Source organism: Chenopodium album, chromosome 8, assembly GCF_948465745.1.
Source record: "Chenopodium album chromosome 8, dcCheAlbu1.1, whole genome shotgun sequence".
Taxonomy (NCBI): domain Eukaryota; kingdom Viridiplantae; phylum Streptophyta; class Magnoliopsida; order Caryophyllales; family Amaranthaceae; genus Chenopodium; species Chenopodium album.
Genome location: NC_137841.1, coordinates 24,730,512 through 24,802,600, shown reverse-complemented (window position 1 = coordinate 24,802,600; position 72,089 = coordinate 24,730,512). Strand labels below are relative to the sequence as shown.

The following is a 72,089-nucleotide window of genomic DNA, read 5'->3' as shown; positions in this document are numbered from 1 at the left end:
GGTTTGGAAGTATGATGAAAAGGACCTCAAACACATTGTTTGCAATTTTTACAAAATTTGTTCTTTTCTTCCCTACCAGCGGCAGAGGCGACCCATGAAGTTTTGAAGTGTGTGGACCCATTTATTTCCCCTGAATTAAATGCAGAGCTACTTCGCCTTTCACAAGCAAGGAAATGAGACATGCTCATTTTAAAATGCATCCTTGCAAAGCTCTAGGGTCCGATGATAAGTATGTTGTGATCAGGCTCAAGAATATATTGTCAAAGGTTGTATCGGAAAAACAGAGTGCTTTTGTTCCAGGAAGATTAATAACAGATAATTCTCTTATCGCTCATGAAATTTTCCATACGATGAAAGAGATGTAAGGGAAATAAAGGCTGGATTAGCATGAAGTTGGACATGAGCAAGGATTATGGTCGTGTCAAATGGGGGGTTTTTGAGATAGATTTTGCTCATTATGGGGTTCGATGGAAGATGGGTGAACTTGATCATGGAATGTGTTTCTTCTGTTTCGATCATACTCCTTTGTTTTAAATGGAGGGTATGCGGTTCTGTCGTCCCCTCTAGAGGAATTCGACAGGGTGATCCCATGTCTCTGTACCTTTTTATTCTTGATTCTGATTTTTTTTCCAAGATGTTACAGAATAAAGTTTGGACTAGGGAGATTCATGGGGCCAAAGCAAGAAGACATGGCCCTGGGATATTCTCCTTTTTCTAGAGCTAATCGATAGGAACACATAATTGTAGTTGATATTCTCAACCAATACAAGGCGGTATCCAGCCAGAAAATTAATTATGAAAAATCAGAAGTTTTGTTTAGCAAAGGGGTCACAACTATTAAGAGTAAAGAATTGGTGAGTCTCTTGAATATGAGGCTTGTTGACAGACATGAGAAATATCTCGGTATTCCTATTGTTGTAGATGGATCAAAAAAGGCAGTATTTGAAGCCCTTCTTGATAGAGGGTAAAACACTAGTTGAATAAACTAAATAGGCAGCCCCAGATGGCATCGGTTATTGAATTCCGCTTCTAAAAACACCAATAAAAAAACTAAAACAAGCAAATGGCAAGCGGTTTTAGGTGAAACGCTTGAAAAAATGCAAATGGCAAGCGGTTTGAACATTGAACAGCTTCCCATTTGCTAAAAAACCCTAAAAGTTAAAACTTATCTCATTTCTCACGCTCTCTCTCTCCTCTAAGCCTCATTTATCACACATTCTCTCCTCTCACGCCTCATTCTCTCTCCTCTCCCTTCCATTTCTCACGCCTCACTGCTCTCTCCTCTCATTCTTTCTTCTTTATCATTTCTTCATTATCATTTTTTCACACCTCATTCTTTCTTCATTTTTTCTTCATTGTCATTTCTCACGCCTCATTCTTTCTTTATTTTTTCTCCATACTCCAAAATCCATTTTTTCTCCATACAACAACAACAACAAGGTTTCGGGTTCGATTACGCATATTTGGAGTTCGATTTTGTGGGTTTGGGTTCAGATTTTTAGGTTTCAATTTTAATTTTTATTTTGATTTCGATTTTGTGGGTTTCAATTTTAATTTTGTGGGTTGTTATTTCGATTTTGTGGGTTTCGATTTCGATTTTGTGGGTTCCAATTTTAATTTTGTGGGTTCCGATTTCGATTTTGTGTGTTTCAATTTCGATTTTGTGGGTTTTGATTTTAATTTTATAAAGTTCGATTTGTGGGTTCCAAAATCTAATGAACACTAGCAGGTGGTGGTGCGTGTGGGTTTTCATGTTTTTTAGGTCAAATTCAACCTTTAAAACTCAAATTTCAAGCCAATTTTTGAGGTTTTGGTGGAATTAAAGGTATGTTCCCTTTTGTCTATCTTTTATTTTGTTTTTTAAGTTTTATTTATAAATTTTATGGTGATGTGTGGTTGTAATGTCTTTTTTCAGGCAGATATGGTTTTGGTTGGGGTTTTGGTGGGGGTCGTGGTGGGTAAGATGGGTTTATTTTTGTTTTTGAAGGTGGGTTTAAGGAGGTTGGTGGTGGTGGTGTTACGAGTTAAGTTTGTTGTTGGTGGTGGTGATACAATTGGCGTTCGCGGCTAGTGGTGCGCATGGCTGGTGGTGGAATTGAAACAAGAGCATCAACCAATTTATCAATTTATTTACTGTTTTTTTTTTTTTGATGAAAATCATAAAATGTAATATTAAAACAAGTGATTAATGAAAATATTTATGTTTATACATATGTTAAGTGTTTGTGTATCAATTTAAGTGAAAAAAAAAACCAAAATTTTCTTTTACTTTTTATAGCCATAATGGGCAGCGGTTTGGCGCCAAAATCGTTGCTCATTAACTACAAATGGCAAGCGGTTTTAAACTGATTTCCATTTAAATGGAAAATGGCAAGCCCCCCAAGAGCATGTGGTTCAAACCGCTTCCAATTAGGCGGTTTGAACCACTTGCTATTTATTTTTTTCTACTAGTGAAAAAAGTTGTGGGGTTGGAAGGAGAAGTTATTATCTCGGATCGAGAAGGAGGTGCTTTTAAAAGCTTTAATTCAAGAGATCCCGACCTACCTCATTGGTGTTACAAATTTCCGGCAACTATCATCCAGACAATAAAGTAAGCAATGGCAAACTTTTGGTGGAGTCATAGTAGCACTCAGAGGAAAGTTCATCGGGAGAATTGAGATAATATGTGCACTCTGAAATGCTTGGGGGGTAAAGAGTTCAAAGACCTAAGTGTCTTTAATGATGCTCTACTCAGACGCCAAGCATGGATATTAATCCGGAAGCCTGACTCTTTGTTAGGGAGAGTCATGCGTGCTAAGTACTATCCAAACCGTACTTTCTTGGAGGCAGGTTTGGATTATGTAGGAAGCTATTCATGGAGAAGTATTTGGAGATCAAAAACACTTATTCTAGAGGGTTATATATGGAGAATTGGGAGAGGAAATAAAGTGAACGTTTGATCTGACTCTTGGTTAGCATACGAAGAGGGGAGGTTTATGACGAGTAACCCAATTGAGGGAGTGTAGCTAGTGGGGTCTTTAATTCCACATGATAGTGACGAATGGAAAATTGACATACTTGAAGATCACTTTAACGAAAGGGATGTGAAATGCATTATATCTATTCCCTTAAGTTAGCATGACACTGGCGATGAAATCACATGGGCCTTTACCAACGATGGAGAGTACTCGGTAAAGTCATCTTACATGATTAGGAAAGGTTGCAGCTTAGACGATTTTCACAGGGATTTCATGGATATTTGGACTTTTGGAGGTTAAAGGTGAGCCCTAAAGTTTTCCATTTTTTACGGAAAATGTGCATTGGTGCGCTGCCGGTTAAATCGCTACTTCTTCCTAGTACATGACTGAAGAGGCGGGATGCCCATGGTGTGGTAGTGAAAAAACTATGGGGCACGCATTATTTGATTGCTCTCGTGTGAGTGCGTTGTGGATTGAGAGTGGATGTGCAGCAATGATGAAATGGGACGAACTGGGTCCTTTTTGTAACTTGGTGGAAAGCTGGAAAATTTTCTGGTTCGAAATTGGTCCAAAAGGGAGCTTTACTTGTCTGGTGTATTTGGTATGAAAGAAACCAAAAAGTCTTTGAGAATAAAACTATAAAAAATGAGATTCTCCTGGGAAGAGTGGCAAGATGGATGTAGGAACAAGGAAAGTATGGCGAGAAAATCTACCGCATAGATCCTGTGAAGCGCAGCCCTTGTGTTAAGGTATGGACAGCACCCCCTGAAGGTATTATTAAAATAAACTCGGATGTGAGTCTTGTGGAGGACGGTTGGGTGGGTATAGGAGTTGTTGCCAGGAACCACTTGGGTGAGGTGGTTTTTGCTGCATCAAGGAGAGTGATAGCTCACTGGCCACCTGAGATTGTTGAGGCTAAAGCATTAGATTGTTCTCTGAAGCTGGGACGAAGGTATGGTTGCAAGGACATAGTGATGGAATCTGATTGTTTCATTTGCTGCTAGTTAATAGATTGTCAAAGGGTGATGCTTTCTTCACAGATCTAGATTCGATCTTACACTACTAAAAATTGGCCAAATTGCGACCGGCGTAAACGGTCGCAAAAAATAGTGAAAACGCAATACATAATTGCGACCGTCAACGGTCGCAACATGGAGGTCGTTATTATCTTGGTCGCAAAAAAAAAATTACGACCGTTTGACGGTCGCAGATTTTTAACAGTCGTTTTACCTATTTTCAATGACCGTTAAAAAAACGGTCGTAAATATTAAAAATTGCGACCGCCTTATGAAACGGTCGCAAATATTGAATTTAGCGACCGTCATAAGCCGTCGCTAAAAGTATTGAAAAAAAACAAAAAAAAAAAAAAAAAGAAAAATACCCACCCACCCACCCTTAACCCAGATCCACCCAAACCAGATCCCACCCAAACCACCACTACTACCCACCTTAAACAACCACTAGCCGCCTCCGCCACCCTCTACCCACCATCATCTTCGCCCACCTTTAACAACCGGCCAATACCCACCACCACCTATCCACCGTTAACCCAGAAAAACAGGAAAAAAAAACACACACACACACACACACACAAAAACACCTACATAATTTTGAACATAAAGCAAAAAAATGAAATAAAACATCATCAAACAATCTATGAAATTCGAACAAATAAAGAACAAATTCGAACAAATAAAATGCACCAAAATTATATAAAAAAATCGAACAAAAATTAAATAAAAAAATCGCCCAAAAATGCACAAAAATTAAACCAAAAAACGAACAAAAATTAAATAAAAAAATCGCCCAATTATTATACCCAAAAAAACCCCCCACAACAATTAAACCCACAATTCGAACAAAAAAATCGACTAAAAAATCAAACAAAAAATCTATGAAATTTGAACAATTAAAGAACAAATTCGAACAGAATTAACAAAAACTCGAAATTCAACCAAATAATTCGAAAATAAACAAAATTTTCAGAAAAATAAACATACCTTTCATAATATATCTTCCTCTTTAGGTTTATATGGTCAAATTCGACCAAGAAAACTCCAGATCTGGAATTTTTAAGGTCCAATTTGACCATGAAAAACCATAACTCGTTTGTTGAAGAAATCCGTACACCATAATTTGTTTGTCGACGAAAATACGTACACCAAAACTACAGCTCTGAAAAAATGAAGAAGAAAAAGAGAATGAAGATGGAGGGGCGTGAGAAGCGAACGAAAATGGAGAAGTCAGAAGAAGAAGAAAGGAAACAAAAGAAGTAAGGATAGAGAAGAAAGAGATGGAGGAGCGTGAGAAAGAGAAGTAAGAAAGAAAGAGCAGGAGAGAGAAAAGAAAGAGGAGGGGTGAGCGGCGTAAGGGAGTGTGAAGTAGATTAGGGTTTGTGAATAAGGTATGCTTTTATACCGTATTTTTTTAATTAAAAAAAAAAGGTCTTTTACGACCATTTTGCCGGTTGCAGATTATGATTATTTACGACTGTCTCTTTGACGGTCGCAGATTATGACATTTACGACCGACTTTGCCGGTCGCATATTATGATTATTTACGACCGTCTCTTTGGCGGTCGCAGATTATGACATTTACAACCGTCTTTGACGATCGCAAACAATTTATTTTAATTTGGAATTATTTTTAATTGTTCAAACATCCTAGCGACCGTCTAAAAGGCTAAAAACGGTCGTAGTTGTCAAAGCAGTCGTAATATTGCGACCGCATAAAAAAGGCGCAAAATATGAATTTTACGACCGTTTTTCAGACGGTCGTAGAAAAACGGTCGTAATTTAGCCGAATTTTAGTAGTGTTAGGAGATATTCTTTCTCAAAGTGTACACTTTAAATCTGTTAGTTGGTCTCATATTTAAAGGGATGGTAACTATGTTGCCCACCATCTTGCTAGGAAATTAGTTCCGTTTGGTTTAGAACAGGTATGGGAGTACCACGCTCCAAATGAGGTCTCCCCATATGTATTTATCGACATGATGTCTTTGAATTAATGAACTAGCTAGATTTCTTTCAAAAAAAAAATTATTGATCATTTTTCAGATTGTATAAGACAATAATCAATTGAATCAAATTATATATGAGCTAACCAGGTTTAAATTGATCAAAGTCTGATTATTTTAGGTTTGATTAGATTCTTATCAACCCTAGTAACAAATTGGCATCTCTATGATCCAAACCAACTGGTCACCATTAAATCATTTGAATAAGAACAATTGCAAATCAACCTCGACCTAATCTTCGACAACAATCAAATTTCTTCAATTTTCCAGCATTTTTCTTAAATAGTCTTATACAACCTCCCACAACCCAAAAATAATTAATGGACACAACAAATTAATGCAAGGAAGCTCAAATCCGTAAAATTATTCACAAATTTCAATTAAAATAAACCCAAGAAACAGGCAAACAAAGATGGAAGAGAAAGGAAAGAAATATACATAATAAACAAAGAAGAAACTAAAAAAAAAAAAAAAAAAAAACACTAACTGATGAAACATGGTATTGTTTTGATTTTATTTTTTGTCAATCTATTATATAATTGCAGAGTCGTTTTGGCAGCACTTAACCACATCAATCCAAACCTCCAACTCTCAATTCTCATGCACTCCCTTCTTTTTATTTTTTAATTTTTTTTATGTGTGTTTAATAAAATAACTTCCAAATAACTGCATGCTACAAAACCTCAATCCTGCAATTTGGTACAATTTTTTTTTTTTTGTTATATAATTGTAGAGTCGTTTTGGCAGCACTTAACCACATCACTCCAAACCTCCAACTCTCAATTCTCATGCACTCCCTTCTTTTTATTTTTTTATTTTTTTTTATGTGTGTTTAATAAAATAACTTCCAAACAATTGCATGCTACAAAACCTCAATCCTGCAATTTGGTACAATTTTTTTTTTTTAGGGGAAAAAAACTACCCTATCTTTTCTTTTTCTTTTTTTACTTTATTTTGTTGTTGTCAATAACTTCCACTTCTCTTCCGAGTTAAGCACACAATTAGGTACTCAATTCTTAAAAATTTCACCTTTTAGGTACTCAATTATTTTTATTTTGCTTTTGGGTACTGAGTTAAGAATCCAGGTGAAAAAAATTAAATCAACCAAAGAATTGAGTACCTTGGGTTAAAGAATTTAGTACCCTTGGTTAAGTATGTGGGCCCCACCCGATTAAAAAATTCGCGGGTCAACCCATTTTTTTTTTCCCTTTCTATTTCTTTATTCCCCTTTTTGCGAGTTAACTTTTTCCCTTTTCTGGAAATTTGCTGCGCACTCCATGACTGTCGAAGAACAACGACACCAGAAGCTTTCTTTGTGCTCGAATCCGGTGAAAACGACACCAAAAGCCGCCATTTTTTTGAGGTAAGCTCAATTTCTCATCATTTATGTGTGAATTTGATATAAATTTTAGATTTTTCGCCCCTTCAATTGGTGCTTGTAATGCAGAAGATCATGCCATGTTTTTTGGCCTCAAATATGCGTATGATGCTAGGCTTAGGAGATTGAAGGCCTCTTCGGATTGTCTTCATCTAATCAACTTGCTGCTGTCTGTTTGATGTTCTAAGCATGGCTAGTTTGTTTGATGTTTGTTGCTTTTCTTTTCAGTCTAGAACTTGTAATAAGGTAGCGGTGGATGATATTCTAAGCAAAACTTTCCCTCAATTTGATTGAGGAGTAGCTGTGGATGGAGGACTGCCCATCTGTTTCTTTTAATCGAATGCCTGCATGTTTACACTAAGAAATTTTTTTGATGAATTTTCTTGCTGTTTTTGATGAATTTTCTGTCAGGTTCATGCCTCTTTAAATAGAGAAACCAACGGCTAGTTTCTTAGTCTAATTTAATACAATTTTTTTTTTTATAAATATTAATTTTTTAATCAGGTGGGGCCCACATACTTAACCAAGGGTACTACATTCTTTAACCCAAGGTACTCAATTCTTTGGCTGATTTAATTTTTTTGGCCTGAAATCTTAACTCAGTACCCAAAAGCAAAATAAAAATAATTGAGTACCTAAAAGGTAAAATTTTAAAGAATTGAGTACCTAATTGTGTGCTTAACTCCTTCTCTTCCACTTCTCCAAATATCAAATATATAATTTAAGAGTCACTTTTCACGAGAATCCTCCAAATCCCAAATACTACAATCTCATTCACTCCCGCTCAAATACTAATCTCTCCAAAAAAAAAAAAAAAAAAAAAAAAAAAAAAAACTTTCAAATTTAGAATTCTAAAAACAATTTAACCTTTTTTTTTTTTTTTCTCATTCACTCCCGCTCAATACTAATCTCTCCAAAAAAAATAAATAAATACCCATTACAAAGTACAAACTGCCCACTAAAAAAACTGAAGGCAAGTTTATCCAACAATTACACGGTTAAAATAAATCCACTAAACAAATTCTTCTCCATCATAGTCTCAAATTCTCATCAATGCAATACTCCCAAATTAATCCAATTTGAAGGAAAAAACCGAAAAAATAAATAAACACATGAACCCAATAATGGGTAACACACAACAGCACAAGTTGAATGAGAATCTTAATGGATGGAGGATACGGAACGCCATAGAGTTATGTGATCTCATTTCGTGAATGATTAATAATTTGGGGATATTTTGTTAAGTGAGTAATGCTACTAATCTCTTTATTAATGTTGGTTCAATATTTGATCCCGTTGGATCCATTATGGTATTCGTGTTTTACTATAGCATTTGACTTTTGATTGAAATGTTTTGTTTTGTTTTTTTTTTTTTTTTTTTTGAAATTTCATATTTACAGGTTTATATTCATGGGAATTGGGAAGATCAACATGTCACTTGCACTCACCTATTTGTACTTATTGATTTACATGCTGTTTTCTTCTGATTATAATGTACAATAGAGTAATTTTCAATTTATTTCTGTTAATTCGGATGATATACTACAAGAGGGGGGGTGAATTGTAGTATGTTCCTAGTGCCTACTTTTCGCGGAATATAAAACTGATTGTTGTTAGGAACTTAGACAATGCAAAGCGGATTTTACGAGGAAACCATCCAGGGCCTAACTGGAAGTAAAACCTCGACCCTACCTTAGGGATTTCAAACACACTTCACTATAATAGGGCAAACACCAAGTTACAACCTATTAGACACGGACCTTTATTTCACAAGTTCCTCACTAGACTTGCTACTTGATAGGACCCTAATCTACCCAATCTAAGTACCACACTTAGATTCACTCGTACCACCAAAGTACTACCCACTCGGCCTCACACTCTAATTTCATTGACTATCAAGAGTTCACCTTGGTTCTTTAGACTTGTTCCAGACTGACTTTTATATCCAACATACTTACATGAATCCTAGAGCGATATACTTCGATTCCTCCGTCTTCATGTTGTTTCTTTGAAACTCTTGTTCTGGAATCTTGTAGTATTGATGTATTCTAGATCTCGGGGCAAGTTCCTGTTAGGGAACTTAGATAGTTCTTGTTAGAGAACTAAGTTCCTGTTAGGGAACTCTTCATGTACCTGTTAGGGAACATGGAACTCTTCATGTACCTGTTAGGGAACATGCTCCGGCTTTCGTGGGAAAGCCTGCCGAAAGTTCCTTCTGAATCTTGTTAGAGAATACCTTCAAGTTCCTTCGTGGTTTGGTTCTCATGGGAGAACCTGCTTTAGGTTCATTCATTCTCTCTTGTTCCTCTTGAAGTCTTCTATGTTCCAAACCATTGACTTCACCTAAGTCAGTTCCTGTCTTCACATAAGAGAAACATATGCAAACACCTATTTACATAGTTACCTTCATGGTTCTTTAGCCATCATCATGTTTATCAACCATAACACTCATCGTTGTTCTTGTTTCTCTATTGCTTATCATATATTGCTCAGGTTCCTTATATATATGTATATATGTGACTGCTCAGGTTCCTTGTATCCTGTTCCAAGTATAACTTGTTCTTTCTATGCACAACTTAACAAACACATTAGATAGATAATCATCATTAGTTTACAATCATCAAAACCTAATTACTCAACAATTTCAATTAACAATTTATTTCTTTGATGTGTTTCATTATCTCTATATTATATATGATGTCATAAGAATCATATTGCTTCGTGTGTACAATCCCTACGACCAAGTAATATGAAGATTTAATCTAACCTTGATATGAGATGGTCGAACCAATATTTACTTATAAACATTGTGTGGATTATAATGGTTTAGTGTTTAACGGCACCTACCCTAAAAGGCAGTCAAAATCAGAGAGGGGAAGGGGAAGGGAGGGGTTGGCCAGAATTCAACGGAGAATGCACTAGGGTGGTCAAATTGAACGGTGGAGGGAAGGAAGGGCGGAATCTGCGTTGAAAGGGAATGAAATGGACGAAAACGGTGGGGTAATAGAGGGGGTTGTTGGAATTGGATGGGGAAAGGAGGGTTGGGTGGAAACCGTCGGGAAAGAAGGCGGAAACGGAGGGGGAAGGGAGAAGGTGGTTGGAGTTGGATGGGGATTGATGAACGGCAAGTGGTCGAAAATGGACAAGGAAGGGGGCCAGAGGAGGAAGGGGTTGCCGCCTGAGGTGGCAGGGGGCTGCCACTTGCTCTGGTAGGGGTTAGGGTTTTAATTTTTTTTAAAATAATTATTTATTTGGATCTATCACGTGTTGACACGTGTATGGTAACTTGTTATATCAAGTTGGATGACCAATAAGGTGCAATGGAAGCGGATTGGATATAAAATTGGGATTAATATAAAGTTATAAACGATAGGTGAGTAATTTGGACAAACGGAGCAAAGTTGGGATTAATCTCAACAATTTTTCCTAATCAATAATGTATTATTTATAAGTAAATTTTGTAAAAGCTAGTGATATATATAACCCATAATATAGTCTCTAAAATATAGTATATTTTTTGGTGCCACTAATTGTTTTATATATCTGTCAAATGAAAGTTTTTAATAATCCTACTATTAATTATAACCCGTGCATTAGCACGGGCACATTCTAGTATATTATAATTACAGAGACATTTTTCACGAGAATCCTCCAAAACCCCAATACTCAACTCTTAACTCTCATGCATTTAGTTTTTTTTAATAATAATAATAATAAAATACTACCTATCCCACAATTTTATTTTTATTTATTTATTTTATCATTTTTAAAAAAAAATCAATAACTACCCATCCAATATTTCCTTTTTGTTTCCTTTTTGTTTTTTTTTCGAAGAACTACTACTAACATTTCACTTTGTGTTTTTTTTGGTACGTTGTATAATACATGACATGCTAATATAGCACTCAAAATCTCCAACATTTCACTTTTTTTTAAACAATATGTACTAACATTTTAATTTGTTTTAGGAAACTTTGCCAACAACAACCTTTTAAATGACCACTTTTGAGAACAACTACCATTTAAAATTTTCTTTTTAAAAAACTACCACAAAATCACAAAAACTTTGAGTAGCACTACCACGTTTTATTTTTCAGGAAGAATTTCCGGATGAGAAAGTCTAGTTTATAAAATTTCAATCAATTGTGATATAGAAAACAAGAGATTTCAATAGTAAAACACAATTATAGGTCAATTATCTTTAATTTTGCATTACAGTTTATTTAATTTCTCAATTAGATCTTAAAATTAGGGTTTATGGTCAAAAAATTGAATTAAGGGCTTTACGAAATTGGGGAATTTGGGGCAATTGAAGTGTATAATCCAATTAAGGGTTAATGTAGTGCAATATTATCATTTAATTTGGGTTTTTTGCTAGAAATTTTATAAAATATGCCCCAAAAACGGAGATTCTTGCCGGAAACAATAAATGTGGTAGTGCTACTCAAACTTTTTGTATTTTTGTGGTAGTTTTTTTAAAAGAAAATTTTAAATGGTAGTTGTTCTCAAAAGTGGTCATTTAAATGGTAGTTATTCGCAAAATTTCCTTTGTTTTACGAGTATTTTTTGGTACATAGTATAATATATGTCATGCATTAGCACGAGTATATAATTCCTTTATCAACAATTCACTGTAATACTCTAAGTCCCCAACCCTTCAATTATATGCATTTTTTAGGGACTACCATCTAAATAATTTCCCCTTCTCTAATCATAAAAAAAAATGTACAACACGTTTTTGCGCAACTGGCCTCACCGAATAACTATTTGCAATAGATTAAAGTATATAACTCCTAAAGCAAGACACTAACCCATATGACGCTAACTGAGTAACCCCTATAACACTAAAACGGTAACCACTATAACTTTGACAAAGTAAACCCCATAATAGCTAGCTATATTATTGCGTGGCCACCGACATAAAAGAGTAAGACCCTTTTTTTGAGCTTCTAAGCAAAGCAGGGAATATCATATGCAGATCAGGTGTCAGCACGACATAACAAGTGTCAGCACATTATTAATACGATTATTAATACTCACTAGAACAAAGCTAAGCAGAGTTCAACAGAGTCGACCAGTCCAAAACCGACCATTGTAGCCCAATTAAGTATAAGGCCCCGTTCTCTTCACCTTATTTTTTACTAAACTGAAATTATTTTTACTGAAACAAAATTATATTTGCTGAACTTAAATTATTTTTAATGAACTTAAATTAATTTTACTGAAATGAAATTATTTTTGCTGAACTGAAATTATTTGTACTGATTTTTTTGTTATAACTCTTCTTTAAGAAAACTTAATTTTACTGAATTGAACTTATTTTTACTGACTGAAATTAATTTTACTAAACAGAACTTATTTTTACTGAACTGAAATTATTTTTACTTAATATTATTTCTTTAAGTTGAAGAGAACATGGCCTAAGTTACGATATCAAAATCAACTTTCCATATTTTAAATATATTGTTTCTTATATATCCCATGCATTTTGCACGGGTACACTCTAGTTATTTAAAATTACAGAGTATAATAAAAAAAAATGTAAATCATATCAACGATTTACATTTGTCATCAATAAAAGTGAACAGTTGTGATTTGATTTAATACGTACAATGGCCACAATTTTACTTTGGTCATTTGAAAACTGTCCTTTCTCTAAATGCTCTTTGGTTTCGACGATTCAATTCTCACAATTAAAAATAATATAAAACTAAAAAAAAATTTACAAAGCATTTTAGAAATGAACGAACGAGTATATTACTACCTCCGTTAAATGTTATGGGCAACTTTGGGGCATTATTTGTAAGATATAAAATATTCCAAAGTTGCACATAACACTTAATGGAGGTAGTACAATAAAAAAATATTAAAAATTTTTAAAAAAATTAAAAAAAAAAAAAAATGAGAATTTCTATATGAAGTGAATGATGGATACCAACTTAGCCCACTTGTCCCATAAATACTAAATATTTATTAGCTATTATATAATAAATATCTAGAATTATTAAATTTGGTTTATAATTCTGTAACACTATTTGATTGTGCTGAGAGGACAGATAAATGTCAATTGTACAATTAAATTGGAAAAATAGAAAAATGAAATTATACTAATCCGTAAACCTGTCAAGGTTACTATAAAAAAGAAAACAAAATAGAGCTGTTAGAAGATACCAAGAATAAACCTATTTTAATATAATTGTTTCATTTTAGAGACGAAAGTCAAACCATAAACTAATTAGTAGTGTTAATATGCTAGCATAATCATCCTTAACCCCCTTGCACGAAGCCATCAATTCAAACCAAAAAAACGACATTCCTCTACACATGTGAATCTCTACACGTAAGTCATTAATATATTAAGTTAATGAAAACGACTATGTATGTAAGACGTTGCTAATTGATGATTGGAGTTTGGTTCAAAGCCTCGTTCATAAAGGTGTATGTACCATGCATGGTATATTGTACATACGTTTCATTAAATCAATAAAAAAAATAATAAAAAACGGGATGAACATATTATAGAAATGTAACGAATATATAGTTACAGTGAGAAGAACGTACTATTAAAATGTAATGATCATATATCTTTAGAGAAAAAACATACTGTTAAATAATGTTCTATCTTTAACCCCATGTTTTAATATAATGTAAATTATTTTATGACATAATGTTCATTACATTATACTACCTTCGATCTTGAAACTTCGACTCGCTTACTATTCATGTAGTCAAAATAAAATAACTTTGACGTAATCTATGATTTACACAATACAATAGAAAGAAATTAACATGTGGGATCTCATTAGATTCCCCTTATTATAAATTTTTCGAATATCAACTTTTTATAATTTTCATTTATACATAGCCGAATATATTCATGGTCAAAGATGTTCATTGGAAACCGCACAAATTAAAGTGAGTCAAACTTTCACGAACGGAGGGAGTATTATCATGATCCTTATTAATATTACGGATATTCTTTAAATATACAAAAAGAACTTAAATCTAGATGTTCTTTATAAAACAATTATATGTTCTTTACAAAACAGCTATATGTTCATTAAAAACAATTAATGTTCATTCCGTCTTTTTTTAAAAAAAAAAAAAAGAAATTTAAAAATCTGTGTGCACCAAGCATGGTGCATAAGCCTCTAGGAAGAGAATTTTAAGTTTGGTTTGATCCGGTGGTAGATCCAGGATTTAGGGAATGAGGTTATGAAATTAATTAGTTTGATAAAATAATAAAAAGGAAAAAGATATATGCAGCCCTAAGGGTAGCATATAAGAAGCTAAAAATGGAAAGAAAAGACAATAAATAAACATTTATTACACCGATTTACTCGTGAATTGTCGATAAATTTCCAACTTAATACTAAAAAATGAAGTATATTAACATATAGCATTACCAAAAAAAAATTACAAAATAATATGTGGAGTGCAATAATTTTTTCCTAACTAAATTTTGAATTAATAAACCATTTCGCTATTGTATTAGAACTAGGTTATCCTCGTCACTATCGAAAGCCAGACCACCTTCTCCTCCACCTCACCACGCAAAACCACTCTTCCCCTCCCCGACCTCCGAAAATAGCCTTAGTGATGGTCTTAATGATGTCGGGGTGGCAACCATAGGTAAGTGTAAAGTGTTGGTGACAAAGCGATAAAAGAAAAAATCAAAATATATGATTGTTTCATCATGTCACCGGCCATTTTAGAGCATAAACAGTGATTTTCCTAAAGTTCGAATTATTTTAAAATAATCTAAAATTGGGGTAAATAAAAGTAAATTGAGCATAATTGAGATTATAGAGTGAAATTAAGGATGGAGGAAATATCCGATTTCTCTCCATATGTACATTAATAAGACCATCTCTAACGGTATACAAAAGGGACATGCTTGTAAATTAATTAATATTACAAGCATATATGTAGCTTGCCATTAAAGTGAAAAAATTGTTGTAGCTAAATTATATTATACAACCCTGCTCAAACAAGCTACGTTGCTTGATGTTTTAAAGATAACACTACTCACTTAAATTCTGACTTGTGTATAATAATAATAATAATAATAATAATAATAATAATAATAATAGTAATAATAATTACCTGTCTTATTGATTTATTTTACTTCCAAGCTACAATATGCTACAACTAACAATTGGATCACTTTGTAGTTACAAACCTAGTGTGTGACCCGGGTTTCGCTCCAAGTGATACTTTGAATAATTTCATTTTTAAAAGTCTTGTTAACTTTTATGTTATGGGTGAATAATTTCATTTTTAAAAGTCTTGGGAAAAAAACCTGACCTAAGCTTTCTCTCTCTAGAGTTTTAGTCATCGGGGAACATCTTCGACACTTCTGTGTTCGGAGCTCCGGGAGCTTTCCTCTAGCTGAGAGCAAGTAATGTTCTCTCATATGCATTTCTTGCATTTGCTCTGAGTTCTAGTTAGTCTTTCGATTTTTAGTTCCGTTCCGTTCCGTTCACTTCTGTTTTTCTTTAGAGTTAGTCTATTAAAATGGAGTATGCAGCAGATATGGATATTAACATCCACTCAGGAAGTAGACTTAGTAAATACATCAGTGGTAAGGTTAGACGCAGGGAATGAGGTTGATGTCATAGTTCAGCAATCTGAGGAGATTGTTGAAATGGAAGTCACTCAAGAAATCCAGCAAACTAATTCTGCTAAGGCTATAAGCCCAGGATCCCAAGCAGAGAATGAAGGGGGCTGTAGTAAGAGTTTGAATACTTCACAGGGGAAATTGGGTGGTACTTTTAATTTATAGAGGCTGTCTCTAAATCCTCTCAATGGTTCAATGAAGCTAGAAAGATTGTAATTGCTTCACAAGAGTGGGAAGAGGAGGAGGATGACCTTGCAGGACATTCTCATGCTGTCAGATTCCAGAAGGAGAAGCTTATAGAACTAAGAAGGCCATGGCACTGATTGGAAAATGCCTTGGAGTTAAAATCAGAGCTGAATTTATGCAACAAAGAGTGCAGCGTATGTGGAATCCAAGAGGAGGAGTCGAGGTTATTGAAATGGAAAATGGAGTTTTTTATTCAGATTCTCGATTCAAGATGATCTAGAAAAAGCTCTGTTTGGTGGCCCTTGGATTATATTGGATCATTACCTGATGATGGCTAAATGGAAGCCTAATTTTAGGCCATCGGTCGAAAGCTTAAAAAACATGTCCGTTTGGATTAGATTTCCGGAACTTCCGGTTGAGTATTATGATAAAGAGGCTAGCATTGCGAAAATTGTTGGGAATCCAATTCGAGTGGATTACTCTACGGATAAAATCAGTAAGTGCCGCTATGCTAGGGTATGTGTTGAGATTGATCTTGAGAAGCCATTAATTAACAAAGTATGGGTAGGGAAGGCATGACAAAAGATTGAATTTGAGAAAATTCATAGTTTATGTTTCGAATGTGGTAGGATTGGCCACTCCAAGGATCAATGTCAATTAAAAAAAGTGAAGCAATTTCAGCAAGAAAAAGGAAGTAAAGATCAAGGTAGCGGCACGCCTCTGCTGGAAAATTCTCCTTCAACGATACTGCTAGGGGGTAAAAGCACAGAGCACCATAAGCCTACTGCGGAGTCTAGTATCTTGCAGAAAGAAAACGATAAAGATGATAAAATAGAGTTGCAGGAGGGAGAAAAAGCAACCTATGGCCCTTGGTTTTTGGCGGCGCCAAGGAGAAAGTATTTTAAAAAGGATGAGAAAAATAAAAAGGAGGGAAAGTTACAAGAGGAGTAGAAGAATACAAAAGGAAAATATACAACAGAGAGAAATAAAGGGAAGTAGCCTAGGGAACCCAACAGCTGCCAAACTCGAAATAAAAATATTCAATGGGATTTGTGTAGGGAATATTTCAAGCGTTAATCCCCTAGCTTGAACCCCACTGTGATCATACACTAAAGTACGGTGGCGTCCAAAGGGAAAGAAGATAGAGCAAAAGAGTCGCCAACAAGTTTTTTTAGGAACTTGTAAACCGTTCACGAGGTGAAGGTTACACCCCTTAACGATCCAAGAGATCGTCAACTCCATAAGGTCTTGAATCAAATAGGGTTCGGGGATGAAGGTACAAATCCAACCTAAAAGAGATTGAACCTGCCCTAATAATAAGCCTCTACTTTATTCTGATCGTATTCATGTGCGCTTTCTGATTAACATGCAATCAATAGGATTAACCCTAAACCTGTTTATCTATGTTGGTTGATATTAATGCACAAATAAATCTATTATTGGCGATCACTTGAGTTATAATCAAATTAACCCTAAACAAGATTATTAATATCTTATTAAGCGTGATTACAAGTACCAATTCCCTTAAACATGCATAAAAGGTGTGATCAAGCAATAACAATAAATAACAAGCAACATAATAAATCATCATAATAATTAAAATAATCATGTTAAAGCATAATAATAGCAAGATCCTAGGCATGATACTAACAAGATTATAATAAACCCTAGCATGTCACTAAGCAATAAAGATCAAATATTTAGCCCTAACATGATACTAACATGAATATTAGGAAAGAAAATAGAAAGCATCATAACAATCATACTTAGTATTAAATTTACCCTAGACATGATACTAGGAATCATTATAACAACCTAAGCATGAACTCTACATAATAACATAAATAAAAACCATTAAAGTACTTACTTTGATGCCTCGTAAATCTTTCTAATAACAAAATACACACGTTAGTAACTTTAAGGAAAATAATAAACAAAACAATTAAATTAAATAATAATTGAAATAGAGATTTGGGGCCAAACCCTCAGAAATTAAACCTTTCACGTCTAGGGCGGCGAAGGCAACTTCGAATATGGCTAGGTGTATTTAGATCTAATGAATGCGGAATTTTGTTTGAGAAAAGCTAGTTTAGAAAAGAGAGAGAGAGAGTAATCAAGAGAATCTTGATGAGAGAATGACAGATTGTAGATTAGAATTGGTGATAATTGGTTATCGAAAACGGAGTTTTTACGACATTATTTATAAAGAAAATGAACCAAAAAGATAAAATATCGAAACAGAGTTATGGCGCAGATAAAATTGAATTAGCGCCAACGCTGGCTATTGGCGCCAGACGCCAACATTAGCGCCAGGCGCCAATGCTATAGCGCCAGGCGCTACAGCTGGCGTTTGGCGCTGATTCAGAAATTCACGCGTTTTCTTAAAATCAGATAGAAATTGCCGTACAGGAGGACAAAATCGTATCTTCCTCAAAAAACGTTCTTTGATTTTAATTAAAACTCTAAAAAGTCAACAAAAGTCAATTTATCAATGCTAATTGAATTAGGAATGAAAAGAACCTTCTAGAAGAATCTAGAAGACTAAAACCATTCCTAATTGCATTAGGAATGATAAATCTATATTAGGCCCTCCCCTAGATCATTGGGCCGCATATAAGGCTCAAACCGAGCCCAGTTTGGTAGTTTGGCCATAACTTCCTCAATATTCATTGGAATTGGGCTTATAATATATCGTTGGAAAGCTCTTTTCAAGCCCCATCCAACTACACTACTATTGGACCCATATCATGGACCAACCAAACTGGATTGGCTGTTTTCTTAAAATAAGTTTTCAAAAAACAGAGAGAACAAAAAAGAAATTAAAACTATCTGCAACACTAGACTTTCCACACTTTCACCTCATTCGATTATGATTCGACGTAAAAGGTACTCATCACTGGGTTTGGTTTTGGGGAGACACAAATGGGTGTCTACAATTTGCTAGCAGTGGAAGAGCAGGAAGAGGCTTCAATTAAAAATACAAAAGGTGATCTTGAAATAATTTTTATTTTTTTCTTGCAATAATAATAAAAATAATATACAAACAAACATCAGAAATACGAACCAAACAAAAATAAATGGTAAAATACGGAGTCTTGAAATTGTTATATTCAAGATCAAAACAATGGTAAATCACATTATATTCAACAAGTACATTGTTATTGTACAATACCAAAAAAAAAAAATTAAAAAATTACAATGAATTATAATGAAATTCAACTCAGAAACTGAAATTGTAAAACAATAATAAAAAAAAAAAAAAAAAATTACAACATCAAAACAATATTCCAAAATCAAAGTCTTGAATCCTTGTTGCATGAATTAACACCTGCATCAATTAAAACCCAGAAATTATTAAAACTAAAAAAAAATACGAGAAACAATAACCCTGAAAACTCATGCATGAAAGAGAAAGAGAAAATCAATCCAGAAAACCGCACAAACAATGAATTATAATGACAAAATCAATTAACCCAAAATCAAACCCAACAATCAATTAAACCCAGCAAACCCAGAAAATCAATTAACCTAAAACTTTCGAAAATCAATTAAACCTAGAAACTTCGAAAAATCAATTAAGTGCAAAAAATGACAAAATCAATTAACCCAAATAATTCCAAGATCAATTACACCAATAAATTTCGAACAATATTACAACAATCAAACCCAAAAAAATTCAGGCATATAACATAAATAATTAAACCCATAAACCCTTACCCCGAATAATTAAACCCAGAAACATGCACTAACCTCAAATTTGACCTGAAAATAAGTGGACTTGATGGCGGCGGTGGTTAGTGGCGTCGGTGGTGGTGGGCAGAAGACAGAAGAGAGGTCGGAGATCGAGACATAAGAAGACAGAGAGGACAGAGAGGGGAGAGAGGACAAAGAAGAGAGGTCGGAGAGAGAAGGAGGGGAGGAGAGGAACGCCGGCGCCGATCGAGATCAGAGGAGAGAGAAGGAGAGGCGCCGATCGAGATCAGAGGAGAGAGAAGGAGGTAGGTTAGCTTATATTAGGGTATATATAAAGGAAAAGGCCAGTTTTTTTTTTTTTTTTGGAGCACCGGTTCAAACCGGTGGCCTTTTTATTTTTGGCACCGGTTTGAGCTGAACCGGTGCCATTGTTCTTGGTCTAAATCCCCGCCCAATTGTAGGCCGGTTTTTGGCACCGGTTTGGCCTGAACCAGTGCCAATTGGGGGTTGCCTTTTTGTATTTTTCTACTAGTGTATGGCCGGAAGATGTACTCTAATTAAATCTGTCCTTAACTCCTATCCCCTTTATGTCATGCAAACTACTTTGCTTCCTAGTGCCATCACTAAGGATCTTGAGAGGAGTTGTAGGAGGTTCCTTTGGAATAAAGTGGATAAATCTCATTATCTTCCTAGAACTAGTTGGGAAAAGGTTTGTCTCCCTTCCGGGTTAGGAGGTCTTGGTATGCGTAATCTTAGGAATTGGAATCTTGATTTTATGGCTAAACTTGGTTGGAGAATCATTCATGAACCGGATAAGCTTTGGGTAAGAATTCTTTGTGCTAGATATTTTAAATGCTCCACCTTCCTTAATAGTATCCCTAATTCTAATGATTCCCCTCTTTGGAAGGATATTCTCAAAGGGAAGGATCTTCTCTTGAAGGGTATTTCGTATAGAATAGGGAATGGAAGGGATATATGTCTTTGGTTCCATCATTGGGTGGGGGATAAGCCCATTTACTTAGTCATTGACAAACCTATTCCTAACTCCATGGCTCATTGGAAGGTTAATCATATTATTGACAATGGAATGTGGAATACTAACAAAATCAAGCATATCATACCGGATTACCTTTGTAAACTTATTGAAAGTATTCCACTTCCTAGAGTTGCCTCGATGGAGGATACTTTATGTTGGGGAGTGGAGACAAATGGAAAATTTAGTATCTGGAGTGCTTACAAGCTTGCTTCTAATTTTGTTACTCATCATTCTTTCCCCTCTATTAATTGGAAGAAATTATGGCATATGCCTATCCCTTTTAAATATAAAATGCTTGTTTGGAACATTTGTCATCACATTCTTCCTACTGCTACTATTTTGGCCTTGAGAATTGATAACTTCGACCCAATTTGTACAAGATGTAACCTCAGTGATGAGAGTCATATGCATTTGTTTAGGGATTGCGTTAATACTAGAACCTTGTGGTCTAGGATTTTTGGCCTAAATAAAATGGATAAAGACTTTAACTATAATATTTTTTTCAATCTTAATTGGGAAGGTTGGGTTAACTATAATCTAGGGATGAGTACTACTTGGAAGGTTGCCTTCTCGATTGCCTTGTGGCACATTTGGAAGGCACGAAACTACACTGTTTTTCAACAAGCTGTGTATCACCCTATTTCGTTATTTAATAAATATAAGTTGGACTTGGATGCTACTCTCAACACTTTTCAGGGCAATGCTAGACTTCCTGTTAATCTGATCCGGGAATCAAGGTGGCAGAGGCCTTTGGGAAGCTGTGTCAATATCAATTGTGATGGTGCGTGGCAAGGAAAAGAGAAGGCTGCTGTAGGGGTGGTGGCCAGGCTCTCTGATGGCACATGGTTCTTTGGTAAGGCATGGAGCTTTGCTGCTAACAGACCTACTCACGCTAAACTTATGGCTATCCATGGTGGTATGCAAATGGCGATGGACGCTCAACTCAAGGATGTCATCATTGAGACAGATGCTTTATCCCTTAAGCGCACAATTCAGGACGTGGCCAAGCATCAAACTCATGATTTGGCAGCGATTCTTATGGATATGCAAGCTCTCCTCGGCAAGGATGCTCGTTTGACTTCAATTATATGCCAAGGGAAGCGAATCAGGTGGCTCATATCCTTGCTAATTTGGCTGTACAACAGGGAGGTGGTGCTAAATTCTTTGATGAATCTCCTTCTTGTACTCTGAACTCTTATGAGGAGGATATCACTACGAGTATTTAACTGCTTTAGCATTATTGTTCATTTTCTAGAGAGTTCTGTTGGCAATTATCATGTGTTTTTGCCTGATTTAGTGATGTGTAACATGGTTGCAGGAGTGATTTGTAATTTTGGGGTTGGATTATCTGCAGGTAGTTTTCATACTAGGCCTATGGGGTGGAACTTTGTCTTGTTTGTTAAGCTTATGCTTGTGAACCTTGATTATCGTTAATGAATGATTTGCCTTTTTATGTTAAAAAAAAAAGAATTAGAATACAATGACAAAATAACTTGTTTTGTATTTATTTTGTTTTTGTTCTACATTCTAATACTTGTATTTATACATAAATGTGAATTAATAAAACATGATTTATTATAGCTAAGATGGTAATACATGTTGTTTTCATTCAATGAGGTTTTGGGTTCGAATCTCTTTGATGCATTTTTTATTGAGAACATTGAATGCAACATGATGTTAAAGGTCGTTGAATGATGATGTGGCGTAGTACTTGTGTAATAAAGGATACATGTGGCACATACACAAATTTAGATACTCTTTTTAATATCCCTACCTTATAAAAAGTAGGAGATTGCTCTTATGAATAATGCATGAACCATTATACCCCTTCCTACCTTATAAAAAGTAGAAGATTGCTCTTATGAATTGTGCTCGCACCATTATACCCCTCAAAATGTTTATATACCTTATTACCCTCATATGTAATTTTCCTAATTTCTCATTGCATTGGGAAATTTTCCATACATTTTCTTAACCATTTTTGAGTTTTGAGCTTTCTTCTCCTTTCTCTGTTCACCTTCCTTGATGTACTGATTGTCTGATTACTCATGAACATTTTTACTTTCTATTTCTTCTCCATCTCTGTTCACCATCCCAAAATTATATAAGAACAATTTAAATCAAAATCACTTAGTTTCCAATTGGTCATATATTTATAAAATTAATATACTTCTTAACGTTTCACCCCTATATATTGTAGTACGAATTGGTATAATTTTAAGAGCTTTCACATTTTTTTTAATGTGAAAGATTGATTTGATTATTATCTACAAGTTTCCATTTGCTATTAATTCCAAATTATAAATTTTTTTACCAAATTTAAGTAGTACCGTTAAGCTCATTTGCAATTGTATTAGTATTTTAAGAGGAGAAAAATAAGGGGCTTTAGCAAGGATGTGAAGTGTTGATCGAATGTGGGTACGTGAAAATGAGAATTGCCAGAAAGTTGAATATAGATAGTGAATGATAATAAGAAGAATGATGAATTTGGTTATTTGCCTTTTCTTGCTCTATATTTCACAATCTTCCTAGCAATATTATCTTGGCTTGGTGACTCCATTAGATGGATGAATTTGAAAAACCCATCAATTAATTAGAAATTAAATGGAAATTGAAATAATAAATTAAAGTTTAAAATATTTTAAATTTAATGGGGGTTATGGTTTAATTACATGAAAATATTAGTCACTGGACATCTAAAGGTTGTTGCTTTATGTGGGTGTTTTTTTCTTTATTTTGTGAAGGTCAAAAATCAAAATTAACGACTTACCCATAATTGTGTTTAAAGGACATTGAGGCTAATGAAATTAATTTATGATTGTGCCGAAATAGATGTATAGGAAGAAAAGAAACCAAACTGACTATGTGAAAAGGGGAAGAAAGGTAAGAAGGGATTCAATGGAATTATCAAGGGTGGACAAAGAAGCTATAAGTGGAGCAGCGTAGAGCTAATACCTGCTAATTTAACTACAAAGCTAAATTCTTAAAAGCATTTTGTCTAAGTTCATTTTTTACTTATTTGTTAGCTTTTGAGAATTGTTAAATCATGTGTAATTAACTCCATGTGAAGTTCAAACACAAGCCAAGAAAAATTAAGCCGAAAGGGCTGGCCACCCCGCTCGTAACGTGAGCGATGGCTGCCCTAGTATAGTATAAAAAATATGTATATTATAAATGAGGTTTTATAATAAAAATTATGTGATAAAATATAGAAAAATATTAAATTAGTTACCTTTGTTGTAAATAAAGGAGTAATATAGTACAAATTAAATAGTATAAAAATATTTAAGTAAGATAAAAAAGATAATCTCACAAACAATAATGGAATAATATCGGTGTGTCATGATTCAAATCACTAACTTGAAGATGAATTTTGACGCAACCAAGGTGCTCAATTGTATTCGTCAGCACTTTCCTTAAGGTTAACATACCATTTCCCCACAGAGACACGTACTTTTGGGTGGAAAGTTTGAGTCAAGTAACTTATGCCCAATAGAGAATGTGTTTAGACTGTTGTGCTTGATTTATTTTTTAAGTCTAAAAGTCAGGATAAAAAAAAATGATTCTTCTATTTATAGAGAAACATGAAAGAACATAGAAGAAGAATCTCAAGCAACAAGGGAGGAGAATAATCACCTTAAACATCCTCTTAAATGGAGGGTTATGAGAGTTATTACTTATCAAAAGAATAATGGTGGTGATTAATCTCCTTAGCTTGAACATCTTATAGTAATTGTATGACATGGGGGCCACATCATCTGCCTAGTCATGATAACACTTGGCGAGCTTTAACATTTAACTAGTACATACCTCTAGTGTTGCCCCTGAATTCCGTTTTTTGAAGAGTGTACTTATTTTTATACATCCTTCGGAGTTTTTTATGGTACCCATTTTAACTATTGTTACTTGTAAATAAATTACTATTGCCTCTAGTATTTTAATGTCACATTTGAACTTTTGGCATTATTAGCTTGACCTAGTTCGACCAATGTTCCTCTTTGGGTTTAATACTTCCCACAATCGAGTGATCCTCTCTTTCAAAATCTAGTCTTGTCTCTTGTTATTTATATCTAAATCCTTGATCAAATGATAATATGTGAAATTTTAAAAAACAAAAGATAGATAATGACACATTATAAATCTTTTTATGTAAGGGTATTTAATATGAAAACTGTATAAATTTAAGGGAAAAGATATATGGGCTGCATTTAAGATGCTAAAAGTGGAAAGAATTGACAAAAAACAAACATTTATTACACCGATTTACTCGTGAATTGTCGATAAATTTCCGACTTAATACTAAAAAAGGAAGTACATTAAGGGTCTGTTCTCTTCAGCTTATTTTCAGTTCAGTTCAGTTCAATTTAATTCAGCTCCAATAAGTTCAGTTTAGTTCTTAATTTTCTTCTCTCATAAAATATTCAGTTCAATTCAGCTCGGCTCCAATAAATTCTGTTCAGTTTAGTTCAGCTCGGTTCATTCAATCAGAACAGGCTCTAAATGCTTATGGGTTGTAGCATTACCGTAAATTTGAATTAGTGCTTAATTGGGAAATGTATAGATGTATCATGTATTTTATATGGTATTATGGTAAGAGAAAGGTAAAGAAAAAAAAAAATTAGTGTATGATGTAAAATGAATATAAACAGCTAGTACATACAATATTTTGGATCACCCATAAAAATATATGCACTACATTATGTGACAAAGAAAGTATTAATGGAATATATTACGGAATAAAACAATTATATTAAAGTGGGGATGTAATCCGAAGATATAACAAATTAACAATTAACAAGGTGCATCAAAATTAAGTTGTTTTGCCAACTCCTAATATCATGGTTTTTTCTAGATGAAACATCCTATTGAATAGATTAATTCTTTCTGACCTTTTACCTACCTTAATACTCGCAACTTATTTTCTCATTTAGATGCTTTTCTATGTTTTATTATTTCCCTTTTTATTTGTTTTTATATCTTTATGGTAGGAAATTTTGGATTTAATAACAACTAAAAAAACCACACATTTTTTTTTTTTTTTGTCTTGTGTCATTTTAATGTTTGCTCATTTTCTTTCTTTCTTTCTCAGTTGAATGGTTAATTAGTGTGTATAATTCATCTATTAGATTACATGGCATGCATGAGAATTGGCTCTAAATCTGACTCTTTGCGTCGTGAAGGCCAAACTTGGTATGTTACGTTACTTTCTTTCATCACTTGTTCATTTTATCATCTTGATTAGTAGTTTTGAGTCGTTGAACCAAGGATTTTAGACGGATCCATATAGTTTTAAGGAAAAGAATTTTACGTTCTTTCTTTTTAGGACGGGAGGATAAGGGAAATTCCTATCGATTATAATTTTTTGTTGTACTTGTAATTGTTTGGAATGAAAAATGTTAAAAAAAAAAAATTGTGAAATTATAACTAAATGGTTTGTAGTCAAAATGACAATAAAAGATAGCTTATCAATGTATTTGTAATAGATGGAAAAGTTTAATAGAAGATTACAAAATACTTGTTATTGTTTTTTGCTTATTGTGCTGTTGAGTAATTACATGTGATTTGATATGGAGGAATGAAACCTGCACTATAATCAATTTGAGCTTTAATTGGTATTATGGAAAATTAATTTTCTTTGTATCATAAACATTTCTTTTAGATATATGTTATAAACAAGAAAAAATATAAAATTTATCAATAATAGGAGTATATTATAAACTATAAACAACAACTTGTTTTGATTGTTAAAGTATAAGGAATAAATAATACTATGTGATGGCCAAGATATGGGATGAAATCTCGCTTACAAACATGTTGAACGGGTGAAAATAATATTGGTGTTATTTTGTGTTGTCTTTATTATTTTCTTTCATTTTCTATTACATGAAACATTGAAATTTAATACATTTTAGTAACATGTCAAAATCTAATGAAGTGTTGATTGATTAATGTTGTGATTTTTAGTTTCTTTGTACAACTTTAAGTTGTTTTCATATATATTTTACTAAAAGATACAAGTAATGAAATATTTGCATTCAAATTGTATGTTGGCAAACGCAAAACTCAAAATATTACTTGTATATATTGTACTGAAGAATTGTCTTAAAAAAATAAAAAATAAAAAATAAAAAATAAATATTGTACTGAAGAATTATTGTAGTGAATACTTTTAGCCTTTTAAGTTTGGTATTAGTTCAATATTTCCATAGAATACTTCTTTACAATTTTGTTGGTTTCCAATTGTATCCTTTTTTTTCTGTATCTATTTTTTTTTTCTTCAAATATTTGAATATCAGTATCTTATATTTACAGGATTTGTTCATCTGGTCTTGCAAGTGATGTTACCATAGATATTGGTGATATATCTTTTCACTTACACAAGGTATAATGATTTTACATCCATATATATATGTAAATTAGTTATTAAATATGTGTGATTATTTTCATTGTGTTGTATACTTGTATGTGTTTAATCTATTCTTATACTTTCGTATTTTCGTAGTTTCCCTTGATCTCAAGAAGTGGACTGCTAGAGAAGCTTATTGGAGAGTTCACAAGTGAGGATGGATCAAGCTGCATCGTCAGACTCGATGAAGTACCTGGTGGATCCAAGGCATTTGAACTTGTTGCTAAATTTTGTTATGGAATGAAGCTTGAGATTAATCCCTCCAACGTAGTCCCTCTACGTTGTGCAGGAGAATACCTCGAAATGACTGAAGAGTATGGGGAGGGAAATCTCATTGCCCAAACTGAGGCCTTTTTTAGTGAAGTATTCAGCAGCTGGACAGACTCGATGCAGGCTCTTGTGACCTGTGAAGAAGTTCTCGAGCAAGCAGAGGAAGCTCATGTTGTGTCAAGGTGCATAAATTCCTTGGCGATTAAAGCATGTTCGGATCCTAGCTTGTTTGGATGGCCAGTTAGTGGACAAAGTAAGAACTCCAAAGAGAAGTCTTTATGGAACGGGATTTCATCAGGGAGTAAGTCACAGATTACTACTGCTGATGATTGGTGGTATGAGGATGTATCTTCTCTTAGTTTTTCGCTTTATAAGAGGCTTATTAAAGCTGTTGAAGCAAGGGGAATGAAACCTGAAAGAGTTTCTGGTTCAATCATGTTTTACGCTAGGACTAATATCCCTCTTTTGAATAAGCAAGCTGAAAAGGATACAACCAAGCAAGGATCAGAGACTTCAACTACTCTGTTGTCTGAAGTTGACCAAGGGAACCTTCTTGAAGACATCGTAAATCTACTTCCTACACAAAAAGGCGTCACACCAACCAAATTTCTGCTAAGGCTACTGAAAACTGCTATGAACTTACATTGTAATCCGCCTTGCTTGGAAAATTTGGAGAAAAGGGTAGGAGCTCAACTAGACCAAGCCACATTGGTAGATTTGCTAATTCCAAACACAGGGTTTGCGTTAGAAACATTGTATGATATTGATTGTGTTCAGAGGATTGCCGATCATTTCATGAAAATGCAGTTAGGCGTGTCTGGAACAACTTCTCCTACAACAGCAGAAGATGGTGTCCAGTTGATAAATGCATCTGAATCTATTGCTTCCATGACTTTGGTGGCCGAACTTATTGATTCTTACCTTGCAGAGGTTGCCCCTGATGTCAATGTTAAGGCTCCCAAATTCCAGGCTCTTGCTGCTGTGATCCCTGATTATGCAAGGCCTAGATATGATGCTTTCTACCATGCCGTTGATATCTATCTTAAGGTATCGCCTATTTCCTTTTGTATGTTCCAAATAATAGAGATAGTAACAATACATTAAAAATCCTTATATGCTACTTATTGCAGGCACATCCATGGCTCACAGAGTCCGAGAGGGAGCAAATTTGCAGGTTAATGAATTGTCAGAAGCTGTCACTAGAAGCCAGTACTCATGCAGCACAAAATGAGCGGTTGCCACTTCGAATGGTAGTCCAAGTCCTTTTCTTTGAACAACTAAGACTTCGAACTCAGATCTCTGGATGGTTTTTCTTGTCTGATAACCTCGATAGCTCGCAAAATAGAGATCAAGATGAGATTGTGGATCAGGATCGAGCTTTAGTGGTTGCTGGTGATGTGAGGAATCGAGTTTCTGAGCTTGAGAAGGAATATCAAACTATGAAAAAAGAGATACAGAAAATGACTAAGACCAAGAAAAAATGGAGCATATTTTCGAAAATGTTTGCCAGACCTAAACCGCGTGCTCAGTTAATCCAGCCAAAATCTGGGCTTACAAAAGTGCAACAAGCATCTCTTCTCAAAACCCAAGAGCTGGAGAATACAAAGTTTACAGAGTTAGATGGTACAAATCAAAATTAGAAGGGTAATGATTTTGTGTTTGCTTCTCATTTTCTGTTTGGTACTTTAGTTTTAAAGACTCCTATGTTCTACATTTTCTTGTTAGAAAGGTTCTTTTATGTTGCAGAATTCGACACTCATGACTTTTTTCTACTTAGTTCGTTGTAATGTAAGTTATTGCGTTACTGTCTTACTGATTTACCTACACTGCTTCCTCTCCCTAAGTTTTCGAGCAAGCTTGATCAGAATAAGCATTGGACATCTTGTTTTGATATAATCCAGCTTGAAAGTTTATTAGTTTGTGTGGCATTTTTGTTTTCTAGATTTGACAGTCCTTTTGGTAAATTACGGAAGAGGGTGTTTCGTTTACTTATTCTGGCAGTATGGTAACAAAGTAAAACACCTACTTCCGCTAGGGTTTCGAGGGTAAGGGCAGCGACGGTCGGCGGTTTTAAGGGTACGAGGCTGGGTTTTCGGGCAAGTTAATTTTTTCCGACGAGGGGAGAATTCTTCTAAGGAAGGTGCGATGGGTTCCGATTTGGAGAAGGGAAGGTGCGGCACCTATCAGCGAGGACTGGGCGAGATCCGACGAGGGCTAGGCCAGCTTCGGCGATGTGGTTTTGCGGTGGGGGTAAGTGGGTAAGGTAGTGGGATGGTGTGTGTAGTGGTGGCTTAGGAAAGGGAATGGGAAAGTCTAGGGGAGGGTGGGGAATCAAGATAGAAGAATTTGAGGTAAACTCAAAAATAAAAATAGGTGAAGGGAATGAAAAAAATGACAAACAAACAGCAACAAAGGGAATGAGGCATGTTCATTCCCTTTCCCTTTGATTATTAACCCCAACCAAACGGCCCCTCAATATAAAGTGTTTCTATAGACAAGTTTAAACGTCAAAAATCAAATGCATCAAATGATATAATCATGAAAATAACACTATGAAAGATTTGCTGAAGAATGTGAAATACTGAACCTGAAATTCTTGCATAAAGACTTGTAAATAATGCCTGGCTGAATTTCTCTATTAATTTATAAAAATGTATTGATTATTCCTAAAGCCATAGTTGGTCAAATCTCCAAAGGTACAGCATAAACCCTTAAGATATAGTTCTATATAACTAAAAGACGAAATAAAGCTATACAACATTTATCAAAGATTATATTTTTGTCTCAAAAATGTAAGTTGAAGATACGGCCAAACCTTCAGCATCGAATGTGCGTACCAATCTCTGCCTTTTATCAGGAGACTCAAGCCAACAAAACTCAAGATGAAATGACTTTAGTTCAGCCACACTCTTCGCTATATCAGTAGGGCATCCCATATACATACCTCCAGGCAACAAAGTTAACTGGAAACCTTTGTCAAACTTTATCAGGTTGTCCTGCATCGTGCCCGTCCATTGAACATTAGCAGTGACATCACTTCCTTTGACAGTTGAACTTATCTCCTGTATATTTGTGACCCAAAAAGAGGATTATTAGGAACCACACAAAGATCACTTAAAATATCAAGTCATGTCAACCGCAACATGAACTTCAACGATCCGAAAAATTGAAAGGCTACGATAGCAGTTTATGTAAGTATCTAATAGTATGAGAAAACACAAAGATAATACTAGTATAAGACTACGCATACATTACTCTAAGGCACTGATGAAGCTTAAGCAAATTGGATGCTTAATCTAAAATACAGAAATATTACAGTGGATGGAGCTACAAAAGTTGTTTTTGTCACCGCCAAACTAATAGAGTTATTGAAGGTACGTAACTAGGGCATTTCGAGATGTCTTCTATTCTTTATTTACACACGTAAGATAGCTATTTTCATTAATCCCTAATACTTACCTCCGTTTTTTTTAGTTGACAAGTATATCTTTCTTTTAGGAAGTTTAATTTTAGTTGACATGTTTCCTTTTTAGGTAAGTTTTATACCTTACTTTTTTAGTGTACCCCACTTGCTTTACCATTCTCTTTCATTATCTCTCCTCTCCTTAATATATGTGCCTAAATTGAACGCGTCAACTAAATAGAAACGAAGTCATTTACTAATATTCCACCTACTTTTTCAAAAATAAACATGTGATATAGCTCTACACTAGATTTTTTCTAGGATGCTAATCTAGAGTTGTTGCTTTAGTTGGACTTTGTGTAAAACATTAGTACTCATAGTTCTGACAATTTCAAAATAAACAATTTCATCCTGTATGCATGCAAGCAGTCTACCAAATATGTCAGCTCTGACAAGGCATCCAAAAACAGCATCTTGCACACAATAAATATAGTTGCTGTTAAACTACCCCATTCTGGTGCCTAACCTTTCTCACAAAACCACCAAGATATAAACCTAACCTTTCATGCAGCACATTTATAACACCAAAATTTCCCAGTTTATATGGTGCAAATGTTCACTCCCACTACAGTGTCACACTGTCACCATTCTTAATCAACCTTTAGCATTCATCATTTGTGAGGCCAGTAATATTATATCTTATTTGCCCAGCCTTCATAATTGCACATTATATCCATTTAACCATCGCTGCATTTGACACCACCTACGTGATAGTTCTGAAAATAAATAGGAAGACTCGTGGACAAAATCCTGCACATTGTCCCACAAGACTCTCAGTCTTGACAGTGTGTACACAAGACTATGCATCAGACCCCCAACAAACAGACCCTTGATATGCACTCTTTCACAATAGCAGCTGTTAATTTATACAATAATGAGCTACTTAATTCTCAATGTCCAGTAATTTAACTTTTGCATTCACTGATGAGCCATAATTTTTTATAATGAATTGTCACCATCATTTTAATAAATTATAGTATTCCCTCTATCCGAAATTTTCCTGGTTACTTTTTTGTGATGCACATACTTGACCAAAAATATTATAAATCATGCATTAGTAAAAATTAAACAAAGTTGATATGTGGAAATATAAATTATAATGACCTTTAAACAAAATTTCACATGTTAATGTCTTTTCATATATATTGACAAAAAAAACATGGCCAAAGTTTCAGTTTTGCAACTGAGACATCACTTGTAAGAAAATAACAAATGATATAGGAGTATAAAATTTTATTTTTCACATCTTTTCAAAAGCACATAGTTAATTTTTATATAAGCAAGGGGACTGTATATGCAAGCATTATGTCAATCTAAACCACATGAAGTCATAAAATAAACAGATGTACTCTGCTTCAAGCATAGTAGTATAGTACTCTATGAAGCATTTGGTCAAACACTAAAATAGCATCCAAAATTGATAATCTGTTGAGGGAAGTGTCATACCTGGATCAACAGACCATTTTCATCAATTTCTAGTGAAGCAACTGTATCATGCTCAGCCATTGTTGCACCATACACACCACTGCGTTTGGTGACTGAACTACCCTTCCATCGACCAAGAAAAGGTAAAAGCCTGTTACTGTTATCCTACGAAATCCAAAAGGATCAGCTAAATAGTTACATTCCTTGGCTTCTTACATTTACTTAATAATCAATTCAAGTAATTATACAAGGGTTTTTGGTTGGTGAATACCTCTAAGGAAGGGGGTGCATCAACAATGCTTCCTCTCTCTTCAAGAAATATAAGAAGCATTTCTAGAATTCCTTTTGGGTCCATGATATGGAATGCTCTAGCTCGCATATCTTTATTGATAGAATAAAGGCAATTCTCACAGACAATAGATGGCCGCGAAGAGGGCAGCTTCAAGTTTCTGTGAAATAAAAAATATTGCTTTAAAACCTGGTGAGTTAACTCAAAGATATTGACAAAAGTTAATAGAAGGATGACACTTTAAACTTTAAAGCGTAGATGTAAAGTCACACTATCATTTCCAAGTTCCTAACGTGGACTCAATGCCTTACATATCAGAAAATGCATGATCTGTTATCTGTACTATGTAAGATTTTAATATCTCCTGCATGTTTTACCCTATTTGTCTATACTAGTATACATTCAAAAAGGTCCAAGTGAACCATCAATTTACATCAAAGAAAACAATGATGGACATTTTTTCATGGTTTGTCTTTATGTTGATCATCTTATCTACACTGAAAATGTATGAAATTTATTAATAATTTCAAAGAATATATGATGCAAGAATTTGAAAAGACAGACTTAGGCCTCATGAAATACTTTCTCGGAATTCAAGTAACGCAAACCAAGGGAGAAATTTTTATTAAATCAAGAAAAATATACAATGGATCTCCTCAAGAAATTTCATATGGAGAATTGCTAAACTGTGAATACTCCTATGGCATTGAATGAAAAATTAAGTCAAGATTATGGAGCTAAAAAGGTCGATGTTAATATATACAGAAGTTTGGTAGGCTCTTTACTATACTTAACCCATTCAAGACCTACCTGACATAGCTCAAGCAATGAATATGGTATCAAAATTTATGAATAATCCTAGCAAAACACATTTTGCTGCCGCGAAAAGGATAATATGTTATCTTCAAGGCACCAAGAAAATAGGCATAATAAGATACCGAACTAAAGAGTGTGATAAATTGATTGGATACACAGATAGTGGCTCTGTAGATGATCGTAAGAGTACATCAACTTACATATTCTGCACAAAAATAATATCATGGAATTCAAGGAAACAACAAAGTAAAGCATTGTACTCAACAGAAGCTGAATACATGTCCACTAAAGCAGCATGTGAAGCGGTTTGGTTAAGAAGAATTTTAAAAGATTTGGAAAAAAATGCAAGAAAGTTCAACATATATTGCGACAATATGTCGGCAATTGCAATGACAAAAAATCCAGTGTTCCATGGTAGAAGCAAACACGTTATGATTCGACATCATTTTATACGTGACTTAGTCCATGAAGGAGAAATAAAGCTTAAGTTATATTAAGATTTCCTTATGTTATAAAGAACTTGTTAGGTGATCAATTACATCACACCCTAGAGAGCCAACAAATTAGGACTCATTGTTTATTCAAGTTGTTCTTTCTCCATTATATGAAGAAGCTTCCGAATCCCCCACCTGTGGACGTTGGTCAAATTTGACCAAACAACATAAATCCTTATGTTTTCTTTGTTTTCTTTATCGTTTTTCTCGTTCTAAATTTTCATTGACTTGTTTAGCATTAATCAAACATAATGCCCCCCGACATCCCAACAACTATTTATCACAATTAGCAAAGCAAGTGGCAACTAGATGCCATAACTACAATAATTATTTGACAAACATGGTTGATTATGGCTCCCTCCTAAAAGGTGAATGCATTAGATGTTGGGCAAAGTCTAATATGAAGAGGAAGAAAGACAAACTCATGTCCCTACTATAGAACCAAGGGCAATCACGGTAGGACTTATATTGTTAAGATTAATGTGGCCAAAATTGGAGATATATTGCTTCCTTAGGTCTCGAAAGGAAAGATTTATAAATTGTTTCAAATAGATTGGTAGAAATATATATACCATGTTGAGTAGGGTGTGAGAGGGAAAGAGGTTTAAGTAGCAACTGCTACATACAAAATAAAAAGAAAGAGTATATTAAAGAACTCAAACTTAGGCAGAGTCTACTTGGAAGGAACTTTAAAACCTTCAGATTAATATTGTACTTCATATGCAATCTGCAGTTCTATTCGTGTGCTAGGAAATATCAAACAAACATCGAAAAGGGAAATATATCTCTACTTGTTTTCAAACGATTGTGTCACTGACACTGTGTTATTTGCCTATTATATAGATGATTTCACCTTTAAAAAATCCCATATTCCTAGAACATATCTTATTAAACAAGCCATCTTATAATGCTTGATTAAAATATAGGAGAAACTGCCTTAGAAAAGAGACCACCTACTTGGGAGATTCTTCACCGGTGTCATCTTCCCCAAGAACCCCCTGTCTTAACACTGTTTCTAACATACCAGCAGTCTGGTATCTTAGGGCAAATGCCCTCTCATTTGGAAAGAAGCCAATCTGTAAATGAAACAGGTTTTACATCAAATTCAAAAGACAAAAATCACTAAATGTAAGGTTTACTCCAGAATTTGAAAACCATCTGCCATGTATTGAAAGAAAAACCTGTTGATACTTGTCCACAGTAAACATGTTGCTTTCTTTGATTTTGTACTCTGCCCACTCTGTCTCCTCCTCATCACCAGAAATGGATGTGCTTGATACAGGCTGTTTTATGTACAACCTGAAAGCAGTTCATGATTGTCACGAAAGGCAGAGAGGGCAGCCACAAGGCCCACAAAATAATGGATTCACTGATCATAATATCATACTACAAAACATAACTTCAATATAGTGATTGCAACTCATAAATTTTTATCACTAGCCAAAATTATTGAGAACATTATACTAGCACCTCTAAAGAGAAAACCCCTTATATCTATTAAAACTTTCTTATGATCCGAAACCTAGGGGTGTCTATTAGGCATTCAGTTTGAATTTGGCCTATATCCAACCCAGTCCAAACTAAAATTTGAGTCCAATCCGATCCAAATTTTCCCAAAATCCAACAAGATTCAATCCGAATCAGATTTCAGTAGTTAGGATCCAATCTGAAATCCAAATTAAAATAAACTACCATGTTTTGTCAAGCCAAACGACCCTTGTATGCAATAAAGACATCATAAATCATCAATGCACTAACTAACTCGAACACGAATTTTGATATAGATCATATATCAGCAATAAGTATATTATGTAAAAGTAAACAATGCAAGGATTGTTGTGAAACATCATGGACTCATCTATCCAAGCCATGATGAGGGAGCAAAGGAGAAGTTAACATACGTCTGAATGAGGCTAATGAGCTCATCTTCACCATAAGAGCCAGCAGAGAGCCGAGTAGTCACTTTATGCAGAAGCTTTCCATTAGCATCAAATTGCTGCCAACATCAAATATACTGCTTATAAATGCATCAAAAAAAAAGTATTGTGCTGGTTAGCATCAAGAGTTGTATATTAAAAAGATAACAGAAAAGAAAGTATGTGACAGTGGTTAGCTAACTAGATATATTCACTCATTTATAATGAAATAGGTGAAATTCCCCAAGTGCTTAATGCTGAGATAGTACTATTTTTTTGTTCCAAGAACAGTTTGCAGATTAACCAGCCAAAAACATATGAACCTCTAATAGGAAGGTTTACACTACCTTCTATGGAATCTAACAACAAAATCAGCATAAGTATAGCATATTCAGACATAGTTTTTTGCGGTACTTTCCTATACACAATGTAAAAGTTCTTCAGTCATCTAAAACCAATTCTTCCAAAAACCATCTAGATACTAGACCTCGTCCAATATAAATCCTAGTAGACATCAGCAGAAAAGCCTTTGAATCTTGTGTAGCTAGACCATTTAAGCAAGCCAACCGTAGCAGGACACTCAATGACTAATGTTGTATGCCACCAGAAACAAAAGTTCACTACACAAACATATTGTATCTTACTTATCTGCTTCAAGTCAAAAGCCTATCATGCATCTTGAGCCAATCATGAAACAATCTCAAGGAACATTCTTGTACCCATTAGCCTCAACCTTTTTTCAAGCAGAAAAAAGCATAAATGTTGCTTATTATGCTTAATATGTATCTCCTATCATCTCCGGGAAAAACACTTGAAATTAGAACTTCCAGGCATCAATCATATTTGAAATATTGTTAGGTTTGTAACTATAAAATCTAGGTTGGTTTATATTCTCAGCTTTATGATTTGGTTCAAGCTCATTCCAGCAGCAGCAGATGCAGGGCAAATAATCACAACAGGTTGAGCTCAGGCAACTTGGTGATCAGACAACCTTGTCCACCTCAACAAGAGGTTGTTGTTAGATAGTTTGTTATGATATTCCAATTTTGTTAGAAAGTTGTCAGGGTGTAATAAGCTTAGCTCCTTTCAACTTCTGTATTTCTATACACTAGTATATGTTAGCTGTAAATAATGAAAAATGAGAATTCATAAATTTTTTTTTTACAATGTTGTTTGATTAGTCCAATGTATATTTATACAAGATCAATTTCTGAATTTTTTTTTTTTTCAACTTATAGACTGTTACAGATATTAATGGTAAAATACATGTCTCAAAAGTAGCAAAATACAAAGTAAATTCATACACAGTGCAGAGTACTTAATAGTGAAGATGCACAAATTCACAATTCCACACCAAAAAATCATGTAAAATCAAAATCATCAAAAAAAAAAAAAAAAAAAAGCTTCAATCCCAGAAATACTCTACCACTAAAAAAGAAACCCAGAAATTATAAACAAAAACCATGAAGAAAAAAAAAAGGGATTAAAATTGAAATGAAGAAGATACCCACATAGAAAGAACCAGCCCAACTTCCGAGATTAATTTGAACAAAACGATGAAGATTGTCGATACCCAATGAATCCTCATCTGCTATCTCCAAGTCTGGGACAGAAGTTGGGGTTGTAGTTGCTTTAATTGAATATTTGGGATGATTTTTGATGCTGTAAAATGTTGGAATTGTGCGGAAGTTTGAAGATGGAAGAAAAATTGGTTGATATTTGTTGTGAGAAAGAAGTTTTGGGGTAAATGGAGAGGAAATTGAACAAGAAAAGGATGCCATAGTAGTAGCTAGTAGGAGAGACTGGAGTTATCCTTTAGAGTTGGCTTATCCAAGAGTAGACATTATTCTGCTATAGTGCTATGGAGTAACAGATTAACGGATAGAGAAAAGTTTTCAATTTCTTTTGAGCAAGTGTAGCGCAAATTAGAACGTACACGAGGGTGTAAAACTTACTCCTAAAGCTTTATTTGAACACCCCGTCTAATGTGCGGCTTAGACCTGGCAAATGGGTCGTTCAGATCGAATACCGTCAGATAAGTTTCGGATCCAGTTAATTCAGGTGGGTTATTAAGGGTTTTCGGTTATGATTCCGGTCAAATACCGGGTCGATTTCAGGTCGGGTTAATGTCAAGTCGGATCATTTCAAGTCATACTATTTAATCAAGCTCAAATCAACAATTGGAGTTATTTATGACACCAGGCATGTTTAATTCAATTACAGAGTAATTTTAGTTCGAGATATTCGGATATCGGGTTTGTTCGGGTCAATTAGAGTATCGAGTCTGTTCAGGTCAAACACTTCGGGTGAAATTCGGATCGGGTCAGTTCAGACGTCGTGTCAAGATCGGGTCAACTGCATTTTCGGGTTGGGTATGGGTCGGGTCGGGCCAATTTCGAATTTCGAGTCATTTTCGGGTTGATTTTTTGGGTCATGGGTTAGGTCATCAGCTTGGCTCCGGATTGCTAGGTTCGATCTAGTGTGGTTGGCCACATCATGTAACCACTTATAAAAGAACAAAATAACCCTAATAACACTGATTGAGTAACCCTATAACACTAACAAAGTAACCCCTTTAAAAGTGATCAAGTAAATCATATTATAGTAACGAGGTAACCTCACATATAAGAATTAGTGTTACTTGAAATCGAGCCGGTTTTGATCTGAATTTTTTTTAATACAAATCCGATTAACTTGAAGTTAACTTTGATATCGATTTTACCCCGATAATTTACAATCCAAACACAACTTGGTATCAACTCATTCTTTATCTAAACAATATAATATGATAATTCAATATATGAATTGGATCTTACACGAAATGAAATAAAACCATTTACACCCAAATAAAACCTCATTTTACCCAACTTAATACTATTCAAGCCCGATTAAACCCGACACAAAACTTATTAGGCAATTATTTATTGACTTATTGACTATAGTAGAGAACAAAGGAGGACTTATAATATTTAGTATAAAACTAGTTATTGGCCTGGACGATGCTCCGGATCACTATAAATTTGTAAGATTGATCAGAATTAAATTTAGAAGTTTGGTGCTCAACAATATTTATAAATAAATAAAAATGTAATAATAAATTTTAGATTAATGGGGGGTTAGTTTTTATTCATTTTACTTTACATTATAAAATAATAACTTTATAAAAATATTATTGTACTTCGTGGTATTGAATCTAGTAAATTAGCATCGAAAAAATCAATGACAATTAATGTGAGATTAATGTCTTAAAAAATTAAATTATAGAATACTATGCAATTACTTAGGAGTTATATTCTATGAAAAAATTAAATACGTACAATTGAAGATTATGCATATGAAGAGCTTTAGGATGATGAATAATGACACATAAGACCAAGTGACACATAGCGCACATATATTTGAGAAATTCTCAATAGTAGCCCCCTGTTTTTGCTTATTTCTAATGGTTCTTTTTATTATCTTTGGTAGCCCTAAACTTTCATTATTTTACATACAACCGTGACCTTAAATCCTTAATGATGATATTTCCGTCAATTCTAACTTACTATTCAACTAAGGTTAAATTATTCCAAAAAAATGTTAACTATTTATATTTTTAAAAAAAATTATTAACAAAATAAAATACCCATTCCCCAACCAACCCTTGACCTCCATTGACAAGCGTCCCAGGAACCACCTACAGACCAGAATCTCGCTACATACCAGAATCTCGCTGGTCATCGTCAACCAACATCCCCAATCCCTCCGTCCACCTTCGACTAACAACGCCTCCTGCCGGCAATCCAAATCAGACCCCACAATGTTTCCCCTAACCCCGACCCTTTTTCTCTCCCCAAACCCCAAACCCGGCCCCAACCCAGACCCTAATGGCGTGGCTAGGCACTTTACCTGGCTACGCCACTAGTCGTTGTTGCGACTAGGCAGGGTGCTCAATCAATCTGCTACAACGGTCAGACTAGCAAGGGCAGCAAGTCGGCAAATTTAAGGGAGGGGTAAGGGGGCTGATGTTGCCGTGGTCGGGCTTCGACACAGCTGCATTAGTTAGCTATTGCATTAAGCCATTAATTGGTCGCGATTGTGGCTAGGCTTTGGCCTGGCTACGGCGAGTGTCGGCGGCTGCCTGTTGTGGTATATTTAGGGATAGATAGAAGATAGGGGTAGTAGTTGGCTTGTTGTCGTGGGGTTTTAGGGTTGGGTGGTGGCAGGCTTGCAGCCACGAAAGAAGGGAAGCTAAGGAAAGAGATGTAGGAGATTATAGGTACTAATTGCGGAATTAACATGAATCATATTCATATAACACCAAACCAAGGATCTCATTCATAACACATAAAGAAGTAATAATTATACCTTTGAAGCGTGATTCCACCGGTGATCGAGCAAGAACTAGGGAGATAAAGAACCTCAAGTGTGATTCCTCTACTTGGTCCACGGGCACAGATTAAGACCTCCACTAATGCTAGTTAGTCGCGAGAGAACTCTTCAATCGACCTTCTACGGAGATGAACGAACAACGAACTAGCCAAGAACCACCGCGCAACACCACGAGGACCACTAGGGTGGCCGGCCGTGGGTAAGAGGGGAAAGAGAGGGTCGTGAGTTTGAGAGGGGAGAGGGCTTTGGATGTTGGTTGCTTAGATTCACAATTCACTGTATGTTAATTGTGACTTAATTAATCAACCCTAGGCATGACTATTATTTATAGATCATATCTCTAAATAATAGTCCAAGTCAAAGCCCAATTCCTAATCCCACTCAAACTACACTTAGCCCAATCATACTTATGACTAATTAAATGCTCATGAGGCCCATTAATGGGCCTCTAACTTGCTTAACCCATTACCCTTGTGTGTGACCTTATAGGATCCATTCTAAAGGGCTTTGGACTATTTGACTAGCCCAAAGATCATCTCTCATAGTCTAGCAACAGAGGATGACGCCCCAATAGAATGAACTTATTATCTCCATAATAGTGATCCTTGATATATCTAGTAATTGCACTTATCGAAGACACAATTCCTTCAATCTCCCACTTGTCTGAGACAAGTGCGGAATATTCAAATTCCTTAAGTCATTTTGTGTCGATTTGATAATATGATTGCATCTTATGTAATCATTATTAATCTACAAATCATTTCCTGAAATCTGAGTTAGAATTACAAAACAAATGGTTACTATGTAACACATCTAAGCACGGCCATGCATTTTCTGAATTCTCCCTCTTCAAGAGGCCAAAATAAGACACACTCCTAATTAAATAGGAAGACTCTATCCAATCTTGTGGCAACCAAAGCTCCCACTCAACTTCTGAAATAACCAGGACACACCCTTTATAATCTCCAGTTACGGGCAAACGTTTGAATGTACCACAGTTATATCATCCATTGAATGAGATCAATGTTCCACTCATGTCAAAGGAATCCACTAATATATCCGGAAGCTCTATACTTGAACTTCAAAGTAGGTCTATAGTTCGATCATGCATCATTCATGCATATCCATGTGATTGACCGAGCATCACTACGCTCCTATAGCCCATGAAACTGCGCTATCCAATCAATCTTAACATGCTAGTCCAAATCGAAATCATTTATGTCCAGTTTAATGACTTCGAACTAGGAACTTAAATAATGTATGAATTTTGTTCACCTGTGGGGTTTCATTCAAAAGGTCATCAACCTAGTGAGCCCATCAATTCATAATTATTTTGGACATTTTATTTAATATTAAAACCACAATTAAATAAGAGAAATAATAGAATTTCTGATTAAACATAATTCTGCAAATGAATGTATTACATATGTAACTTATTTTTCTCAAAAACAAATAACAACTTCTAATTACATCATTCTCTTCAATCCAGTTGCACTAGTATGCTTCTCATGCTTAGGCAATGGAAGGGGTTTAGTAAGCGGATCAGCAATGTTCTCATCCGTATGAATTTTGCTCATCTTGACACCTCCTCTGTCAACGATCTCTCGAATGAGGTGAAACTTCCTCTCTACATGTTTGGATTTGAAATGTGACCTAGCTTCCTTTGATTGAGCAATGGCGCCATTATTGTCACAGTATACCTCGATTCCCTTTTGAGCACTTGGTACGATCTCCAGCTCAGTTAGGAACTTCTTTATCCAAACTGCTTCCTTAGCTGCTTCAACAGTAGTAAATACTCTAATTATGTCGTAGATTCTGCGACAGTGCTTTGCTTCGAACTCTTCCAGCTCACTGCTCCTCCATTCAGACAGAAAATGTATCCAGATTGAGATCTGAAGTCATCCCTGTCTGTTTGGAAACTCGCATCCGTATAACCTTTGACAACCAACTCATCTTCGCCACCATACACTAGAAACATTCCTTTCGTCCTTCTCAAGTACTTAAGGATGTTCTTGGCAGCTGTCCAGTGTGCTTCACCTGGGTTTGCTTGAAACCTGCTGCACATGCTTAGAGCATATGCAACATCTGGCCTTGTACAAATCATGGCATACATAATCGATCCTATTGCAGAAGCATAAGGAATGATAGCCATACGTCTCATCTCATCTGGCATAACCGGGCATTGAGATTTACTGAGCGTAATGCCATGGGACATGGGGAGAAAACCTCTCTTGGAGTTTGTCATCTCAAACCTGTCAAGAACCTTATCAATATAAGTCTCTTGACTTAGTCCAATCATCCTTCGAGACCTGTCTCTATGGATCTTGATTCCCAAAATGTACTCGGCGTCACCTAAGTCTTTCATGGAAAAACAACTCTTTAACCATTCCTTGACTAACTCAAGCATTGGTATGTCATTTCCCATGAGTAGTATGTCATCCACATACAAGACTAAGAAAACTACGCTGCTCCCACTAGACTTCTTGTATACACAAGGTTCCTCTTCACTTTTGATAAAATCAAACCTTTTGATCGCTTCATCAAAACGATGATTCCAACTCCTGGATGCCTGCTTCAATCCATAAATGGATTTCTCAAGCTTGCATACCTTTCTAGGATTTTCTGGATCTTCAAAACCCTCAGGTTGTGTCATGTACACTTCCTCCGTCAAGAACCCATTCAAGAAGGCGGTTTTGACATCCATCTGCCAAATTTCGTAATCGAAAAATGCAGCAATCGCTAGAAGAATCCAAATGGACTTAAGCATTGCTACTGGGGAAAAGGTTTCATCATAGTCAATACCATGAATCTGTCTGTACCCTTTTGCAACCAGTCTTGCTTTATAGATGTAGGCATTTCCATCCTTGTCTGTTTTAATCTTGTAGACCCATTTGCAACCAATGGGTTTTACCCCATTAGGCAAGTCTACTAGGGTCCACACTTTATTTTCAGACATCGATTCCATTTCGGATTTCATGGCCTCAAGCCATTTATCTGAGTTGGGGCTCACCAAAGCTTGCTTGTAGGTTGTGGGTTCCTCATTCTCCAATAAGAAGATTTCAGAATCCTCAGTTAACAGAACCTCAACAAACTGTTTGTTTCTGATTCTGGCAGACCTACGTGGGGTAGGAGCAACAGTAGAAATTTTCTCTCCAACTCTTTGAAGATTTTCGCATGAATTAGATTCAAGTGGGACGATAGGAGTCTCACTAGTGGAATTAGCTTGCTCCGCATGATTAATCGTCTCATGCGCCCTCGCCTCTGACGTGGTGTTATCCACATCCATTTGTTGCTCGTCTCGAATTTCTTCGAGAACCACTTTACTCCCACTTGGCTTTCTAGAAAGGAATTCCTTTTCTAGAAAGACACCATTGCGAGCAACAAACACTTTGTTATCTTCGCGATTGTAGAAGTAAAACCCTCTTGTTTCTTTAGGATAACCCACGAAGAAACATTTGTCTGATTTAGGGTGTAGTTTATCGCTTTGTAAACGTTTTACATAGGCTTCACATCCCCAAATCTTGAGATAAGACAAATTTGGAACTCTTCCATTCCATAACTCATATGGTGTCTTCTCAACTGCTTTGGACGGGCTTCTGTTTAGTACTCTGGAAGCTGCCTCTAATGCATATCCCTAAAATGATATGTGAAGATCAGTAAAGCTCATCATGGACCGAACCATATCTAGTAGAGTCCTATTTCTCCTTTCTGACACACCATTTAACTGAGGTGTCCCTGGAGGGGTTAATTGTGAAAGTATTCCACAATTAATCAGATGTTCATCAAATTCTTGGGTCAAATATTCGCCACCACGATCAGATCGTTATGCCTTAATTGTTTTCCCAAGTTGGTTTTGTACTTCATTCTGGAATTCTTTGAACTTTTCAAAGGCTTCCGACTTGTTCTTCATTAAGTAAATGTAACCAAATCTACTAAAATCATCAGTGAAAGTAATGAAGTAGCTAAACCCACCCCTAGCTTTTGAACTCATTGGTCCACACACATCTGTATGTATGAGTCCCAAAAGGTCACTAGCTCTTTCACCTATACCCGTAAAGGGTGACTTAGTCATTTTCCCAAGCAAGCATGACTCACAATTTTCAAATGATTCATAATCAAAAGAAGAGAGAAGTCCATCCTTATGTAATTTCTGGACGCGCTTTTGGTTAATATGACCAAGCCTACAATGCCATAGGTAAGTTAGGTTTGAACCATCTGTTTTCTACTTTTTATGATCTATATTGTAGACATGAGTTGCATATTCTAAGATATACAAGCCATTGATTAACTTAGTATTAGCATATAACATATTTTCTTTCAAAATAAAACAACGCTTGTCTCTTATTTCAAATGAAAAACCTTCAGTATCTAAAACTGGAACTGAAATAATGTTTTTAGTAATGCTAGGTACGTAATAACAGTTATTAAGTACTAAAATAAGTCCAGAAGGAAGTCTCAAATGGTAACTCCCAATAGCAAGTGCAGCAACTTTTGCTCCATTTCCTACTCGAAGTGTTGTTTCCCCTGGATCTAGCTTCCTACTTCCTTTCAAGCCCTGCACGTCATTAACGATATGAGCACCACATCCGGTATCGAATACCCAAGTGGAATATGAAGTAAGATTAATCTCTACAACAAAAACATCAAGTAACTCCTTACCTTCTGTTTTCACTGGTGTGTAATGGGGACACCCTGGTGTATAGACTTGCCATCCACCACAAAAAAAGCATTGGCATTCTCTCCTTATCAGGAACTCTTCAGCATGGTTAAGTAAGATGTTGATCAAATTTGCTGATGATCCCTCATCATTATGAGAAAGTCTTACTATATCAAAACCATCATGGAGCGAGAACAAGATAATGTCACGCGCGGAGTCATCGTCGATCGGTTTCCCAAGGATATCCATTTGATTGATTAAATCAATCAATTCATTGACATGGTTCCTCACTGACTGACCAGGTAAGAGTTTCTTTGCCATTATCTTACCATGAACTTTGTAAGTCTCATACCTTAAACTGTTAGCCCAGGAATAGTAAATCTGAGGGATCGAGTTAACGATCTCTCTTACATTAGGATCGTTGACACCTCCACTACCCAATGCCCCCATGCCACCTCTACAGATAGCACAAAGACATTGATGCAAGTTGGTCACTTCATACCGATTGAATCTATTATACCAACAGTTTGGAATAGATTCCAGTATTAGGTTCCTGACCCTCTGTGCATCCGAAACTAATTTCGCATGCCTTTCAGGATTTTGACCTAGAGCACACTTGTTCCCAATGGGTACATACAGACGAGCTTCAAGCTTGTGGCTTGTGAGAACATTTCTCAATTCGTCCTCCCATTCCCTGTAGTTTATGAGATTTAGCCTTAAATTGAGTTTCATTGGTAAATCTGTGTTGTCATATAAGTTATTCATCTACAAACAAAAACAAAACGAGGCAAAATTCAATAATTATGTTTAATAAATTTAAAGTACCATAATCAATTTAAAATTTATTGGTAGCTTTAAAGCATTTTATTCAATTTTAAATGATCCCCATTGAATAAAATGATTCCAAGATCCTTTATTTGTGCAATAATTAACCAGAGTGAGGCCCTGCCATCAACTATTACATTTTCAAGGTGAGTAAACTCTTTACTGATTACAACTCTTGTAATTCTTGGTTGAATAATTAACCATCACATGTTTAATTATTACCCTTAGCTTCAAGGTTCTAAACGCTTTAGGTAACCTTGTTGAATATAACCAATTAAAAGTGTAGAATGAGGTCCTACCCCCACTTCCCCAAGATATATTATGACACTCTGCTGAGGGCCGACCTATCATAAACGATCGAAGGTTTCGTCGGGTTTTTAATTGGAAAAGCTGCATCAATATTACTGGGATCTAGATTTATTATGTTGTGATTATTTAGTGAACTCTAGCGCATCATCAAGCAACATAAATAAACCTAAACATGCATAATCTACTAATGCATAAATAAAACATGACATAGTATGGCCCCTTAATCCTAAGAAAACTAATAAAGCAAAAATGCTCCCACTTGAACCTTCATGGATCTCATCCATCTTGCTCCTTTGGGCCTTCACTTCATTGGCTTTTGGATCAACTGCAACCTGTAATACTATTCTATTCTATCTACTACTTAAATAAAATAAAATAAATTACAAAAATACTTAACGGCACGTAGACCGTATTTAGATTGCAAAAATACATCACGATGCGCAGATCGTATTTAGAATCTATGGGCCATACTAGTCTATATATAGCAATAAACAATATCATATATTATAAAGTTCCATATAATAAATCACTCATCATGCTTTCCTAAACTACAACATCGAATGTTCACAATAAAGGAAACATGGCTTCTAAATATCTCATATTATAATTAATTACTGTAATTAGATAATATCATATATTATTCATGACCAATCATAAAATATCATATATTTTAATTTAGGTATGAGATAGAATAAAATCTTATTTGAATTATGGAAGATAAATCATATTTATTTTCCATGATTATCCTAATTAATTTAGGAAATTCTATCCTAATTACTAACCAATCATATATTTTAAATCAATTATTATCCATAAAAAATTATGGGATAATCACATTATTTAATCAATCATTATCCAAATAGAATCTTTTGCTCCATAATTATCCAAACTTAACAAAATTAACAACTTTAATCTTGTTAATTATCTTTTCAAAATTAAAACTTATCTTTTTAAAATTTGAAAATCTGATTTTATCCAAAATAAAATAAAATAAATTTTTTTTTTTGAAAAAGTTGTCGCCAGCCACGATGGCCGTACACCGCAAGGTGTACGCTGCTGTGCAGCGGCGCAGGGCAGCAGCAGCAGTGCCGCGCTGCAGGTGCATGGTGCTATTGTTGCTGCTGTTCTGACCCGTGCTGCTGCCCCTCCCTCCGGACCACCAGCAGCGGCAGCCGCCGTGGCAGCGCCACCCAGCCGCGGTTGCTGCTGCTGAAATTATTATTATTTTTTTTTTCAATTAAATAAAACAAAACAGATTTTGTAAAATTAAATTAAACTTTATGTGGTCCAATTAATTCCAAAACTAAATCATATTCAATTTTGAAATTAGGGTTCTTGATGAAATTAATCCCCAATTTAATTTAATACTTAAATTAAATAATTTGATCATGAAAATTCATAATTTTAACATGTAATCAAATAGATTAAATTCTTTAAACATATTACAATCGAAATAAATCAAAATTAAACACAAAATTTCACAAATTAGGGTTTAAATTTTCGAAATTTTCGAAAATTAGGGTTCTTGGGGTTCGAAATTTTCGAAGCTATTAGGGCGAAAATTCGGATCAATTCAAGGTTAATATGGAGCAAATTAAACACCTTTAATGATTCTATATTGTTAAATCACATTTAAAATAACAATTGACCCATAATTAAATTATTCTCCCCCCTAATTGAATTAAAATTGTGGATTATCAAAGAATTATTACTCAATATATGTAATTGCAAGAGGCTAACTGATACCACTGTAGGAGATTATAGGTACTAATTGCGGAATTAACATGAATCATATTCATATAGCACCAAACCAAGGATCTCATGCATAACACATAAAGAAGTAAGAATTATACCTTTGAAGCGTGATTCCACCGGTGATCGAGCAAGAACTAGGGAGATAAAGAACCTCAAGTGTGATTCCTCTACTTGGTCCACGGGCACAGATTAAGACCTCCACTAATGCTAGTTAGTCGCGAGAGAACTCTTCAATCGACCTTCTACGGAGATGAACGAACAACGAACTAGCCAAGAACCACCGCGCAACACCACGAGGACCACTAGGGTGGCCGGCCGTGGGTAAGAGGGGAGAGAGAGGGCCGTGAGTTTGAGAGGGGAGAGGGCTTTGGATGTTGGTTGCTTAGATTCACAATTCACTGTATGTTAATTGTGACTTAATTAATCAACCCTAGGCATGACTATTATTTATAGATCATATCTCTAAATAATAGTCCAAGTCAAAGCCCAATTCTTAATCCCACTCAAACTACACTTAGCCCAATCATACTTATGACTAATTAAATGCTCATGAGGCCCATTAATGGGCCTCTAACTTGCTTAACCCATTACCCTTGTGTGTGACCTTATAGGATCCATTCTAAAGGGCTTTGGACTATTTGACTAGCCCAAAGATCATCTCTCATAGTCTAGCAACAGAGGATGACGCCCCAATAGAATGAACTTATTATCTCCATAATAGTGATCCTTGATATATCTAGTAATTGCACTTATCGAAGACACAATTCCTTCAAGAGAATGGTTGAATAGAGACAAAAAAAAAAGTTGACCATGGTTAAAGTTAATGGTTAGTTAACGGTTTTAGGCTTAATAAGGTTACATATGTATTTTTTAATAGTAGAGGGCTACCAAAGATAATCGAAAAAAAAATATCTACCATTGCTGACAAGCTAAAGTCGTATCACCTAATAAAAGTAATTCCTAAAACCGCTAACTAAAATAGATAGGGAAGTAGGGTTGAATTCACAGGGAAACGAGTCTTTTTATTCCTAATTAATTAATATAATCTAGATTATAGAGTAACAAATTATTATTATCGAAGGGAAACTAAACTACTAAGAGTAAAAGTGAAAAAGAATAAAAGTAGGAGGAGAAACAATGAATAAAAGACCTAGGGCATAGGTTCACCAATAAACAATATTCCAGGGTAAAACATAATAGTCAATCATCAATGCATCAATTAATCAGATCATAAAGGGCTTTCGCTACGTATTACATACAATCACATAATTAATCTACCAGTATTAAATCTCATCTCTCGAATCTCGACTTAACCATTTATAAATTAACCTGCCTATTGAAACTAGACCTAAATATCAATTCTCTTCTCTCGAATCTCGAATCAATATTGTCAAACTCATGCATAAAAGATCAGGCCTAATCTAGTCACAGAGCATTAAATCAATCAATAGGAAATTAACCTAGAATTGACAATCAACAACAATAAATTACCCCTTCATATTATTTATGGATCCCCATAAACCCTAGAAATAATAAAACTACTCACACATAATTAAATATAAACTAAACAAAGCAATTAAAGGAGACATGATAAGGATCAAAGCAAAGAAAATAAGTAATAAAGGAGAGAAGAAATAATACTAAAAGAAAGATATATTAAATTGCATAAATTAAGAGTTTAGAAAGAGAAATAAGAGAAAAAGTAATACTAAGAGTTTAATTAAGAGGAGAGAGAGAGAAGTTAGAGAGGGAAAGAGAAAAGAAAGCTAAGTAAAACTAAAGAAAAAGATAACTAAAACTAATAAAAGAACAAAAACTAAAAAACTAAAAACTAACCTCCTAACTACCTATGTACTCCAATCCTTTAATAACAAGGAAAAAGAGTTTTAGATAAACTCCACTTTCTCATCCCAAGTATGACGGCTTGCAACCCCGATTAGATACGTAGCACTATAATAGGCCCAAATCAAACAACAAAAATGACTTAATAAACAACTTGCAGCACACTAGCCCATCGGTAATTAGGCCACTGATTGGGCCCGTTCAGGGAGCTGGGCTGCTTTGTTTCTTGGATTTGTATCTTCGACTTTTCTTGGTTCGTTAATTCATAATTGTAATTTGGAGTTTTGGACGTTTCTCTTCTCTAATTGAGCCATTAATCATCGAACTCAGTTTCTCTAATCTGGTCTTGGGCTTTAAATATTCGGTCATAAAATACAATGGGACTCCAATGCTTTGTAGTGGCTCAAAAAGCTAGAGAATTGCCATAATTATGCAAATTCCTGCAAAATAATATCATCTCCACAAAAACACTAGAAAACGTATATTAATAATAAAAATAGCTCCGTAGAGCTCAAATAAGCACAAATATGACCGTGAGACGAGGGATAAATATATATATATAATAGACTTATCAATTGCAAATAAGCAAAATCAGGGGGCTACCATTGAGAATTTCCCTATATATATATTTTTTGAACAAATAATTCATATTTAATTGTTAGTAAAAGATGTAAATTATAAAATAGTGTAAGCGGGATTGGCAAGAGTGAAAGTTAATACTTCCTCCGTTAACAATTATTTGCAATAAAGGGGTCAGCGCGGACTCCTAGGCAAAACTTCAAAAACATGATTATTGAAAGTTAATTATGGACATCAAATTAACTATTAATCAAATCAGAAAAAAAAAAAGCTATTACAATTTAAACAGAATTTCCCAGAACCACCACCACACGATACCCAGAACCCACTAACTACCACCCACGCCACCCAGAAGTCACCGGAATCCACCCAATAACCACTGAAATTCACCCCACAACCACGAAATCCACCCAACAACCACGAAAACCATCCAAGAACCACTGAAATCCACCCACGAACCACGAATTCTATCTAAGAACCGCCGAAATCCACGAACTAAGAAATCCACCCAACAACCGCGAAAACCACCCAAGAACCACCGAAATCCACCCAACAATCACCGAAAATCACCCACGAACCACAAAATCCACCTAAGAACCACCGAAATCCATGAACCACGAACTACGAAAATCGCCCAACAACCACCAAAATTCACCCACGAACCACCCCCACAAACCTGCAAATCCACCAACAAGCCACCAAATCCAACCACAAATCAAGAAAACCACCCAAGAATAACCACATCTGAAACCCACTATTAGGATGGATTGAAATTTGAAGAGAGATAAGAAATTAAGAAGATGAAATAAGAGATGAAGGAGGAGAGAGAAAGATGAACTGAGAGATGAAGGAGGAGAGAGAGAAAAAAAAATAGATTAAGGTTATAATATTTTGTAATTATGTGTAGTATACTAGTATTAAGTGCAAATAATTTTTAAATGAGGGTATTTTGGTCATTTTAACAGAAAAAATTACTAAAATAGGAAAGAAATAAGTTTATTGCAAATAAAAGTTAACACCCTTTATTTGGCAAATGTTGCAAATAACTGTTAACGAAGGTAGTAAAATACTTGTGTAGGTAGGGTCGTGGGGCTTGTAGGATAGAGAAATAATAAAATATATAAGAACATGTTGCAATTGTCTTAGACAAACCTAAAATGAAAATGTGACAATTATTACGAAATAGAGGGGGTATAACTTTATTGCCAATATTAAAAATCAAGCATTACTAAAGTATGAATTTCTTGTACTCTTCATCCCGAAACTGAAATGATTTGAACTAAAATTGAGCTAATAATAAAAAAAAATATGACTTAAGATCTAATCGAAATCGAAATGTCATGATTCAAGGTCTATTAAATCCATTTTGACCCAAAAAACCTGGTTAGATTATTTGATCTCACTCGAACTCGATATGCCTTAACCTAAATTTGACTTTACTCAAATTCGATTTGTATCCGATTATACTCGGACCCAACTTTTACCCGAATCTAATCTAGCTCAAGCAACTTGATTTGGCCTGCCGAATATGAGAAGACGAGTAAAAGGTTGGATAATTCTAATCAGGGCGGTTTCAAGGGTGGAGGAAAAGGGGCGCTTTTCAAGAGTTGGGGAAGGGAGGGGGGTTGTTTTACGAGGTGAGAAAGGGAATGGGGCGGTTTTCAAGATTTAGGAAAGAGAAAGGTGTTTTATGAGGCAGGGAAGGGGATGGGGGAGGTTTTCGGGGAAGGAAGGGGGGTTGTTTTATGAGGTGGGGATGGGAATATGGCGGTTTTCAGGAGTTGGGGAAAGGAGGGGGTTCTTTTACGGGGTGGGGAAGAGAATGGGAGCAGTTTTCAATGTGAGGAAAGATTGGCCTGTCGTTTTCAAGGTGGAGGAAAAGAAGGGAAGTTTTATTGGGGGAAGGATAAGGAGGGTTTTTTTTTTTTTTTTTTTTTTTTTTTTTTTTTTTTTTTTGTAATTTTTGGATCAACTACAGCTTCCACGTGCTAGATAACCTATTATAATAGGTTATTGACTTTTGTTGACCAGTTGAGACTTTTAGAAGAAAACACATCTCAAAGTTAGGATTATTCCACAATAGTAAAAAAACTAGGGTTAATTCAAAAGAAATCTGACTTTTATGTCCATACATTGAAGTCATACAATGCTATTAATTGATACGGAATTATTAGATCCTCCATTAGCTAAGGGGGACCATGCGGCAAGATTTATCAATGACAACCGCAAAATTCCCGGGCACCAACCGTTTAGTTTCCAATTACCTTAATATATGCAGTTGATTGCTCCAATTTTACTTAATCGGTGTCATACTATATTCTTGTTGTTTGAATAATTATGAATATATGTAAATGGTGACACACCATGATCATTAATAAAAATAAACAAATACAAAGTCAACATGTAAAATTTCTCATAAAGATAATGTAATCAAACTGCCTTGGGCAATTTTCTTAATTTCACAAACAAATTCGGTTTCAATAAATCAAGAAATACAGCAATCTTCCAAACACTAACAGAAAGGCTAAATGGAAATGAGATTTAAGATATTATAAAGAAAAAAAAAATCTTTAGTTTGATCAAATAAGTTATCTTCTACGAGTAAACGCACGACATTTGGCAACATGATATGATCATATGATTAACCCATGACCCGGAGGAAGGAATCCCAAACAGCACCAATGGCAAATACTAGAGGCAAAACAAAGTGGGATCTGTAAGACATCCTTGGAGCATCACTCTTAACGGGGGCTGCTTTAGGCGGTGGAGGGGGCTTCTCGATTCTGACAGACAACTTCATGCCACCAAAACAGAATCCTTTTCCACTGACGAAGTAGCGGTGTCTGGTTACATTAAGTGGAACCACATCCCTTCCAGCTCCTGTAGTCCAGTTTGCCATAGGGTGATCGGTGTTGCAGTTTTCATAGTTAGTCTTGTTCACCTCAAGGACATCCATCTGGTTCCGGTCATACACAAAAACTAAATAGTGGAAAGAAGAAACAAGTTAATGACAGCTTTTACACCCTAATGCACTAAGTGACACAAAAACAAGGAAAACAGGGAAATGAAACTCAAAACAGTCGGGTTATAAGGAGTGGAACCACCACATAATTAACAAGCTATGTTAAGACAAAAAAGGCAAAACCATAATCATATTTTTTTGTTTCAAAAATCCATAGTCTGACTTGCCATCAAGTATTATAAACAATTATATACTCGTATATGGGTTTAAGGTAAATAATAATGATAGATACAGTACATATAATGATAATAAACTAAATTAGAAATGACTGCTATAAATTTGACGAATAATTTAGATCATACAAAAACTCCAAACAATATATTGGGAGATTCACAATTTAAAAAGATTCTAAAGTACTATATTTTTATCATTGTTTGATATGCATTATACTCCATAATACTTTTTGTTGAGAGTTGGAATTAAAAATGTAAAGAAAGAAAGTAAGAGGTATGAACTTCAAAGGAAAAAGTTTCAAAAAGTATGAGGACTTGAAAAATGATGATATGCAGCCTCGGTCCTTATACCAATATACCTCAAAAAACACTCAAATGACTTTGTAGGTCCCTGCTAAATCACTAAAGCTATATAGTTTCACAAGAGCCTCGATAACTCGACCCCCCTTATAAACTTATTAGGATTTACTTAGAGAGGATTACTTTTAAACATAAAGAAAGCCATCTACAATATTAGAGGATACATAAAAGAGGAGAGCTTGATCATCATCTAAAGAAGAAGTTTATATGAGATTCCTCAAGTTCTCGACTTTCCAAGTCATCAAAACGGAAACCAGCCTCCAGGATTTAATACATCAAAGAGATAAAAATAAGAAGTTAAGGCATTTCAGATATCTCACATGGGAGACAAGATCCAGCATATGTGATCAGCTTTGATTCAAATAATTAGTATTAAACTTCTTATTCTGATAACCTCAGTGGAATTTAAAAATTAGATAGATGACTTGGATATGAAGACGATTAGGTTCTCAGTCAAAGAGATTTTACAATCCATTATAAAATAAGTTAAAACATTTTAAAATAACTAAGTTTGTAAAAATCTGTCTGCTACACTAGTCTTGAATGTGAATCTTTCTGAGTTCAGATATCAGTTTTCTTATACTTCATTAACACAAATCAGGACCACGCCACAGAAATTGGCAATACATATTGATTATTACAGGCTGTATTTTCTAACCCACACAATGCTCCCACCAAATCCTCATCTGCTCAATAATAATACTTTTGGCATAAGATTATTAGCTACCTTAAGACCATTAGATATTGTGGCTTTTGACAGATCATAAGACCTCGGCAACACGGTTTGCCTGTATTGTATCTCTCTTCCATCAACTTTAACTCCAATTAAGCGCGTGTAATTTGGATGATCAAGCAGATCAGCTATATGTCTATTCTGGTATTGTCTCTTTAAGGTGAATCTCACTGCTGAAAAATTTGAACTCCCAAACTCCTTACCACAGAAGTGACATATCCTAATATCAGCTAGCAATCTAGCATGAAACAATTCGTCTAGTGTAGCTAATCTAGCTACGTTTTCTTCTTAAATCTCCCACTCCCTAATCTCAAAAAAAAAAGAAAAAAAAAAGGCAATGGCTCATTTCCACAACTAGCAACCTCAAAGGCCCATCCAATATTGCTACATTTACCCATTGCATAATCTCGCAAACAAATTGTCAATGGCTCATTTCTACAACTAGCAGCCTCAAAGGCACATCCGATATTGCTAATTTGCTACATTTACCCATTGCATAATCTACCCACATGAAACAAACATCGAAACAAATTAAACTTTCACCCATTGCATAATCTACCCACATAAGAATGGGTAATCTACTCACTAGTGTACATTAAATTGTGCCTTAAGACAATGTAGCACTTTGTCAAAAAAAAAAAAAAAAAGACAATGTAGCATATCATGGACATTAATTATATGATTAATCGTACAAAACCAATTTAATTACTAATCCCACATGAAAATGACTTGTAATCAAACATTGTTAACTTTGACCATCATTAGTCATAGTCTCATAGATATCAAAACTAAAAATTACTACGAAACAAGAATCTTAAAATTTCATGTTTTGTTCACAGAACTCCAAATGCCACTTAAATTATTTTGACACCCAACACTAATTAACCCAAAAATCCATTCATTTAACTAAACTATTAAAAGGGTATTCATCGATTTTGCTAAAATTAGAAATTTCTTTCAAATTCAAATAAATAAATAACAACCAAATATGAAACTTGAAAAAAGCAACATAATTAAGATCTAAACAACAAAAACACTGAAATGAACACAAAATAAGATCCAAACAACAGATCTAAACACAAAAAAGTAGAGAGAGAAAGAGGAGAGAGAAATTACATAGCCAATCTCCAAGGTAAAAGTGCTTATCACTAGCCCAAACAGTGTAATTAACATTGGAAGTCCAACCCTTATTTCCTCCAACAATGTAACGTTTAGCAAATACATGAGGCACCATAACCATCACCAAGGCGCATGTTAGCGCCATTGCTACAAAGCTTGACTTCATTGAACTTGTTTGTTTTTCTCTCTCTAAATTTTGAATTTTTTTTTTTATGAACTTTTTTTTTTTATTTTGAGCTGGTGATTAAGCTGGTACTAGAAACTGGTTCTGCTAAATATATGGGTTCCAGATAATTTTGGTGGGGTTATAAATAATCAATGGTACTTGTATTATTTTTATACTTTTTATTTTTATTATTTTTATATATTGTTGTTTTTATTTTTTGGATTTGAAAGAGCGAAATCTAGAGTGACAGGTTGGAAAGTTATGTTGAAGATATCTAACTCCCACATGGGGTAGATAATTTGTATGTTTGTTTATTTTTATATGGTTGTAATTTTGAATTAATTAATAAGAGTATGAATTTGATTTAAGAGAATAAATGAAAGTGAAAGGAGTGTGAGTTAGCTGTTGTGGTGCCCCTTGTGGGCGGTGACCGGCGGTGGCCGATGGTCGGCAGGTGGTTGTGTGATGGGGAGAGATGTGGGAGGAGATTATTTAGAGATAGTGTTAATCTCTTAGTGTTGTCGTTTTAAAAAAATTATATTTATGTTCTCATTTGAAATCTTATAACTATTTATAGTTTGAGTAGATATTGTAAATTATTTCTAGTATATAAAGGTTTAAAGAAAATGTTCTAGTCTGGAAATTGAGTTTAGAATATTTCACTTAAATCATTGAATTGAATATTTTATGAGAGAGGGAAATTAGGAGCTGAACTGAACTGAAATAAACTGAACTGGAATTGTAAATGTGAACAGGCCCTTAGTTGTACGATTGTTTTATTTTTTGGGTACATATGGACCTAGAGTTCCATTACGACAATTTGTTTATGCCCTTAAAATATCTAATTGTTTTGAAAGTATGTTAACTAAATTATTATTATCCTTATAAGTTAATAAAATTATGAAGCATACTATACACATTATATTGATTTGATTAAATTCAATTATAGTATTATGTACCTACTTGAAGTTAGATTATTAGAATGAATGTAAATTGAATATGATGTGCGGACCTGAAGTTCCTTATATTAATGAAGAGTATTCACACACATAGACTTAAAGTTCCTAGCTTGAACATGTAAAGGGCTCAAAACCCTTAAGGATAATACAAAGAAATGTGCATGATCTACAAAGCTAAAGCATGTTGTTTAGATATCCACTACATACTAACGTGATTCTATAAATTATTTCTAGTATATAAAGGTTTAAAGAAAATGTTCTAGTCTGGAAATTGAATTGAGAATGTTTCACTTAAATCAATATTAAGCTGAGTTTAATTTAATTAAAATGGTATAGCACAAAATTTTTGATTCAGGGTCTGTTCACATTTACTGAACTGAGCTGAGCTAATTTGAACTGAACTGAACTGAACTGAGCTGAACTGAATATTTTATGAGAGAGGAAAATTAGGAGCTGAACTGAACTGAACTGATTGGAGCTGAACTAAACTGAATTGAACTGGAATTGTAAATGTGAACATGCCCTTAGTTGTACAATTGTTTTATTTTTTGAGTTTGGTTTAATAACATAATAATGCATTTTGTTCCAATCATAAACTCTTTTTTCACTATTAGTTTATGATAAGTTATTAATAGTTGGTCAAATCATGAAAAGTGTAATTGTATTTGTCTATCCAATAAATAATCCATCCCTTCCCAAATCCAAAAATGTTTCGACTTGAAATTTATTCAAACTGATCATTATCTTACTTGAACCAAATTTTACTAAATCTCAAAGGATTAAATAACCTAACTTGACAGATCAAATTAGACTCAACCTAAACCCGATCTGAATGTTAGATTGATAGATTTTACACGACTCAACTCGAATATGACCTATGACTTGACATGACACCAATGAACTTGACCTAAATACTAAACTAACCTATAAATAAGCAAAACATAGTTATGTGAGGTTTTGTTTGATTCTTATCAATGAGTCATTTACGAAAATTCCTTTTAGTTATTTTAAAATGACAATGTTTCCATTTTAAATGTGTAGGGAATATTTCAAGCATTACCCCAAACTTGAACTCCACTGTGATCATACACTAAAGTACGGTGGCATCCAAAGGGAAGGAAGCTAGAGCAAAAGAGTCGCCAACAAGTTTTAGGAACTTGTAAACCGTTCACATGGTGAAGGTTACACCCCTTAACGATCCAGGAGATCGTCAACTCCAATAGGGCTGGAACCATTACTGGAAGTACGGGGATGAAGGAACAAATCCAACCTAAAAGAGATTGAACCAGCCCTAATAATAAGCCTCTACTTTATTCTGATCGTATTCATGTGCGCTTTCTGACTAACATGCAATAATTAGGTTTACCCTAAACATGTTTGTGTATGTTGGTTGAATATTAATGCACAAATAAAACTATTATTGGCGATCACTTGAATTATAATCACATTAACCCAAACAAGATTATTAATTATCTTATTAAGCGTGATTACAAGTACCAATTCCCTTTAAACATGAATAAAAGGTGTGATCAAGCAATAATAATAAAAATAATCAAGCAACATAAAAATAACCATCATAATAATAATCATAGTCATAATAATTAAAATAATCATGTTAAATCATAGTAATAGCAAGATCATATGCATGATACTAACAAGATTAATAACAAACCCTAGCATGTCACTAAACAATAAAAATAAAATATTTAGCCCTAACATGATATTAACATGCCATTAGGAAAGAAAATAAGAAGCATCATTGTAGACACCCATTTGTGTCTCCTCAAAACCAAACCTAGTGATGAGTACTTTTCACGTCGAATCGTAATCGAATGAAGTGAAAGTGTGGAAAGTTTAGTGTTACGGATAGTTTTAATTTCTTTTCTCTTCTCTATGTTTTTGAAAACTTATTTTAAGAAAACATCCAATCCAGTTTTGTTGGTCCATGATATGGGTCCAATAGTAGTGTAGTTGGATAGGGCTTGAAGAGAGATTTCCAACGATATATTATAAGCCCAATTCCGATGAATATTGAGGAAGTTGTGGCCAAATTATTGAACTGGACCCGGTTTGAGCCTTATATGCGGCTCAATGATCTAGAGGAGGGCCTAATATAGATTTATCATTCCTAATTCAATTAGGAATGGTTTTAGTCTTCTAGATTCTTCTAGAAGGTTCTTTTCATTCCTAATTCAATTAGCATTGATAAATTGACTTTTGTTGACTTTTTAGAGTTTTTAGCAGAATAAAAGAATGTTTTTGAGGAAAATACGATTTTATCCTCCTGTACGACAATTTCATCTGATTTTAGAAAACGCGTCAATATTTTAAGTTAGCGCCAAACGCCAGCATTAGCGCCTGACGCTAAGCTTGGCGCCTGGCGCTAGAGTTAGCGTTAGCGTTAGCGCCTGGCGCTAACCTCATTTTACGCGTCAGAATTCTGTTTTGATTTTTTATCTTTTTGGCTGATTTTATCTATAAATAGCCTTCTAAAAACTCTGTTTTCATTCACCAACTCTCATCAAGATTTTCTTGATTACTTTCTCTCTCTCTCTTTTCTAAACTAGCCTTTTCTCAAATACAAAATTCCGCATTCGCAAGACTTAGATACACCTAGCCATATTCGAAGTTGCCTTCGCCCTAGACGTGAAAGGTTTTAATTTCTGAGGGTTTGGTCCCTAATCTTTATTTCAATTATTTAGTTTAATTGTTGTTTATTATTTTCCTTGAAGTTACTAACGCGTGTATTTTGTTATTAGAAAGAGGTACGAGGCATCCAAGTAAGTACTTTAATGGTTTTATTGATATTATGATGTAGAAATCATGCTTAGATTGTTATTATGATGTAGAAAACATGATACTAGGAAGTAATAAATCATAATTGATTATTTAATTTAATTGATTTAAGAAATCATAATTGATTTAAGAAACTTATTCTTTACCCTAAACATGATACTAGGAAGTAATAAACATCCTAACATGATACTAGGAATCAAAATAACAACCTGGCCTAAACATGATTTCTATATCAAAAGATCAATTAAACACTTAAAGTACTTACTTGGATGCCTCGTATCTCTTTCTAATAACAAAATACACACGTTAGTAACTTCAAGAAAAATATAAAAATTAAATAATTAAATTAAATAATTAAAAGAGAGATTTGGGACCTGTAGACACCCATTTGTGTCTCCCTAAAATACACACGTTAGTGTTGCGGTTAGTTTTATTTCTTTTCTTTCTCTCTGTTTTTGAAAACCTATTTTAAAAAAACAACCAATCCAGTTTGGTTTGGTCCATAGAAGGGGTCCAATAATGGTGTAGTTGGGTCGGGTTCGAAGAGAGCTTTCCAACGATATATTATAAGCACAATTCCGATGAATAATGAGGAAGTTATGGCCAAGTTACTAAACTGGGTCTGGTTTGATATTTATATGCGACCCAATGATCTAAAGGAGGGCCTATTATTGATTTATCATTCCTAATGTGATTAGAATTGATTATAGTCTTCTAGAATCTTCTAGAAGGTTCTTTTGAATCCTAATTTGATTAGAATTGATAAATTGACTTTAGTTGACTTTTAAGAGTTTTAATTAGAATAAAAGAAGTGTTTTTAAGGAAAATACAATTTTACCCTCTCATACGCTTAAATTTTATCAAAATAAGAAAACGCGTGTGTAGGGAATAATTTCAAGCCTTTAAATTCCACTAGCTTGAACCCCACTGTGATCATACACTAAAGTACGGTGGCGTCCAAAAGGGAAGAAGATAGAGCAAAAGAGTCGCCAACAAGTTTTTTAGGAACTTGTAAACCATTCACAGGGTGAAGGTTACACCCCTTAACGATCCAAGAGATCGTCAACTCCATAAGGTCATAAACCAAATAAGGGTTCGGGGATGAAGGTACAAATCCAACCTAAAAGAGATTGAACTTGCCCTAATAATAGGCCTCTACTTTATTCTGATCGTATTCATGTGCGCTTTTCAATTAACATGCAATCAATAGGATTACCCTAAACCTGTTTATCTATGTTGGTTGAATATAATGCACAAATAAATCTATTATTGGCGATCACTTGAAATTATAATCACAATTAACCCTAACAAGATTATTAATTATCTTATTAAGCATGATTACAAGTACTAAATTCCCTTTAAACATGCATAAAAGGTGATCAAGCAATAAATAAGCATCAAGCAACATAATGAAGATAATCAACATCATGATAAAATTATAATCATCATCAAAATAATAATAATAATAATATTCATAATCATGTTCATGTTAATATTAAAGCATAATAATAATAGCAAGATCCTAGGCATGATACTAACAAGATTAATAACAAACCCTAGCATGTCACTAAGCAATAAAAATCAAATCTTTAGCCCTAACATGATACTAACAATCATAAATATTAGGAAGAATATAGGAAGCATCGTAACAATCACATTTAATATTAAAAATACCCTAGACATGATACTAAGAATATCATAATAACAATGTAAACATGATTTCTACATCATAATATCAATTAATCAATTAAAGTACTTACTTTGATGCCTCGTACCTCTTTCTAATAACAAAATACACACGTTAGTAACTTCAAGGAAAATAATAAACAAAAAATTAAATTAAATAATTGAAAGAGAGATTTGGGACCAAACCCTCAGAAATTAAACCTTTCACGTCTAGGGCGAAGGCAACTTCGAATATGGCTAGGTGTTTCTAGATCTTGTGAATGCGGAATTTTGTATTTGACAAAAGTCTAGTTTAGAAAAAGAGAGAGAGAGAGAGAGAGAATAATCAAGAAAATCTTGATGAGAGTTGGTGAATGATTGGTGAAATCTGGTTATCGAAAACGGAGTTTTTAATACGTTATTTATAGAGAAAATCAGCCAAAAAGATAAAATTAACAAAACAGAGTCTGACGCACGCAAAACGAGGTCGGCGCCAGGCATTGGCCATTGGCACCAGGCGCCAATGGCTGGCGCTAGGCCTGGTTCCAGGCGCCAATGCCTGGAGTCAGGCGCCAAGCCTGTTTTTAACACGTTTTTGTTTTTATCATATCTTTTGATCCAGAAGTCCAAATAAGGCATATAATATGTCGTTGGAAAGCTCTTAAAGTCTACTTCCAAACCCAATTAGAATCAGATTAAAATATTTTGTAGATAAAAAGATATGGCCAAAATAGTGGAAGGGTGTCAGTTTTGGATAAAGTTTCATGTCTCATTCATATCTTTTTCGTTATAATTCGGATTTAATATTATAATATATCATTGGAAAGATAATTTCAAGATCTATCCAACCATATAAAATTTGGATAAATATTATGAGGCACGAAAATAAAATCTGAATATATTCCACTTCGTACAAAACAAGGATTCTTAAAAGGAGTAGTTTTATTCAATTTCAAACTCTTTAAAACATAATTATCAATCCTAACTCCATTAGGATTTAAAAGAACCTTCTAGAGTATTCTAGAAAACTATAATCAATCCTAATAGCTTTAGGAATGATAATTAATAATAGGCCCTCCTCTAGATCATTGGGCCGCATATAAAAACCAAATCGGGCCCAGTTTAGTATTTTGGCCATAACTTCCTCATTATTCATCGGAATTGGGCTTATAATATATCGTTGGAAAGGTCTTTTCAAACCCCATCCAACTACACTATTATTGGAACCATATCATGGACCAACCAAACTGGATTGGCTGTTTTCTTAAAATAAGTTTTCAAAAACAGAGAGAAGAGAAAAGAATTAAAAACTATCCGCAACACTAGACTTTCCACACTTTCGCTTCATTCGATTATGATTCGACGTGAAAGGTACTCATCACTGGGTTTGGTTTTGGGGAGACACAAATGGGTGTCTACAACGTGGAAAATTATTTCTAGCGCCATACGACAGACATGTCGCCTGGCGACAGACCTGGCGTCTGGCGATAGGCGCGTGTTTGGCTGCGGTCGTGTTTTATTCTTTTCGAAACTCTGATTTGTTTTTTATCATATCCGGCTGATTTTCTCTATAAATAGCCTCCTAAAACATCAATTCTTATCATCAATTGCCATCAATTCTTCTCATCAATTCTCAATTCTCTATCTCACCATCTCTCATTAAGAATTTCTTGATTCTCTCTTTCTCTTTCTAGCCTAGCCTTTTTACAAACAAAATTCCTCATACATTAGCACTAGACACACCTAGCCAAGTTCGAAGTTGCCTTTGCCCTAGACGTGAAAGGTTTGATTTCTGAGGGTTTGGTCCCAAATCTAGTCTAAACTTTCTTATTCTCTCTTTCAATTATTTAATTTAATTGTTTTGTTTTATATTTTCCTTGAAATTACTAACGAGTTTATTTTGTTATTAGAAAGAGGTACGAGGCATCCAAGTAAGTGCTTTAATTGTTTGCATTGTTATTGTTTCGGGTGTTTTTTAGATTTCCTCGGATACTGTTCACGCTCTCCTGGCAACGAGACGATCCGTCTTGCAAAACAACGAATATTCCGGTTGTCGGAATATTCGCCTCCGACGATCAAGTTAGTGATCGGAAACGGAAAAGTCTAGAGAGAGAAAGTAGAGAGAAGTTGGAGCTATTTAATGCTCCTTTTGTTGTAATGTCTTAATCCGCCCCTCCCATCATAAATGATTGGGGTATTTATAGGGGTGGGACTCGTGCCCCATTCTAGGGTTTGTACCCTAGAATTACGTGACGTGATTGGCTGCGCAATCAGTGAATGCCACGTGTTACTTTGGGGGCGCCGCTTTGCGGCTTTCAATGATATCTCTCGGGATTTGGGCCCTGACGTTATTAGGCCTATTTTGCGTGCTGATTTCAGGGGAACACATGCCCTAAACACGTGGCATCTTCCTGTGACGACACATGTCACCCTCTAACTGGGCCACGTGTCGCTACGGGATTGGCCTGAACCTTTGAGTGCTCTTGAGTTGGACGCGTGGCATCTTCCCATAGTGACACGTGTCACCCTATAACTGGGCCACGTGTCACTACGGGACTGGTCCACGTATACGGGGTATTTTTACCCTCAACATTTGCCCCTCAGAGGGGGTGGCTCGTACATTTACAGGCCGACTCCTCTGACCTCAAATAGCCTTGGGGCGTACGAGTGCATTAGGGTTTTGACAGACGGCTTTTGTCCGCTTGAAAATTTAGAGAGAACGCCTATCTTTACGAATGGCGCGGACAACGGTAGGCCGTCTTGTTTTTGGAATTACGGCCGTCTTGCTGTTGCGGAGGGAGCTTTAGCTCCGTTTTCTTATCCGTTTATTTTCGGACGTGCCATTTATTAGGTCGTCTTCTTTTCCGCCTATTCTAATGGCGTTGTCCCTTAACACTTCAAATTCTAGGTTAAATTTTCGAATTATAACCGTTCAACTTCTTTAGGCGGGAAAGATAAAGTTACCATCCTACCCCCATAAATTTTGTATATATATACAAAGGTTTTGGCCTCATTTTCACACTTTGGAACTTTCATTTTCTAGAGAGAAGTCAGAGCTTTTAGAGAGAGAAAGTGCCTTTTCCTTTGAATCTTCAAGAGCCCCGCCGTGCCTTTGAGTTTTCCGGGCACATTCCTTGAGTTTTCCGGTCAAGCTTCAAGACTTTTTCAAGTTTTCTACACGTACAGAGGTAGGCCGCCTGTTTTCTTTTCCTTTTCTTGCATTTTAATTTCTTTTACTCTTCATTTTTAAATCTGGCTCAACACCCGACTTCGTCTGTTTCTCCTCATGAGGCTGGCCGTTCGCCTGGGACTGAGGAGTCTAGAGTCGACGGAGACGAGTTGTCTCCTTCATGGAGTGGGTCCATTTCTAGTGCGTACCAACTCACTTCCACCCATTCTTCTCTGTCCTTGCAGTCGAACATGGCAAGGACGATGCAGACGTACGATCGTCATGCGGCCAGAAATCCAGACGGTAGTCTGGTGAACCCTAGGCCTCCTTGTGACCCTAACAATACTAATTTAGAGACCCCTTCTTCTACTCCCACGACCGCTTCCACGGGCACTCACTGCTCGACCGTGGAAGTAACTTCTTCTTTTAAGGAGCGCCAAAGAACTCAGGGCGCTTCTACTGCGGGGGGAACGTCCGGGCGAACTCCGGGGTTAATGTTCCCCCAATATGCCAACTCGGTCATGGATGGGGTCAAGTTGCTACTCTGTGAAGGACCTCCTTCCTCTTCTCGGGCGGACGCTGATCCGTCCGTCCCCACTCCCTCAGAACTCTATCTCCGATATGGAAGGTCGGACAGGCCAAGGACTGGGGTCTCAATTAATGAACAGTCCGACCTGCCCCCTCGCAGAGCTCCTCCTACTGGAAGTCAGGCGGCCGATGCCAGAGACAAAGGAAAAAGGCCCCTAATTCATGAAGACATTACCTCTTCCAGGGGCGGCCGTAGCTCTAGGAGCCGCAGCTCAACGGAGGCAGCCGATCTGGACAGAGTGTTGTCTTCTGAGTTTGGGAGTTCTCCTCAACAAGAAGAGGGAGAGGTCGAGAAAGCGGCCAAGGGCGAGGCGGCGGCCGAGGAAGACGTCGCCAACGTTGATAACTTTAAGGATTTGCACGCCTGTACGGTGGGTAGCACGGCCTTGGGCTACCTAAATGACAATTTTGAGGAGTACAAGGCATTCCTCCACCTTAGGGAGGGATTTGAAATTCAGTCCCCAAGGAAGTCACATGCGGTGGCTGCTTGGGAGGAAGAGAGGCCGCGCTAAAGGTCTTTTAGTGTTTACAGGGCGGCTCTAAATGTCGGATTGCGCTTCCCTCTCCACCCCTTCGTCCGCAGCATCCTAGACGAATACGACATTGCTCTCTTCCAGCTGATGCCGAACAGCTAGTTGAACATTTTTGGGTATTTGGTGACGTGCATCTGCAAAGGCTTCAAGCCGGACTTTGCAGTTTTCTGTGAGATGCACTCACTGACCAAGTTGGACGCCGAAACGGACGGCTGGCTTATTCTGAGTACCAATAGGGACTACGTGGTGGTGGTTGACCGCGTCTCCAAATGGCGTGACTGGAAGCACCGAGTCTACCGCATCAAGACCAAAGATGTTAAATTCAGCCTGCGGATGAATCGGTTCAATGCTGAACCAATTCATCTTGGACGCGGGGACCTCAAGCCTGATAAGCCACCCGTCCACCCCAGCCAAGAGCACCAGCTTGAATACTTCAAAGTCAAGAGGGTGAGGTGGGACGACAAAACTGAGCGCGTTCCAAGCAACTGGGTCCCCTTATCCAGTTGGCTACGGGATTCCACGTTCATGTCCGCCTATGGCCTGTACAAGAACTTGCCCCAAGGTGGACGCATGGACGTATATTTTTACACATACATAGGTTATTTGAAATTGAAGGATTTTCTAACACTTCTTCCTTTTCTTTTACAGCTGAGGCGTACAAGATGCTGGACTTAGAGCAGAAAGGGGATGTGAATATGTCGGAGATTGACTTGGCCCGCTACAAGGCTCGTCGGAAGCTATATGAGCAATCTAAAGAAGTAAGTATATCCACTTCCATTTCTTCTTTTCGTCCGTGCTGGGATGCTTGGAAGGTCCTCCCTTCTGGGTTCCCACGGACGTATTCCTGCGTCCGTGTAGGCATTACGGAAGAGATCTTCTTCCTAACTAGACGCGGCCAATCAATTGTATTATCTTACTCTCTTTTCGCTAACTTTTGCCTCTTCAGCTGTCAACTCCGACCCCTAGGTCCAAACGGAAGCAGTCGTCCCTTGTCTCCAAGACGGACAAGGACGGTAGGGCGTCCAAGCAAAGGAAGACGATCGCATCCAAGACCACTTCCACCACTGCGGCCAAGACCACGTCGCGGACTGTCTCTAAGCAGTCCAAAGGAGAACAACCCCGGCTAAGTGATAGCGGGGCCTCCAAGTCCATGGATCCAGCCGCCACGCCGGTTCATGACAAGTCCGAGAAATCGGACGATAGGGGTAAGTCGACCCCGGCAAAACCGACCGGGCCAGAAGTGACTCCGCCCGTACAAAGAGTCCACGAATCTGATTGGCTTGAAGCCTTTCAGTCGGCCGGCGACCAGGCTGGCCGGACGGGGGAAGAGGGTGACGAGCCTGCGCCGCCCCCGTCATTCACCTTCAATCTTCCTAACCCTCCGAGCTTCTCTGATGGTCAGTCCAAGTACCTTTGAATCCTTTATTTCGCTCTTTATAAGTCCGATTGAACCTGAGCTAAACTTTTATTTTTGCGCCCTTGCACAGACATTGCAGAGGAGCTGCATATGAAGCTGCCCGGCCAATCCCTTACGGGCGCGGAAAGGAAGGCCATGAGGGAGGCCATGGCCAGGGCGGTCCCCGCTGAGCAACGAGACAAGCTGCGGGGGATCCACAAGGGCTTTGTTGGCCCAATGATCAACTGCAGTGCTGAGGTAATTTCTCTTTCAACTGTCATACTTAGTCAATTTTTCATTCTTATTTTGCTAACACGTTTTCCCTGTACGCAGCTCTTCCTGCGGTTGAATGCCTTCCTTGAATGGAAGGACAAGGAGAATGAAAGGCTGAAGCATGCCTGGGACCAAATTCAGAAGACCCAGAATGCCATTACTGGGGAAACGGCCGTCCAGCGCCGATACTTTGAAACCCAAATCAACGCGCTATCCGACAAGGCGGCGCGGCAAGCTGAAGATTTGGTGAAGTTGGGCCAGGCCCTGGAGCAAGAGTCCGTGGCTAGAGATGCCATGAGACAGGAGAGAGATCGGGCCCTCCTGGACGGCCAACGCTGGAAGGAAGGATTCGAGGCCTCCAAAAAGCTTAGAAGTGAAGTGGCCTTAGCCCAAAAACACTTGAAGGAGGCGGACGTTCTCAAGGCCGAGGTGGAGAGTTTAAAGAAGTCCGTTGAGGACTTAACTCTACAGCTGCAAACACCTCGGGCCCCTAATGCGGATGAGGTCGTCCGCATTGAACAGAATGCTGAGGACAGGCTGAAGAGCCACTTCTTTGAGGCTTTTGAGCTTATGGTGGATGAGGGCGAGGCGGCCTTTTATCAAGAACGCTTCACCAAACGCCTCAACTTTGTTTGCCTCAGAGAAGAGGCTAAGAAGACCGGGAAGCCTTCTCCTGAGCTGGACGTCACGCCAACTACCTCAGAAGAGGAGGAAAACGAAGAAGTGGCGGCCGACAAAGACGGTGAAGCGGAGAGCAAGGAGACGCCTCTTGAGGACGCGTCCCTTGCCGCCGTTCAAGAGCCCGGCCTAGGCCAGAGTCCAGCTTCTACCCCAGCCGCCCCTTGATTTCAGCTCTTTCTGCCTTGTTTAGTTAATTTATATTCTCTTTATCTGCCGCCTTTCCGAGCGGTTTAATATAAGATACTTTGCCGCCCTTTGAGCGGTCTTTTTATTAATCCAAGTTTTCTATTATGCTTCATACTTTGAAAATTTTACACTTAACATGTTTTTTCTTTTTCGTACGCGTACTTTTTACACGTTTTTGTATCCTCGTACAATTGGGGGGTATGCCCCTTTATTTGGCGTTCGCCTAGTCCATATTTTAAGTGGTTTGATTGACTTGGTAGAATTTAGACCTTGGGGGGTATGACTACTAGCAAGTCAATGAAATCATAGTAATGATTTCCCTTGGACTAGGTGGTACGCCAAATTAACACATTATTTGGCCGTTCGATTGGCTTTATGCGAGTTTGTCCGTTGAAACTATCATTCGGACGCGCTCAAAAAATTTCAAGTATGATCTCTGTAGGGAATAATTTCAAGCGTTAAACCCCCAAGCTTGAACCCCACTGTGATCATACGCTAAAGTACGGTGGCGTCCAAAAGGGAAGAAGATAGAGCGAAAGAGTCGCCAACAAGTTTTAGGAACTTGTAAACCGTTCACAGGGTGAAGGTTACACCCCTTAACGATCCAAGAGATCTTCAACTCCATAAGGTCTAGAACCAAATAAGGGTTCGGGGATGAAGGTACAAATCCAACCTAAAAGAGATTAAACCTGCCCTAATAATAGGCCTCTACTTTATTCTGATCGTATTCATGTGCGCTTTTCAATTAACATGCAATCAATAGGATTACCCTAAACCTGTTTAATCTATGTTGGTTGAATATTAATGCACAAATAAATTTATTATTGGCGATCACTTGAATCATATTAACCCTAAACAAGATTATTAATTATCTTATTAAGCGTGATTACAAGTACAAATTCCCTTTAAACATGCATAAAAGGCGTGATCAAGCAATAACAAATAAATATCAAGCAACATAATAATAATAATCATATTAAAATAATAATCATTAGAATAAACATGAATAATAATAATCATCATAATAATAATAATAATATTCATAATCATCATAAATTATAACAATTATAATCATAATCATGTTCATGTTAATATTAAAGCATAATAATAATAGCAAGATCCTAGGCATGATACTAACAAGATTAATAACAAACCCTAGCATGTCACTAAGCAATAAAAATCAATTCTTTAACCCTAACATGATACTAACATGAATAAATATTAGGAAGAACATAGGAAGCATCGTAACAATCATATTTAATATATTTGATATTATAACCGTTTCCCTAAACATGATACTAGGAATATCATAATAACAATCTAAACATGATTTCTACATCATAATATCAATTAAAACCATTAAAGAACTTACTTTGATGCCTCGTACCTCTTTATGATTACAAAATACACACGTTAGTAACTTCAAGGAAAATAATAAACAAATAATTAAATCAAATAATTGAAAGAGAGATTAGGGACCAAACCCTCAGAAATTAAACCTTTGACGTCTAGGGCGAAGGCAACTTCGAATATGGCTAGGTGTATCTAAGTCTTGCGAATGCGGAATTTTGTATTTGAGAAAAGGCTAGTTTAGAAATAGAGAGAGAGAGAGAGAGAATAATCAAGAAAATCTTGATGAGAGTTGGTGAATGAAAACGGAGTTTTTAATACGTTATTTATAGAGAAATCAGCCAAAAAGATAAAATATCAAAACAGAGCACTTGGCGCACGTAAAACAGAGTTGGTGCACCTAAAACAGAGCTGGCGCCAGCACCAGCTTATTGGCGCCAGGCGCCAATGGCTAGCACCAGGCGCCAATGGCTGGCGCCAGGCGCCAAGCCTGATTCCAGGTGCCAACGCCTGGAGTCAGGCGCTAGGCCTGTTCTTGACGCGTTTTCGAAAATCAGATAAGTTTGCCGTACTGGAGGATAAAATCGTATCTTTTCCTCGAAAATGCTATTTGATTTTAATTAAAACTCTGAAAAGTCAACAAAAGTCAATTTATCAATGCTTATTGAATTAAGAATGAAAAGAACCTTCTAGAAGAATTTAGAAGACTAAAACCATTCCTAATTGCATTAGGAATGATAAATCATATTAGGCCCTCCTCTAGATCATTGGGCCGCATATAAGGCTCAAACCGGGCCCAGTTTAGTAAATTGGCCATAACTTCCTCAATATTCATCATAATTGGGCTTATAATATATCGTTGGAAAGCTCTTGTGAAGTCCCATCCAACTACACTACAATTGGACCCATATCATGGACCAACCAAACTGGATTGGCTGTTTTCTTAAAATAAGTTTTCAAAAACAGAGAGAAGAGAAAAGAAAATTAAAACTTTCCGCAACACTAGACTTTCCACACTTTCGCTTCATTCGATTATGATTTGACGCGAAAGGTACTCATCACTGGGTTTGGCTTTGGGGAGACACAAATGGGTGTCTACAGAAGCCCCCACTTTGACTGAGTTTGGAGAAACGCAAGTTTCGAAAACAAAAGTCAAAGTATCGATGGGGACGGAGACTGATTCAGAACGTTCTGCGATCCTAAATCACTCTTGTAACGCCGATACCTGCAAACTAGCATTAGTTAAACAGATAAGAGAGTTAAAAAACGCGTATCTGGCATCGTCGAGCACACGTCTCTGAAAGTAACCGATTGTTGCCGCTTCTGTTGTTTTGATGACCTCCTGCAAGCTAGGGAACGCCATCATGCTGTTTGTTTTGACGATCTTCTGCAAGCTAGAGAATACCACCCGAAGACTGCTATACTTGTAACTGCGTCCAATTCCGCCGTGATAGTCTTCGAAAAGATCATTGCTTGTTGATCCTTAATGCTGCTATGCCATTACGTCGGTGCTTTGCTGCTTGTGAACCAGTATGTCGGTGTTTTTTCTGTGATGACAAGCCTCTTTTCTTTGGGAATAGTTTCCCACACAACTCTTTTGTGATAATCCGATTTAAGGAAAGTTGTGAAAGCCACGTAACAATCCATCCTTGGAAATGTTTCCACGATGAAGCAACAATCCGTATCTCGGAAAATTTGCCAAAATCCAATTTTGGTAAAAGTTGCCAATGCTTCGTAACAATATGTCATAAGAACTTTGCTACGATCGACAATCCACATCTTGGAATATAACTCTTGAAAGAAATCCACCTTGGAAATTTTCCAATGCTATGCGACAATCCTTTTTGGAAAATATTGCCACAATTGACAATCCGTGTCTTGGAACATTTGCTAAAAAAGAGTCGATCGACAATCCACTTCGGGAAAATTTGCCACTTGCTGAAATGAATGACAATCCACGTTGAGGAACCTTTGCCGAAATTTATGATGAATAGAAACCTACAACAATCCTTTAGGAAATTTTGCCATAGGAAACTGGGTGTATGACAATCCAATCTCGGAAAACTTGTCAGCGATCTATGAATGTATGACAATCCAAACTTGGAAAAACTTGCCAAACAAAGAAGGAGCACGACAATCCATGCTTGGAAACTTTGCAAGAGATGACAATCCAATCTTGGAAAAATTGTCGTTGAAGAAGATGCACGACAATCCATTTTTGGAAATATTGTCAATTGGGGATGACAATCCAATTTTTGGAAAACTTTGTCGTTTAATAAGAATGCGCGACAATCCATATTTGGAAATATTTTTTCGTTGAGTGCTTGCTTTTGAACCGATTGTAATGAGCCAGTGTTTTAGGCGCTTAAGCTAAGTGAGACGATTTTTTGTCAGGTCAATCACTTACTACGATTGTAATCAAGCCGACTACTTAATCATGTCAAATTGCTTATAAGGGCTAACTGGCGTACCAAGGAACCCGAAATTGCTGTATGAGGTCGAAATCACCTTTCTGAGAGGCTTCGAGCTCTGTCGCTGCTGAAATATCTCTAGAGTCAAGAATTGACTCTGTCGCCGAATGCCGTGATAGGGTCTTCCCTATTCTGCTGCACTTGTA

General features: G+C 35.9%; 3 protein-coding genes across 3 annotated transcripts; 1 reads left to right on the top strand and 2 right to left on the bottom strand.

Annotated features, from left to right (window-relative positions):
- Positions 1–25,799: 25,799 nt before the first annotated feature.
- LOC145642847 (BTB/POZ domain-containing protein At5g03250-like) lies at positions 25,800–29,202 on the top strand. The gene is made up of 4 exons (XM_081694012.1): positions 25,800–26,076; positions 27,199–27,268; positions 27,389–28,609; positions 28,693–29,202. The coding sequence occupies exons 1-4, from the start codon at positions 26,018–26,020 to the stop codon at positions 29,200–29,202; spliced, it is 1,860 nt and encodes a 619-aa protein (XP_081550138.1). The 5' UTR covers positions 25,800–26,017.
- Positions 29,203–30,141: 939 nt separating this feature from the next.
- On the bottom strand, positions 30,142–37,895 carry LOC145555945 (uncharacterized). Its single transcript, XM_081617651.1, has 7 exons — positions 37,477–37,895; positions 35,951–36,045; positions 35,231–35,348; positions 35,007–35,125; positions 32,722–32,899; positions 32,472–32,615; positions 30,142–30,624 (listed from the first exon to the last, which is right to left on the bottom strand). The coding sequence occupies exons 1-7, from the start codon at positions 37,744–37,746 to the stop codon at positions 30,334–30,336; spliced, it is 1,215 nt and encodes a 404-aa protein (XP_081473777.1). The 5' UTR covers positions 37,747–37,895; the 3' UTR covers positions 30,142–30,333.
- Positions 37,896–52,692: 14,797 nt separating this feature from the next.
- On the bottom strand, positions 52,693–55,988 carry LOC145641778 (early nodulin-like protein 17). Its single transcript, XM_081692729.1, has 2 exons — positions 55,708–55,988; positions 52,693–53,282 (listed from the first exon to the last, which is right to left on the bottom strand). Exons 1-2 carry the CDS (start codon positions 55,874–55,876, stop codon positions 52,945–52,947), a joined length of 507 nt encoding a protein of 168 aa, XP_081548855.1. The 5' UTR covers positions 55,877–55,988; the 3' UTR covers positions 52,693–52,944.
- Between the last annotated feature and the right edge of the window lie 16,101 nt (positions 55,989–72,089).

Coding starts and splice junctions, on each gene's coding strand:
- LOC145642847 (XM_081694012.1), top strand. CDS start 26,018: ATGGCATGCATGAGAATTGGCTCTAAATCTGACTCTTTGCGTCGTGAA. Junction 27,269..27,388: donor TATCTTTTCACTTACACAAG/GTATAATGATTT, acceptor GTATTTTCGTAG/TTTCCCTTGATCTCAAGAAG. Junction 28,610..28,692: donor CCGTTGATATCTATCTTAAG/GTATCGCCTATT, acceptor TACTTATTGCAG/GCACATCCATGGCTCACAGA.
- LOC145555945 (XM_081617651.1), bottom strand. CDS start 37,746: ATGGCATCCTTTTCTTGTTCAATTTCCTCTCCATTTACCCCAAAACTT. Junction 36,046..37,476: donor GTTGGGCTGGTTCTTTCTAT/GTGGGTATCTTC, acceptor TGATGTTGGCAG/CAATTTGATGCTAATGGAAA. Junction 35,349..35,950: donor CTCATTAGCCTCATTCAGAC/GTATGTTAACTT, acceptor AACTGCTTTCAG/GTTGTACATAAAACAGCCTG.
- LOC145641778 (XM_081692729.1), bottom strand. CDS start 55,876: ATGAAGTCAAGCTTTGTAGCAATGGCGCTAACATGCGCCTTGGTGATG. Junction 53,283..55,707: donor TTACCTTGGAGATTGGCTAT/GTAATTTCTCTC, acceptor TCCACTATTTAG/TTTTTGTGTATGACCGGAAC.